The 72,089-nt window shown below is 37.6% G+C and overlaps 2 protein-coding genes across 2 annotated transcripts; one reads left to right on the top strand and one right to left on the bottom strand.

Annotated features, from left to right (window-relative positions):
- Nucleotides 1-5,404: 5,404 nt before the first annotated feature.
- On the top strand, nucleotides 5,405-22,327 carry dsc2l (desmocollin 2 like). Its single transcript, XM_079830984.1, has 16 exons — nucleotides 5,405-5,730; nucleotides 7,599-7,701; nucleotides 8,859-9,049; nucleotides 9,139-9,252; nucleotides 9,404-9,559; nucleotides 9,675-9,816; nucleotides 10,733-10,887; nucleotides 11,014-11,148; nucleotides 11,346-11,531; nucleotides 14,578-14,825; nucleotides 15,097-15,239; nucleotides 16,264-16,485; nucleotides 18,518-18,754; nucleotides 19,294-19,409; nucleotides 19,503-19,784; nucleotides 20,336-22,327. The coding sequence occupies exons 1-16, from the start codon at nucleotides 5,689-5,691 to the stop codon at nucleotides 20,546-20,548; spliced, it is 2,685 nt and encodes an 894-aa protein (XP_079687110.1). The 5' UTR covers nucleotides 5,405-5,688; the 3' UTR covers nucleotides 20,549-22,327.
- Nucleotides 22,328-32,350: 10,023 nt separating this feature from the next.
- c1ql1 (complement C1q like 1) lies at nucleotides 32,351-34,567 on the bottom strand. The gene is made up of 2 exons (XM_079830327.1): nucleotides 34,086-34,567; nucleotides 32,351-32,641 (listed from the first exon to the last, which is right to left on the bottom strand). Exons 1-2 carry the CDS (start codon nucleotides 34,542-34,544, stop codon nucleotides 32,462-32,464), a joined length of 639 nt encoding a protein of 212 aa, XP_079686453.1. The 5' UTR covers nucleotides 34,545-34,567; the 3' UTR covers nucleotides 32,351-32,461.
- Nucleotides 34,568-72,089: the final 37,522 nt, after the last annotated feature.

Raw genomic sequence — 72,089 nt, forward strand, 5'->3', positions numbered from 1 at the left:
CTTGGAGTTAAAGTGATTTGTGGTTCCGGCTTGGGGTTTGGAGGCATCTGGGACATTTTCTGTCAGCGTGTATCAATAGCAGCTGTACCATCAACAGTCATCACATCCCATCTCACACTTGGTTTAGTGACTGGTATCTCTTTCTCTTGTTCTCGGGTTCACTCTCTCTCTCTCTTTTGTCTTTTTCTTTCACGTTGGTGTTGTGCACCATTCAGGATTGCAGAATTGCATATTCAGAATTGCATCAATTTGAATTCCTCAATTTGAATTCAGGCAGGAAACTGAATTGAATTTAAGAAAGTAGAATGATTAAAATTGAATGAAAAAGTGTAGTTTTTAACAATATATTAATAAAAGATGCATTAACATTTCTACTTGTATTACACATATACACACAGCTAATGGAGTGTTTCCAAAAACATTATTCAACAGTTTATTTATATTTATATTTATAATAGCTTGCATTATAATGGCCATATAGTGCAAGGACACTTTGATCCCAGATATACTTTTTGTGGTGCTGTATGGCAAAATAAAATCTGTATTAAATTAAAATATGAAAGAAATATGTCCAATCAGCTGACAAGTTAAAGTAACAAATATTTTACATAACACTGCATAATTAGGCAAAATTAATAATGTCATTGGTAACAACAGAATCAAACATAAATGAATTTTTGTTCTGCTTAATTTGAATTGTTTCCAATTAACAAAGCCTATTCAGTTCAAATTCTAAGTCCTACACTGATGAGGCAATACTTAAAATCAAAATGTTTGCCCAACCTTGATTCACACACAGATTTTCTCATGATTCAGCTATATTGACAGATCTTTGTGTGGCTTTCATCTGTCAGTCAGGTGTTGGGCATCAGCAGGTGTGGCAGGTGCACACCCAGAGTCAAGAGAAGCTTCAGGGCTTCAACATCACCCAACACACAATGTTCATGACCATATTAAGAATATCAGGATTATTATTTCTTATCACAAACAAAATGGGAGTTTTCATGACACAGTCGCCCCTCCAAAAACAGAAAGATTTTCATAAAGACTGAAAACGTATTTTTAATGAAAAACATACTTCAATAATCCTTGTTTTATAGATTAGAATAGAATATTACTAAATGTCCTTTCATGTGGCAATAAAGAGTATATTATTTGAAAGAGCTGGTAAAATTGGTAGATTAAAATATATATAAATATATAAAAAGAGTGTTTAAATCTAAAAAATATTGCAAGAAAATATATAGTTCACATTTTACAGTGCCACCCAGCCTCCCACTCCCACCTCCTCTGCCTACGCCATCCAGTTCTTCAGCTTCATCTCCACTAGCACCCTTCATTCAGCTCCTCCTTCGCTGCTTTCACCTAGCAGCTCGGATCCACCTTGGACTTTCAGTTCACCAGCTCCGCACTGGTTTGTCAATCCCTAACTCCTACCTCAGGCCTCCGAGCCCTGCACTCCACCTTGTCCTGTTGACCCGCCGGCTCCACCTTGACTCCACGCCCCCCTTGGCTCCACTGAGGCACGTCATCCCTCAAGCTCCGCTGGGCTCCCTCGTCCCTCCCGCTCCATAATGTCGTCACCCTGGTTGTGCCATGGACTTCTGATCCTCTGGCTACACCTAGTCCTTCCACCCCTTTGGCTCCACCAGGCTCTTCCTTCCCTCCGGCTCCACTGTTGTCCTCGCTCCTTCCGCCTTCACTCGGTCCCGCGAGCCTCCGGTTCCACTTCGGCCCTCCAGTCCATCGGTGTTGCCCTGGGTCTTCATCTCCTCAGCTTCGCCTGGGTCTCTACCACCCTTACCTCAGTCGGTCGGGCACCAAAAACAAAGATTTTTATAAAGACTGAAGAAGTATTTTCATGAATACTCCAATTATCCTTGTTTTATTTACAACTTCGAAAAATCATGTTTTACATTGTAGAATAGAATATGACTAAATATCCTTTCATGTGACAATAAAGAGTGCATTATATTGTATTAGCTTGATCCACCTTGGGCTTCCATCTCTGCCCAGGTGTGTCGTTCCCTAGCTCCACCTAAGGCCTCTGAGCCCTGGACTCCACTTTGCCATGTCGACCCGTCTGCTCCACCTTGACTCTATGATCCCTCTGCTCCATTGTCACACGTCATCGCTCAAGCTCCGCCGGGCTCCCTCGTTCCTCCAGCTCCATCTTGGTCAGTCATCACCCTAGTTGCACCACAGACTTCCAGTACTCTGGCTACACCTGGGTCTTCGTCTCTTCAGCTCTGCCTGGGTCTCTACCACGCTTGTCTCCACCTCAGTCGGGCGGGCTATTGGCTACACCCTGGCTCTTACCTCCTTCGGTTCTGCCATGGGCCTGCATCCTGATGGCTCTGTTTGGGGTCACTCCCTGGCTCCTTCCACCTTCATCTCCTCTGTGGTCCCTTCTGCCAGCTCCTCCTCCTCAGCCCCCTCCAGCCTTCCTCTGTTAGACTTTTTTGTTTGTTTGTTGGTTTTTAATAGTTTCCTGTTCTGTTTCCTGTGTTCATATTTGTTACCGTAGTTATTCATTGTTTGATTAATGCACTACACCTGTTTCTCCTTTCTACATTTGTAAATACAAGGGTGTTTTTAGTGTTCTTTGTCCGATCTTGGTTATTTTAAGCGGTTGCTCTGTTTGCTGTGTTTTTGTATTTGGATATTCTGAGAGTGTTATTTTGAGTTTGTTTTCTACTGCTATGATGTATTAAATTTAATTCTGTCATACAAATCTCTGCTGAGAAAAACATGTGCTGTTTTGAGTATGAGTGAAGGACAACAGGAAAAGGGTCAAATTTGGTCAAGGGGTGGAGACTGAAAACGCAGTTGTGAAAAAATGCAGTTCATTTCGGGGTGCTTGTGTCGCAATAACACAATTATTTGTGATTCAGGGTTGGTGAACCAATTAGGAATCATTCCACCTTTGCTGTTTAAGTTGTTCCCATGGGAATAGGACATACTGGCTTCATTCTGAGAACATTCAATTCATATTTTCTCCAAGCAATTTCTGTTGACTGACTTGAGCTGAATAATAATTATTTATTAATGAATGAATTATTATCTTTTTAGAACTGCTTTACAGCAGAAATTGAATTGTTCTCATATTTGAAGTTTGCATTGATTCTGTTATATGTATAAAGCATTATAAAATAAAGGTGACTTGACTTGATGTGTTTCAGAGGACACATGTGCCCTTGAAAGCTCAGATTGCTGTGTTTTAAGTAGACCGTATTGTAGACCGGTTATACTATACAAATAATTAGCATTTGTCAATTGATAATTCTGTGACATCAATTCCACTCATTTGATGACAAAAAGCTATTCTTTTCAATGACAAATATACCTTTGAAGACATTAAGACTTAATGAATGAACATACTGTCAGTGATTCAGAACCAAATAGGCTAATCATCCTTTGATTAGTTCTAATTTCCCTTACACAAAACAACACATTTAAGTATCATTCATAAAGTGCATTTGCATAAATTAGTCACCTAACAAGATGTAGTCACCAACATATGCACTTTGGAAGTCAATGGTTTCGGTCTCTCAGCAAACTCTCTCTTGATCATGTCATTGCACTTGTACAACAGACATCTATGTGTCCTGTAGTAAAATGAAGGTTGTAAATGTATAACAGTTCAGTGAGCTGTTTGGCTGTGTGCACAGTAGTACAGACTCAACACCAGTTACTGACAGGACTCTGCCAAATTCCTTTCCACCCAACCCGGCCCATCCTCCACCTCCCCTCCACACAAACACCATAATTGCAACATGCTCATCTCCAGGCTGTTGTGCTTCCACACATAGGGTCTAAAAACCTGATAAATGGCCTCCAGAAACAAGAAATACAACGTTTTTTTTTTGAGAAAACTCATACCTGCCTTTGTCCATTGTTTATTTCAGCACATCACTAATCCCCTTTCTTTAGCTCTTTTCTTTTCTTTTCTTTTCTTTTCTTTTCTTTTCTTTTCTTTTCTTTTCTTTTCTATTAAACTTAAACTGAGAAAGAGGTGCTCAATCTTCAGAAACGATGATAATCAGCCTCAGAAGCCAGACTAAATATTATATGAGCTCATTAATTTGCAATTCATTTTATATTAGATCTGCCAAATTTGCAGCTTTATTATAAATAAATAAATACATGCAGATGATTTTGTCATCTGGTAATAAGGTTGCGCGCATTTTGGGACAGCTGTTTTTTGCTCTTTATAATTATGTTAATAAAATAATTTTGTTTTTTAATTAATTGACATTTAATTCAACAGACTGGTTGTGTGATTTAAATGATTTGAAAAAAGAAGGTGCGACGCGGGAATTCAGCTTACTTTTCATGCTAAATTAATTTTATGGTCTAATAATTTACCTCACTTATCTTATAGTTTGTAAAACAAAAACATTGAATTTGAGCCTCTAAATTGCACCACAATGAAAGGACGTAATAGTATAATTATTTGAACAATGTGTTTTAAGACATTTGTGTAGCTCTAATGAGTCTCTCTCTTTCATTTGTTCAGTCTGAGTCACTCTTTTATCAGTGCTTCAAAAGTTTTGTGAAGTGAAGCATGCATACTGTCCTTTCCTGTTGTTCTCATTTTCTATATATACACTCTAAAAAAAAAGGTTCTATATTGCACCAAAAATGGTTCTTGGCTCGTAATCATAGGGGAACCTTTTTTAGTGCTATATAGCACCAATTTTGGTGCTTCAGTGGTTCTTCAGCGGTTCTTCAGAGGTTCTTCAGCGGTTCTTCAGAGGTTCTTCACCGGTTCTTTGACTAAGGTGCTATATAGCACCTCTGAAGAACCGCTGAAGAACCACTGAAGCACCAAAATTGGTGCTATATAGCACTAAAAAAGGTTCCCCTATGATTACGAGGCTTTTTTTTTAGAGTGTACGCTTTTTTAAAAAGGCCTAGCACCACAGTATCAGACAGTGAAAATCAGGAGCCAGTGACATACAAAACCACAAAAATATGACCAGGTAATAATTTAAAATTAATAAATCACGTCCCACGTGAAAAAGGTGTGCACACGTGAATGGTTTCAAGTAAAAAAAAAAAAAATATTTTAATGGACTTAACTGCTGATTAAAGCAAAACGTTAAAACGTTTATTTTCTTTGCTGAATGTGTAAATGTGATAACTGTCTGTATAATCATGAGCACCTCCTGCACTCCACCCAAAAAGATGGAGATTAATTGTGTCATGCATTAATCATGTCTGAAAGTCAGATGGTACAACAGGTGAAAGTCTGCTCTCTGTTAAAGTATAACCTCCCTCCCTCTCTCTCTAGGTCACTCTCTCTCCTACACACACACACACACACACACACACACACACACACACACACACACACACACACACACACACACACACAAACTCAGAGGGAGTTTCAAGGGGCAGTTTGGGGTGGAGTTTAAGCCGCCCAGAGCTTCCCAAGCTAAGGAAGTCGGGGACAACGCATAGTTTAACCTGTTTAGTGTACTCAAGACTCCCATTCAGCCCCATTGATACATATAGCGAGAGGCTGAGGCGATGCCACACCCATATTAAAGACATCAATGGCATGAGAGCCGCACCGCGCCCAAAGGACTTTATCCGAGCACGTCTGTGAGACACACACAGTGTGGAGGAGTCCAGAGAAATTCAACTAACTTACCGCAGATCACATACACACACAGCAGGATGTATGAACGCGCGCTGTTCGCGGTCTGGCTGCTTACTTTGGTAAGTTACATTTTATTGTGTAGAAGTTAATGTCGTCAGTTGTTTTTTGCTTTGTCCTTTTTTATTTTTTATGTCATATAAGTCTATTATGGGCCTACCGGAATTATTACCGTATTCTTTCCGCTTTACCTTGGTAACCATAGTTTCCGTCAAAATTCTGGTTTGGTTATAGCCTGCCTTACTAGATACACTGCAAAAAACATTTCCTTAATCGACACTTTGTCTTTTTTTACATAAAAAACCTTAAAAAAAAAATATTATTAACTGATAAACTAAATAATTTAAGATTATACGAGGATACTTGTTTTCAAATATCTTAGCAGTATTTTAATAGTTCCATAAGTAAAATAAACAGAAAATGTATCCTTAAAAAAAAGATAGATATACTTATTATCAAGATGGTTAATATATCTTACATATTTTTTCTTCTTCTCAATTACATGCATTTAACAAATTTAATAAAATAACGATTTCTTCTGATTTTAGAATATTTCTGTCATTATAATTTATTTTTTGTCATGACAGTTGTGGTTAATTCCATGTGATCACGTTATTGTAGTCTTGAGTAACTGTAGTATTATGGTAATTTGGTTGAAACGTCACCATGGTTTATTAAGTTCTCTCCAGTGATAATAAGATGTTATGAATAGATATTTTCCTACTATAGAATAGATACCTTCCTAGTTTCGTATAAACTAATAAATAATAAAGTTCTTACTGTATAATAATACTCACTAATTAGTTATTTGCATTTGAATAGTCTGATAGATGGTTTTCCCTCCACCAAATGGTTGTGAATCATGACACTAGATAGTGTACTTAGTATCATCCATAACTTCTACTTTGCTTTGAAGACTCAGTAGTGCTATTGTAAATTATTCATTCATTCATTCATTCATTCATTTGTTAAATTCACTGACCACTAATGTTGATTAATGAGAATAGTGATTATTATAAAATTATTTTTTGTTTCTCATTAATTTTACTGAAACAATGTGCATGGCGGGTCAGCTTTTGTTAGTGAAGATTCCACTGAGTTTTCAACTGTGTGATTTCATGATATTGTTATACACACTGCATGTGATAAACATTTTTATTTCCTGCATGTTTTAAGGACTTTTTTTATTGCCTCTTTGGCCTGCATCAGTAAAAGACACAAAGTAGAAGACACATTGACAGGAAACACTGTCTAAAGTAAAATTCATCTTTACTTATTTTCAAGTCTGTAGGTCTACAGTTTCCACTGGACAGATTAGACTGGTTTCAAGATAAGATAATGCTCTGTGTATATTAGTCAGAAACCCATAACATTACACCATGAAATAAACAGCATGTAGAGTACTTGACAACTGCTGTCAATTTTGTTTCCATGATATTGGTGTTGTTCTCAATTTTACAGCTCTTTCTATTTCTATTTGTACATTATGAGGTCATTCTTGATTAATGACAGTGATCGTTTCTGTGCGTCACTCCTTGTTTGCCACACATGTAATGCCTTATACCATGTAGCTGTTTAGGTATGAATAAAACAAGCAACAGATAATCAAAGGTGGTAATTCATATGATAATTATGCATTTGCTTTCTGTGTAAAACAAGGGAATAAGATACTGATTAAGAAGTGTATTTATTTTTATTTTTCAGTTTAACCCAATCACTCCAATACAACAATAAGGAGTAGGCCTATATAATTTTTGAAAAATTTAAAAAATGCAACCTAGTTCCTTCCTGGTATCTTGAGTTTCATTTACAATTCAAATTATTCTGATGTATTAGGATTGGAAGTCATAGCTTCATTGCCGTTTACACACTATGGAATGTGATGCTCCCCTTTATTTTCTCTCTCACCCACTTTCAATTCTTCCCTCAGGTGCTGTTTAAGAACACTGAGTCTTGTGAGTTGAGGCCTGTGCTTGCTCAGGTTCCTAGGAGACTGCCCGCCGGCTATGTCATCTCTGAGGGCACGGAAGAATGTACGATTTGTGGTTTCACTAAGCCTTTTCATCCGAGTGACGTGAATTGACCTTGTCTGACTCTATACACATTAAGATTTTCCTTCAGTTGATGCGGTTAATTAAGCTAAATAAACAGTAGCAAAGTTATTTGGTTAATTAATGTTAAAAGAATTTTATGTTGTTAATGTTTAGAATTTTATACCCTCATGTTGCTCCAAACCCGTAGGACTGTTTTCATTTGAACAAAAAAAGACCTTCAAATCGACACAAAGCAGCATAAAAGTATCACAAAAGTCACATGAAAATGAAAGGTCTTCTGAATGGGAAGATTATCAGTAAATAATGATGAAATGTTGCTTCAGAAGACTTGAAATATTGTTTGATGATAGTGTTATTACCAAAGTAATTTCACTCGGCGGCCATCTTTGAAGTGCAGCTCCTATCTCTTGAATGGGGAAACATCAAATTCTCCAAAACTGTTCTTCAAGCTTACGGTTAAATTTCATATTTGAAATCACCAACAAAATCTGACAACAACTGTCTCATAAATTGTTTCTAAACACTCGAATCATGACAAAAACTGCATTTTTCAGCCTGGACAAAGCTAATGCACATTGCGCAATCCTAAACGCACGTCTCAGAACGATGCCTGTTTCTATAGCAACTGCCGCTTCTAAGGGCAGCTGCAGTGACTTTACTAATCAACGATTGGCTCTTTCATTTAGAAGGCGGGGCTTATTCACCATATTGGTCACACTTTCTCCCATTCATAAGTAATCGGAGTGCACCGTCTTCCTATATATAAAGTCTTTGTTATTACTTTTGTAGTTCCAATTTTAATTTTAAAGTTTCAGAATTGTTTTATGTGCTTTTTGTCATTTTGAATCATTTTTGCTTGTTTCTATTTAATTTAATTTATTTTAGTTCAGTAATTTTAGTATTAGTTAGTCACCATGGCAACATTTCTTTTTATTTATTTTAGCTTTATTTAGGCCTAAATGAACAAAAACATGTGTTATTTAAATTAAACAATAACAACAGTGGTGATACTTTTATGGTGCAACCTTTTTGAAGCCTCATTGATATTAAGTTAAAAACAACAAAGACAATCAATAGATTCCAATTACTTATGGTTTTGGAAAGACTAGTTACCTGATGTTACTATTTTTTCACAGTGACCCTTAAAGGCTGTGCTGCCAAGCCTGTGGGCTTTACCTCCAGCGACCCTGACTTTGCTGTAAATACAGATGGAACCCTTATCACAGTTCGTAGTTTGGTGATTACAACAAAACGGTTTTCTGTGCTGGTGCAGGATGAGCGCGGTTTGGATTGGAGGGTGGACATTATCCTGTCCTGTAAACCTGAGGTAAAACTACGGTCTGTAATTCTTAACCATAAAGCATTCGATCTGGATCAGCATTATAAGTAATGTTTTTCTATATGTCCTGCCTCCAGGCATCTCAGAAGTCCAGCAGTGCGGCTCACAAGCGCATTAAGAGACGATGGAGGCCTTTGCCTTTCTCTGTTATTGAGAATGACAGCCCTCCATTCCCAAAGGATGTGGAAATGGTGAGACTGAGTAACATAAGCTAGATCTCTACTTTAGTCATTCTATTACTCCCTTCCCATTTCATCCTCCCTTCCTTGATCACAATTTGACCTTTTGTTATGCTTCCTGTTTTCTTTTGCTCACTGTGCATTGCTGTGTGTCTCTTCACAGATTGCGTCTGATTCGTCTGTAAATTACACAGTGTATTATGAGATCAGTGGGCCGGGTGTTACGACAGATCCTGTGGGCCTATTTCAGCTCAACAAGAACACTGGCATGGTGATCGTGACCAGGGCCGTCGACCGTGAGCAGTACCCACAAATCAATGTGAGGCTCTATATTCCAGGCCTTATACAGAGAACGGTGCAGCAGCTAATGTTTTGGAGTATGTTTACAGCATCAATACAACTGAATATGTTATCTCTTATCCCTCTTGTTGTAGTTTATAGCTCGTGTGTTTGACCAAAGTGGCAGGGAAGTTGATGCATTTCTACCCATCACCGTGAATGTGGATGATAAGAATGACAATGCCCCTGAGTTTACAGGAGGTCGAGTATTCACTGTAGAAGAACGATGCAGAGCAGGTAAAGAAACATTTTTCACCTATCAAGTCCAGGCCATACAGTATATCACACCGGATATAAAAATTACATTATTTTTATTTTTATAACAATTTTCCTCACTGTAATATAAAAAGAAGATTTTTCGTATATTCTTATTAATGTAATGTAAAAAACAAAAATAGTATAACACTCTATAGTACTTATACATCATGGTAGTATTTGTTTTACCACCTTTAATTTATGTTGATTTTAATAAAAAAGCCATTGTAAAACAATTATTTTACTGTAATGCATTAAAAAATATTATATTACAGCAATAAGAGTCATCTTTCAAAATAATAGGAATAGTAAAAGTAAAGAGGTAAATAAATATGCCAAACATGCATTACAGTAATTCGAATTGGTGGGTAAAATAATTTTAATAGTTCTGAAAATAATGTCACAATCAGTTGTGTTTTAGTATACTTTATATACTATTATAGTATTTATTCATATTTTGACATTTCATTAAGTTCTAGTAACTTTATGTGATTTTGTAATATTTCTATTTAGCTTTTTCATTTTAATTTATTTTAGTAATTTTTGTACATAGAAAATAAATTTAGTACTTGCGTTATTTAAGTTAGTTGCCAAGTAACATTTGTAAAATTGTGTTTCATTTAAGGTTTCATCTAACATTTCATCTAATGAAAACAATTTTCACAAAATATATAAATGGTCCAAAATATAAGCTTCCTTATATGAATATTTTAAAAAAATAATATTTTGGGGTGAAATATGACATTTCTTGACAGGCTTTGTAAGATTTACCCATATGTTTGAAGTTAACCTTTGTGCTAACTGATAAAATTGATACTGATCCAAACCTGAATATACTGACAGTGAAATTGTATTTTTTTTCCTCCATATTTAAGTATATTTGTATTCTGTTTTTCAGGTACTTTTATAGGACGAGTGAATGCCACAGATAAAGATCAGGCAAACACCCCCCACACCGCGATCAGGTTTTCTCTCTTCAACGCTACTGACATGTTCTCCATTAATTCTTTAACTGGAGAATTGACTGCTAAAACCAACACCTTAGACAGAGAGGTATTTTTCTATCATTTAACAGATCCATGTTTTAGTGTGTTATAGTCTACAATGTCTTTCTGTGTTGTAGTTACAGTCTGGGAATAATGTACTGTAAATGCTAATGTTTTTCCCCCTCCCTCTCAGGCTCAGGACAAAGTCTACGTTGGCATAGAGATCAGAGATATGGCCGGCGCTCCTAGTGGGCTCTTCACCAGAGGAACAGTTATGATTAATATCACGGACGTTAATGATAACCCTCCTACCTTTAAAGAGAAGTTGGTAGGGCCCTTTTATTGTCTATACAATATAACAAAACAAAACAAGTTAACTACTAAACAAATCAGGACATGAATACTACTGTATAGCTATAATTTTGAGGTATTTTCATACTTAACATCTACAGCTGGAAGGCTGTATGTTGTAAAGTGTGGTATCTAATGTTTAAAGAATCAATCAAATCTTTTTTCTTTTAACAGTACAAAGCCAATGTCCAGGAGAACCAAGAAAATGTGCTAGTCACTAGGATTCCAGTGGAAGACAAGGATTTGGTGAACACCCCCAACTGGAAGGCCCTCTTCGAGGTCACCAAAGGAAATGAGAGTGGACAATTCCGGATGGAGACAGACCCCAAAACCAACGAGGGGCTTCTGTATGTCATAAAGGTGAATGTTTTTAAAGGAATTAAAATAAAGTTACCGGCATCTGAAAATAACCTTTTAGGCAAGAAATAAACCCCAGATGTCCTTGATGAATCCGTTTTTGCAGAATTTGCACTTTGCTAGTAAGTTCATGTTGCGATAGCTTCCGCTGAGGGTCATAGTCATTATCTTGACAGCTCTTGTTCACCCTCTGACAGGGTTGTGTTGGTTTTATTTATAGCAGCTTTGCAGGGTTAGCTCACCATTTTAGGGCTATGTGTGAAAATGCTTGTGTGTTGGATATGCATGTGCAGTCAACCACACCCTGTTATACAAAGTACATAGCCTGACGTTGTCATACTCAGATTCTAGTCAGAATATGAGTCTAATACTGCTCCATTGGGCTGTGATTATGTGGCGTGTCTCAACCGAAATGCCTCAGCACACAATTGGATAGACCTACAACCAGTGTGCGAAATACCCGTCAATATTCGGTGGGTCCCCATCTCCCGATTGTTGCGCAATACCAATCTAAAAATTATTTTTTTTTTTTTTTTTACAAAACTACAATTTAAAAATATTTATTTAACACTGAACATTTTTAGCAATTTAGACATTATACAAACAAAGCACAATATAACTTTAAAAAAAAAAGGTAAAATAAAAACATTTTTATTTGGCCATCTTATGCCTACAGGTATCATAATCAAATCATACTCAAATTTTGTTTGTTTGTTCATGAGAGGTTTTGCAAGCCTGAATAAAAACACTGGCGGTTTGAGCAGTGAGTGGAGTCTGACTAACTTAAAACATATTGGCCATTGCGTACAAGAGATCATTCAGGTTTTAAATGGGTACATTTTAAATGGGTACATTTGACGTTCTACAGACACAAATATGCACTGGAGCATTTGCCAATATTTTATTACAATCAGCTGAGGGTGCTCTTGCTTGCATTTGAGGGTGCTTAGACAATTCAGCAGAACAGTGTCTTCAAACGGCCATTTCTGCGTCTTTCTCGGACACTTAAAGCCTTCTTTAAGCCTTGTTTATACTCGACACGTCCACAAGAGCGCGACTGGGTGCTCAGGGCAAAAATGACGTCATCGCAGAGTGCTAAGCGGATGAGGAGCGCGCGCAGTCAGATGAAAGTATAAACAAGGCTTAATGATTCCAAACCTCCGACATGTGCTGCATTGTTGCATTTAAGCATGCGCGCCTCTCTCTCACACGCGCTGGTTGCTATATTTGATCGTGTCATCAAAAACCTCATTGTTCGGTAAAATTTATTCGGTCTTTTCACTTATTCGGCCGAACAACGAAAGGGAATTTTTTGCTATTTTCGGTCGAATAATTTCGGTTGCCGAACAATCAGTGCATCCCTAATATTTGTGAATAAATGTTTTGAATTCTGTATACCTGGTGAGCTTAAAACATTTTAGTGACCAATAGTGACAATAAAAATATTTTATTTTTAATTTTTTTGACAAAATTTGAGACCCCCTTCTAATTTTGCTTTTGAGGTTAAGGGGGTCTCATGGGTTAATCGGGGTCTCATGCACCCCCCCCCCCACACACCTTATTTTGCACACTGCCTACAACCAATCAGAGCAACGGAGGAAGTGACGTATGTTGAGCGACGCATAGTAGTAGTGGGAAGTTCGGATCATTTTACGGACTTGGATCTTTGAATCTCGTTCAGCAAAATTAACAAATCTTTTTTTTCCAAGTCATTTCGTTCATTTCAGCAGAATATAATTAAAATGTCATGTTAAATTCCCCAACACATCTAGTATTTATGTAGCCTGGATGCCAGCCGAACTTAGCCCCGCCCACAACATTTTCACTCGGGCAGTTCGGTCTGGACTTGATCGGTAGAGAAGTAATTATGCCCGAATAGAAACTGGCTTTAGACGATGATGGACAGATGATAACAGTAACGTAATCATCCACGTCATCAAAGGCGCTTGGGTTGAATTTGTTCTAATCCTAAACGGAGAACTTGTTCGTATATGCATTCACATTTACTATTTCTCTCACAGGGCTGCCTGATCAAATTTGCATTCCTGGGTCTGTATATCACATAATTGGGGTTGCACGCCCCATAATCACAGCCCAACGGAGCAGTATCAGACTCAAATTCTGACTAGAATTCAGTTTGACGACGTCAGGCTAGTATTTATGCAAACGTTGATCACATTAGGAATAAATAATAAATTATAAGCTAATGCAGCCAAGGTCAGACTTTAAGAAAGAAATTATTCATTAATTGTTTAGCTGGGTCTTCAGGCTATGCAGTCTGTTAGTTCACCTCAGCTCCGAATCCGAGTCGTTCTTTCTTTTTGTCACTTCACATTTAATCATGTCTGTTCCCTGGAAAGATTAGTTCGCCTCTCGAGTCTTCAGGTTCAAGTCATTCGTTCACCAACTCACAGCCTCATAGGCTGAATGCAGAAGATCCTGAACAGAACCGATGGCATGTTGTGCAAGCGTGGTCAACACAAAATGAACAAATTGCGCTCTGAAACAACTTGTTGTTCCCAAGTCATATTAAAGATTAGTTCAAAAAGAACGAATCGACACATCACTAACGCATAGTTGTCGTTTACATGTCTATCTGTACTGCTTTAAAACTGTGATGTTTTGTAATGTTTAATACAAATAAAAAAAAAACCTGCATAGTTGTCAACAGAACTCAACTGCACACGCTGGAAGAAGTAGAAGAAGTATATGAGTGTAAACGATCTTTGACGGTGTTGTAAACATAGTACTTTAGCCTGACGTCGTCATACTTAGATTCAAACGAATTCAACCCAAGCGCTCTTTGGTGACGTGGATGGTTACGTTACTGTCCATCATCGTATAAAGCTCGCCCTCACAATTTGATTGGTCCGAACAGCTCTGGTTCGAGCATAGTTGCTCCACAACGGATCAAGTCTTGACCGAACTTCCCGACCTCCATCCACGCTTCAAAGTACATCCACCAGGCAGGCAAACACAGGTTCTGAGGCAGAACTTTTGACAGCTCTTCACAGTATTGATGCTTTTTCCCCTTCTACTCTTCTTTCAGGGATTGGATTTTGAGAAAACCCCAGTGATAAATCTGGTAATAACTGCCCGTAATGCGGTTCCACTGGTTGGGACTGGCACCACCTGGCTCTCTGTGCCATTAGAGCTCAGTGTGGGAAATGAAGATGAAGGACCAGAGTTCAACCCTGGCATTCTATATCTCAAAGTCAAGGAGAACGTTCCCAATGGAACCGTCATTGGAACCTATAAAGCTCTGGACCCAGAGACCAAGAACAGCAATGGAATAAAGTATGTTATCTGATGATCTGAGTTTTGTTGAATTCTCTTTAAAGCACCACCGTACGCATTCAGATGGTCTTTGAGCTTCTGTTCTGCTGCGCTCTGACTAGCAAGAACATGCCTAATATAAATGCTCCCAAAGAAATTAATTTTAAAAACAGCTTAATTATAATGTCTGTATACAGTATCAGTATAAATTAGTGTAGTATGGTAAGGTAATTGTATGGTATACCATATTTTGAATGCGCTTTCTCACTTTTCTATTCTATCTATGTGTAAGGTACTATAAGTTGACTGACCCAGGTAACTGGATCACTGTGGTGGAGAACACTGGAGAACTGAAAACAGCCAATACTATAGACAGAGAATCACCTTTGGTCCACCAGGACAAGTACAACATAACCATCAGAGCAGTGGATGAGAGTGAGTCTGGACTTTGTCACATACTTGAATCAAACTTAGGTCATTAACTTAATAATCTGTGAACGTTCAGCACAGCACACACATGCAGAACTGAAATGTTTGTGTATTTGTGAGTACACACTGTACCATTTTGTTCTATGAATAGGCGTGTGTGTTTTTCCTGGCTGTTAACGAAAGACCATTTGGTTAGGTGTGGTTGGGTAGAAATAGCTTGAGGCCTCCGAGAAGATTTTGTCAGGATTTTGGGGTGTGACGTAACATTTGTCTTTCTGATGATCAACATGTCCTACCTGACACTACATGTTCTGAACACTAAATGTTGTTGAATGGCATTCCAGGAAGAGCTGGAGTACATTCGTCTCTCTTGAACTCTCTTTTGTAAGACAGTTAGCAACTCTGTTTATTTGTCCGAGTTAGCAACAGTAACTAAGGGCTTACCGATAGGTCAATTATGAGATATAAAGTTACGATTATGAGACAGAAAGTCGCAATTGTGAGATGTGAAGCTATACTTGTAAAAAAAAAAAACATCTCAATTGTGAAATTTAAACTTGCAGTTATTATAAGCTTCAAAGTTGCAATTCTTATTTGTGAAGCCATAATGGTGAGAAAGATGCAATTTTGAGATGGAATTGTCACAGTTAAAAGAAATTAGATTGCAATTGTGAGATATTTAGTTGCGATATAAAGTCAATCGAAATTCTAGAAAACAATAGAAATTCACAATTGAGATACATTTGTTGCAATTATGAGAAATAAGGTTGCAGTTGTGAGATGTAAAGTCATAGGTATGAGAAAGTCCCATTTGTGAGACGGGAAGCCGTAATTGTAAGTCGCAATTATAAAATATAAAGTTCGCAATTCCCTTATTTTTCATTAAGATTACATTTTCTCAGGATATTTCATGTCTTTAAAGACAAATAATCAAGTTTGCTGTGTGTCCTTACAGGATGGTCAACTAGTTGTATTCTGACAATGCTTCCCTAACGTCACATGAGACTCACTGGAATGTCTTTTTCCTCAGGTAAGAAGATTGGAAAGGGGATGGTTATAATCCAGATCGAAGACGAGAATGACAACATACCTGTGATTTCGGGTACTGACCTGGTCATCTGTAGTAGGGATGATACGCTGAGCTCAGTTCTGGTTGAAGCTGTGGATCTCGACAAGCCACCTTTCTCCGTTCCTTTCATTTTCGAACTTGGAGCAGAGCAGGGTGGGAAGTGGAAATTGAAGGATACAACAGGTAAGGATAGATGGTAGTGATGTTTCTTGGGGCTGGGAGCAGTGGTGGTTCTAGGGGGAGGCCAGGAGGTGCCAGTGCCCCTGTATCAACAAGCTTGGCCCCCCCTCTGGCCCCCCTAAATTTGGAATCATATCGCACCAAACAATTTTCTGAAATTGGTTGCAATGTGCAGTTTTTGCTGTGGCGGTATGTGATGAAAAGAGTACTTTATTGTGTCATAACCAATAACCAATGCAGAGAAGCAATGAGGAGGCTGCTCGCTGTGGCGCGCAAGTAGTCTGTTTATGAATGATTCGTCACTCAGTCTGCATTCGTTCAAATAGTTGTAAAACGCGGGCTATAATGGTTGCTAGGCACTTGATTATTGATAAAATAAGCTCTCTTTATACACGTTGTGTTGTGTGTAACTTCACCCATACACAGCAGTGATACTGTAGATTAATTTTACTGAATTGACGACTTTGAATTCCATTCAGTCATTTTGTTCATTTAAACATACTGGTAAATATTATTTTTCAATGGCTAATTTCTCAGAACACGTCCACATATACTCTTTGATCATATTCCGAATTAGGAAGATGCAGCCAAAGATAAATTATGACCAACGCAATGAAAGAACCGTTCAAGTGCGATTATGACAGAGACGTGTTTCACCACAGAGATAGCCATACCCGAGAAAAGATACAGAAAATAATATAATTTCAGTTTTGATCACATATAGCGATAAATAGCCTAATATTATTTTATCCAATTGTCCAGTGTTGCTTATAGAGTATTAGATGTTTTTTTTTATGCATATGCTAACTTTGCGAAGAGTCCGCTAACAGAGAGCAGGTAGGCTACAAAACATGTAAAATAAATGGTTTAGTTTTACTTTTATAAATTGAGCTTGCATGATCATATTACAGATACATTACGTTTCAAATAAATAAATGGACTTGAAATTATTTTATGTCATGTGTAGAGACTGCAGAGTGATACAGTACATGGCCAAATAAAAAAGACTTTCAATAATCCGGAAAATAAGTTAAAGGGTCAGTTCCCCTAAAAAGAAAATAAAAACACCTAATGTAACTCACCTGTTGTTCCAAAAACCTGTATTAGTTAGAATGTCGTTAACCAAACTATTTCAGTGCTTCTTAGTTAGAATATCCATAAAATTCAAGATATGCTGCAAAAATGTCCCTGTTTGAGTTCTATTCTCAGAGCATTTTTACACTGGGCACGTTTGTTGTGGTCCGCGTCAGAGCGCGTTCTACACCTCGAATACACCGCAGGCTCCCTCTCGCTCGTATCCAAGGTAAATCATCAACACTATGATCCCTTACATGTGTTTTATTTAACTAAATACATCGTCATCTGATAAAATGCATGCGCAGGTTACTTTTCTTGCGCACCCGAGTCCTTGTTGCTTTCACATGAATCGCGGCACAGCTCGAGTGCAATTTGCGCCACCGAGCTCAGACCACCTCCTTCAGGCAGTCTCGAATTCAGTTCCCCTGAGCTCAGCTCACTCGGGTCCGCATGACAACTTTCACATTACCAATTATTCGAACTAAACTGCCAGTGTGAAAACGCCCTCACATTTACATCATGATATAGACTACAGTATAAGCAATAGGCCATAACATGAGTAACGAGTGCAATATCACACGAGTTCTGTTTTTCTACCAAGAATAGCATTATCTTATACAACAGTTTAATAAAATAAATAAGTTAATATTGTGTTCAGCATAAGAAAGTCATATTTGGAACGACGTGGGGGTGAGTAAATGGTGATAGAATTGTAATTTTTAGATGAACTACCTATTTAATTACTGGTTAAGATAAATGTTAACGTGTGCCCCCTAAAAGCACAAGGGGCCCCTGCCTGGCCCCCCCAGTTACCGTGGTCTAGAACCGCCGCTGACTAGGAGTATAGATTTAAAGATAGATTTCTCAATATAGCAATAACTTGACAAACAAAGGATGAAAAACGGAAAGCGATAAGGCAGCAGTATGATCACAGACATCATGTCCTCCTCTGATTTAGATTCCACCGTGGTGCTGGAACAGGCAGCGGCTATGCCAAACGGTCTCTACTCCGTCCCAATCTTGGTGAAGGATCTGCAGGGAATCGGGAAAGAGCAAACCGTGAATGTGCGAGTGTGCACTTGTGAGAGGGAGGACAATGGAGCAGGAATATGTGGGACTCGAAGTGCCTCTACCTCTTTGGGCAGTTTGGGCATCCTTGCCTTAGTGCTCTCTAGCCTGCTGCTGCTACTGTTATGTGAGTGCCCCCTTCTGGATATGACCACCATATATTACATATTTTATTTGATATATTTTATATACGTATATTTGTATACATTTACATAAACATATATTTATATATAGACAAGATTTTTGTAATGTTTTCGAAAGAATGGCTCACCATGGCTGCATTTATTATCAAAAATATTAATATTGTGAAATATTTTTGAAATTCAAAATAACTGCTTTCTAATTGAATATATTTTCAAATGTAATTTATTCCTGTGATGGCAAAGCTACATTTTCAGCATCATTATCCTTCAGATCATGTGAAATTAAGTTAATTTTCATTAAAGTATATCTCATATATGATTATTTAAGTGAAAAGTTGAATTGTAATTTTAACATGGATTTCAGAATTTCTCTGTATTCTGTCTTGATTTTATGTCAAAACTTCAAAACTGATGAACTTTTGGCTTCAGGCTTAAATAAAAACAATGATCAGATTTGTAATGCGTTTTTAGACTTTTGGATCTCTCTAAATCTCACTGCCCTCTGTTTTTCTTGCCATATCAGGTCTGTTACTCATCTTCATATGCAGTACTAAGAAAGACAAGCTGTACCTCAATGATGATACCGGAACAGGAGGAATGCTGCTGAAATCCAACACTGAGGCTCCTGGTGAAGAAGTGGTAAGAAAACACTCCTTTTAAATGGTTTAATTAATCAGAGAAACCCCAAGGATACTTTAACCATAGTTGTGTGAAATGCCTTTCTCTCTATAGAAGGACGGAGCTTTAATGATGATTCCTGGGACAGATATAGACGGGTCACACACGATCAGCCCCATGGTCAATAAAAACATGACTTCAGCTGCAGGACAAATTGGGCAGCAGTTTTTCCAGGGAGGCGGCGTGTACAACACCACCACTCAAGATTTTGGGGCAGAAAAGTACTACTCATCCGGCCGCTATGATAACAACCTGTATGGCAGCGCCGGTTTCCAGAAATTCTCAAATACGAATGCTCTCGACACATGGAAAACTAATGGACGCTACTTGGAGAGAGTAAGCTAAACTTACATGACATTTTTAGCAAGTTAACAATAATATCTGAAGAGATTTTCACCAACACCTATGCATATGTTAAATGAAATATCAAACATAGTAATTATTAGGGCTGCCCCCGACTAAAGATTTTTCTAGTCGAGGTCATTCGCTCATTGCATGTTTATGATATTAATTGAATAACTTAAATATAGACGGGGGGTGGGGGGTGACATTGGAAGAATGTTATAAGTAACATTGCTAACATTGTGATCAAGTGCATGCATAAAGCTTTCTGCAATGATAATAAATGTGTCGGAAAAAAACAAAGGAGACTTTGTAATATTGTATCAATAAGCTACATTTGGTCGACTATTAGGTGGCAGCCCTAGTAATTATAGTATTTTTAAAAATTGATCAAAAATCTAAATTGTAGTCTGACTAGCAAAGTAATGTTACTTACACATTCATTCACACAGGAAAGTCATATTTCACATTTTGCTCTGCTTTTCTATCATGCCCCACTGAAGATGTTTTCATGCGACCTAATTTTGACCCTTGTTTTGTGACAGAAACTGGCTTACTTTGGAGGAGAGGAGGAGGGGAGGTACGCGGATGACCTGCTGAAGACTTATGGGAATGAGGGGGCAGGCTCTCCTGCAGGCTCTGTAGGATGTTGTAGCATGTTGGGTGAACAGGATTCACTGGACTTTTTGAACACTCTCGGCCCCAAATTCAGACCACTGGCTGACGTCTGCTACACGACAAATAAAACCGGGATCTAAAACAAGAGGTGACTGAGATGAGAGAGTGCCGTAAAGCTGTTTGCCAGGGGCTGTCAAACCACACTGCAAAAAATCTTTGTTCTTAATCTGTATTTTTGTCTTATTTCTCAGTAAAATATCGAAACATCCTTAAAACAAGAGGAATTTAAATATTAAAGGCTGTTATTTCCTGTTTAAATGTAAATCTCATGAAATATGATTAGATTTGTGCTTAAAAATGTGACCATGGACCACAAAACCAGTCATAAGGGTCAATTTGTTTGGAAATTTTGGAAGATTTGTACATCATGTGAATAAATACGCTTTCCATTGATGTATGGTTTGTTAGGCTGGGACAATATTTGGCTGAGATACAACTATTTGAAAATCTGGATTCTGAGGGTGCAAAAAAATCTAAATATTGAGAAAATTGCCTTTAAAGTTGTCCAAAAGAAAGTCCTTGGCAATACATATTACTACTAATAATTTTTTTACAATATATTTATGGTAGGAAATTTACAAAATATCTTCATGGAACATGATCTTTACTTTATTTTTGGCATAAAAGAAAAAATCGATCATTTTGAGCCATACAATGTATTGTTGGCTATTGCCACAAATATTCCCGTTTTGTGGTCCAGGGTCAATAACCTTAATTCCATAAGATATATTCTCTAAAATAAGTCTTTAATTTTCCTTCTCAAGTAAATTTGTTTTGAGGATGTTTAGTTATTTTTACTGGAAAACAAGACAAAAATACTGATTTAGAAATGTATTATTACAGTGAATGTCTTTCTGCTGGATTAATCAAGTGCCTGTGTGTGTCTGTTAACTTTGTTGTACATTTTTGATCGCGTGAATGATGCAAATAAGCTTTTCTGTAATTGTTTGCTAAGTTTTGCTCTGCTTTGCAATCGTCTTGCTCACAGAGCTGAGGAGTGACAGTTTAAATATTAGTATACAGAAGAGACATTATTGTCTGCCAGATCAATTGCAATTCTCAGCCATGTGAAGTATTAACTGAGTCTTTAATTTACAAGACCATGATGAAGTGTGCTCATAAAAAATTTTTTTTGGCAACGTGTGGAATTTCAAGCGCTCTTCAGCTCCAAAAGTACTGACACCTGACATCAACTCTGGACGCTAAACTTATCCTTAGGCCATAATGTATTACTGGAGTTTTTGTGTTATTTTCTTACAGCCTGCTTAGGGTTTTTATTTTGAATTTCAATGAAAAGGAACCAAATATGTTGTATGTAAGTCACTTTATACTTTAAATGAAGATGTAGGTGAAAGAATAGGTAAAAACTAAAAACTACACATAGAAGTACCTTTGTTTTTTTTAGCTCTTTGATATTTCAGTTTTGTTCTGACAGCACATTAAAAGTATTTTTTTTTTGTATTTGTGGTAAACAACACATATATTTAGAGGGTTGTTCTCATTTTAGATTAAAGGGATGTTCTTTGTAAATATTTTAATAAAATTCATTACAGACCTTATATTATTGTCTAATGCTGTCTTTGTGGCACAGAAACTTCAACTGTATGGCAGCATTTACAATAGGCACAGTTACACATTGTTTAAGGCTGAACAAAGATGGCATAAATGTAATTACACTGGAATTACAATTGCAACAATTATGCAATAAAATGAATGTGTTAAATATGAACTGTCGAAAATAAAGATAAACATTACGTTATACCAAAAACATGAACATATGTATCTACTATAAGTATCAGTGTATTTGCTTTATTTTGGGAAACCTTTGCTAAATTACTAAGAATAATATAATAAAGTATAATAAAATCATCTTGGTTACGTATGTAACAGGGAACGGAGACGTAACGTCGAACGTGACCGACTGAAAGTGAACATTCCTCATCCTCACTATTTCGAACTGAAGAAATCGAGACCCATTCCGAGACATTATTACAATGTCTGGTTCATGAACAAATAATTATGATGAAACTGCTGAATCTGTTCACAAGCTGTAATAAATTATTCAGAAATGGACTAAAAACTCTCACTGAATCAATTATCCAGTCAGAGCAGGCGGTGTGCTCAAGTTAACTGCGCATGACTGATTCAAAATGAGTCTAGAAGAGGATAAAGTAAAAGTAGTGTGCAAAGGATTTGAATGATGGCACGAATAATACTAATGCTAACTTTTAATCATGTGTATGATGTGTCATGTGTATTGTATTTATTGTTTATTTTGGTTATACAAGTATACATGTCCCCATGTGTGTAGTGTATCACCGACTGTATGGGAGTAACTTTAACAAACCTCTGCCCAAATAACTTTCCCCACTGTCATACAAGTTTCAAATATATAAATAATATGTTTGCTTAAAATTCTTAAAATGTTATCAAATGCATTAAAGCTATAAAAAAGGACAAAAAGAAAGAAGACGTGCGTGTTGTCAAGTCTTCTGAAGTGCTTTATTAGCTTTATTTTTTGTGGAGTGGACTGCATTTTATTCATAATATTGCTAGTTTTTACTGTATTTTTGATCAAAATAATGCAGCCCAGTCAAAAACATAAAACAAATCTCATCTAACTATATATATATATATATATATATATATATATATATATATATATATATATATATATATATATATAGTGTGGGTGTGTGTGAACATTTTGTCCTCAAAGTTGGTGTTAGAAGCAGGAAAAATGGGCAAGCGTAAAGGTTTGACAAGGGCCAAATTGTGATGCCTAGACGACAGGGTCACAGCATGTCCAAAACTGCAGCTCTTGTGGGTTTGTTGTAAGGAAGTCTTAGCAGTGGCTAGGCAGGCAGCAAGAAAAAGTAAAAACTCCGAAGTCTCTTAAAGGTGATTTAATTTTCTTGTCAGGGCATGCTCCAAACAGTGTAACCAGTTTCATTCCACCAAAAAATCCAATACAGAAATAACAAAGTACAAACAAAAGTAGAAGAAAAAACAAACAAAAGAAAAGAATATTTACATGAGAAACATCAACACATTGGCTACTGGCCCAACAGTAACACTCTGTTCTTGCTCTCTCTATGTTCTTCTTCTTCTTCTTCTTTAATTTTTATTGGCGGTTGGCATCCAGCATGGTGCATTACCGCCACCAACTGTTGGGTGGGTGTGGAGCATCAATGGAGATTAGACATAAAAAAAAATAAAAAAATAAAAAAAAGGTCTGCTAAATCCTCTCATATAATCTGGTTGATTTTAAGAAATCAATGAGGAGTTTCCAGGCTGATGGTCTTATATTTGAGAAAGATAGTAAACTTTCCAATGTGATACTTGTATATCCTAGTGGTTTCATATTTTCCAGCATGACTGTTCTCTCATTATTATATGCTGGACAATCTAATAAAACATGTTCTACAGTTTCACTTTGGTTTTGGTTGCATAACGTGCACTGATCCGTATTATGTTTCCCTATCATGTTGAGGTTGTGATTAAGACTAGTGTGACCTATTCTCAGTCTCGTCATTACAGTTTCCTCCCTTCGATTCCAACTTCCTGGTCTTTTGGAGGGAACCTGTTTCTGGATCTTATATAAAAACCTGCCCTTTATGTTTGTGTTCCATTGTTCTTGCCACATTTTGTTAACTTTGGTTTTAATTATAGTTTTGACTTCATCTCGACTCAAGGGTACATTCAAGTTATCTGCATTTAATTCAAGGGCTTTTTTGGCCAGACAGTCCACAACCTCATTTCCATCTACTCCAGCATGTGAAGGAACCCAGGTAAAAAATACCGATATACTCATCTGATGGAGTCTGTATAGACTTTGATATATTTCATAAAGTATATCAGGTCTACAAGTAGATTTGAAATTTAAAATACTTATTAATGCTGCCATGGAGTCTGAACAAATAACCAATTGACTAGGTCTAGCATCCTCTATCCATATGAGTGCTAACAGAATGGCCAACATCTCTACAGAATAAACTGACAAATGATCAGATGTTCTTTGCTTAATAGATTTCTCAAACTGTGGGATATATACAGCTGCTCCTGTCCTTCCTGTATCTAGATCCTTTGAGCCATCTGTAAAAACCTGAACCATACCTTTATATTTATCACTTAGGTACTGTTGTACCATGTTACCCACCCCACCATATTCTCTACTATTTTTTAATATATTGACAATTTCAAAATCCACATTAGGCATAGAAAATAACCAAGGGGGAGTAGCCGATAATGCCACTGTGCAGCTATGAGATATCTTTGTCAAACTCAATTTCTCAGCTTCATTATCCCCTATCCATCCAAAGCTGTTAAAATGCCTACGTCCATGCTCCCAACATTTGCCTAAAACTGACTTAGCTGGATGTTCTGGTTTGTGACCCTGTAATGTCGACCAATATGTCATATTTAACTGAAGACGCCTCAATGATAGTGGCATTTCTCCTACCTCCACCTGTAATGCTGGAACTGGAGATGTCTTAAAAGCCCCACAACACAATCGCAAAGCCTGTGCCTGAATCACATCTAGTTTGTATAAATGCGAGTTAGCAGCAGATCCATATGCAATACATGCATAATCTAAAGCTGATCTAATTAATGCAGTATAAATATGTCTAAGAGACCTCATACTTGCACCCCAGTTACTTCCTGTGAGGCATCTCATAACATTAATAGCCTTTTTGCATTTAGTTATGACTTTCTGAATGTGTTCTCCATAAGTTAATTTATGGTCCATCCATACCCCTAAAAATCGAATCCATAGAGCTTGCTTAACTGGCTGCCCATAAAGAGTAATCTGTATTTTCGGGTTGACCCTTTTCTTAGAAAAACATATTACTTGGGTTTTTTCAATGGAAAAGTGGAAGCCCCATTTATTACCCCATTCCTCCACAGTACTAACCGCTGCTTGTAATTTCTTCTGCACAATTGCCGCATTACGACCTCTTATCCACAGCGCCCCGTCATCTGCATATAATGATCTGCCAAGGCTATTATCAACTCCTGCGAAGACATCATTAATCATAATATTAAAAAGTAGAGGGCTGCATACACTGCCTTGGGGGGTTCCATTTTCTATAGTGTAGGTACTGGAGTGGAATGTCCCAACCCTTACTTCAATACTCCTGTCCCTTAAAAAATCCATCACCCAATTATACATTCTCCCTCCTATACCCATATTTTCTAATTTGATAAGAAGGCCATCTTTCCATAACATGTCATATGCCTTCTCCACATCAAAAAATACTGCATTTACCAGCTCCTTATTGGCCTGAGCCTTCCTAATTTCATTCTCTAGGCATACAACAGGGTCCATGGTGGTCCTTCCTTTCCTGAAACCACTCTGATAACAAGTAATTAAATTTTTCTTTTCCATTACATATGTTAGTCTGTCTGTAACCATACGTTCCATAATTTTACATATATTGGAAGTTAGAGCAATAGGTCTGTAACTAGTTACCTCACACTTATCCTTCCCAGGTTTTCCAATGGGTATAACGACTGAGTGCTTCCAAGCCAATGGTAAGATCCCTGATTCCCATATCTTGTTATACAACTTTAAAATTACAACCTGAGCTACAGGATTTAAGTTTTCCACCATCTTATAACAAACTTCATCCTTACCAGGAGATGTTGCTCTAACCCCAGCCAGAGCTCTTTTCAATTCAAATAGAGAAAAAGGAACATCTACTGCTTCATTAAAAACACTCCTTTTTTTTCTATAAATGTTAGGATAATCTATCAAAATTGTATTCCTAGCTACCCTTGCGTCTGATGTCAAATTATCAGAACTGTGAATTTTAACAAAAGTTTTTGCTAAAGCTTCTGCCTTATCTTTGTTACTGATCATGACTTCATTATTATACCTTATGGCTGGTAGTGTAAACTCTCTTCTGATACCATTCATTTTCCTAATCATGCCCCATATATCATTTATTTGAGTTTCCCTTCCAATCTTATTACAAAATTGTTGCCATTGTTGTCGCTTAGCTTGTCTAATAACTCTTCTAACAACTGCTTGAGCTTTTTTATACTCCACCAGGTCATTAAAACAGAATGTGGTTTTAACCTTTTTAAAAGCTTTGTTCCTATCTTGTATAGCCTTTTTGCATTCATCAGACCACCAGGGAACCATTTTACGCTTTCCTATTCCACCTCCTTTACCAATCACCTCTACAGCAGTAGAATGCATGACTTCTGTAATTTTTCCATTAAAATCATCCACACTATTGAAACTGTTTGGTTTTAGTACTAGTAACCTCTCACTACAGATCATATTATATTCTGCCCAATTAGCATTTCTTAACTTCCATCTAGGAAAACTTACTTCCTCCAATTGAACTGGTCCTACTCCGATAGTACTTATTATTGGGTAGTGATCACTACCTATTGTGGTATTCTCAAAAACTTCCCATTCTGAGATGCTGGCTATTTGTTCAGACACCAAAGTGAGGTCTATAGATGAAACCAATCCTCTCACTACATCTATTCTAGTCCCCCTTCCATCATTTAAACATACCAAACCCTCATCTTCTAAAAATTCTTCAACCATATTACCATTGATATCTGTGCTTGTACTACCCCAAAGAGTATTGTGTGCATTAAAATCCCCACACCATATTGTCTTATTCACCTCTTGACCAATTATATTTTCAAAGGTCTCTCTACTTAATTTCCCACATGGATTATAAAAATTCACTATCCATATATTTGTATTGCCTATCCATACCTCCACTACAATTGCTTCTGATTCTTTATTTATACTTATAATCCTGTACCCCAGTCCCTGCTGAATAAAAGTTGCTACCCCACCTCCAGTACCAGCTTCCCTGTCCCTACGAACAGCTACATACCCATGTATTACAAAGTCTAGATGTGACTTGAGCCAAGTTTCTTGCACACATATAACTTGTGGTTTCTTATCCATTCCTTCAATAAAATTCTTAAACTCCTGCCCATTAGAGTAAAGACTACGGGCATTCCATTGCAGAATCATAAGGACCATTATGTACCAGTACATGATGACTGTGTGTCTTGTATCCCTGCATTAAGTGTTTCATTTATTAATTCAATTGATATCTCTCCCACATCAAGATATTTTTCTGCCGCCCTTATTATGATTTTAATCCTCTCTGTTCTACTCTGTGTTTGAGCTGAGCAATTTATTATCTCAGCAAGAAATGTCACAAACTTTACTTTGTCCACTCCTACATTTATCTTATTTGCTGTATCACACTCATTTCTTCCCTTATAATCGTCCAAATTGGGTCTCTGTTCAAGCACTTTCCTCATTGGTAGTTGGTGTACCAGATTTCTCTTTGTACTGACTTTTTTGATGGCCTCAGCATATGTGAGCTTCTCTTCTACTTTAACCCTCTGTACCTCAGCTGCTCGTTTGTGTGCTCCACATCCTTTATATGCTGCACTATGTTCACCTCCACAGTTACAACATTTTGCTTTTGTACCTTCACAACATTTGCCATATTCATGATCCTCTCCTCCACATTTGCCACACCGCTGTTTACCTCTGCACACTGCTGCCACATGCCCAAATTTCTGACATTTGAAACACCTCAATGGTGGTGGAATGTATTGTCGCACTTGGTAACTCAAATATCCTACTTTTACTCGTACCGGTAACACTTCCTCATTGAAATGTAACAAAACAGACAAACTCTCCTGCTTGCTCCCATTTTTAGTATACAATAATCGTTTTGCCTTCTCTACTTTAGCTCCTTCTACATTACTTAGGATGTCTTCAACGGATATATCTGTTGATACCCCTGTGATTACTCCTTGTACAGTTTTCTTTCTTTGCCAAGCAAAACACTTCATTTTCTTTCCATTTAAGGACGTAAGTTTAATCAAGTGATCTCGCTGTTTAGTGTTTGTACAAATAATCAGTAGACTGCCATCTCTCAATGGTTTAACATTCACTACTCCTACGCTTTCATGTAGTGCTTTAGTCAGCTTCAATGGGTTGACAGAACCAGGAGAATCAAATTGAAGCTTTACCTTTATCTCTTCCGTTTGGTTCAAATTGATAACACTACCCACATCTGACTCATAAGAACTTTGAGAATGTTTTTTCTTTCTTTTACTTTTCCGCATCGTTTGCCATTCAGCCTCACTATTGTTCGTTTTTCCCGCGTCCTCTCCTTCCATCTCCTCCTCACTTCCTGACTCCACGCCATTTCCTGCCATCTCAACTCCACACCACACCTGATGGACTCGATCAAGTCAGCTTAGCGCCACCCGATCGGTTTCTGCCACACTCAAAGCTGTTTAGTTCCTCGTTCTGAATCGCTCCAGCTCCTGTCTAGCACCCACTCCACTGTTGAGATGATGCCCTCTGCTCTCTCTTTGTCCAAACAATTAGACTCTTTATAGCTGAGGCTCCTCCCCTCAAATTCAAACAAACCATTGACAGGGCTATTAAGCTTACAATCTTCTTTATGAGATCATATATATTTAACATCAAAATTCAAAGATGAATATTAGCATCTTCTTTATCAAGCTCCATTTTCATCATGAAAACCAACAAGAATCTTAAAAGACATGCATTCAATGCAATAACATTCAACATTCTCAATGCTTGAACTCCGCCTCCTTTGGAATGGTATAAATCAAGCTTCCTGTTCACAGGCCCCTCCTATAAGGAAGTTCCAGGAAGAAGGTAAGACAAAGAGAATCGCCATTAACAAACAAATTGTTTGTCTAATTTTCATTCAACCTTTTCTTTGTTGCAGGCACAAAAAAGGATAAGACTGACAAACGTGAGTCACAATGGAATGTGCACCTTTCATTTGACACGTGGGTGAGACAAAACGGTGAATAAAATGATCTTGCAAACAAGACCCATTGTTTGGTTCTTTGAGTTGAAAGTTAAATACCTCACTTTATCACAGGGGTGTTCCCGGTCTGTACTGCCCTACAAAGGCAAACAAACATAACTCGCTAGAGTGTGGAACTGAGAAAAATGACTTTAAATATTTTTGGTTGTCCAGCCAAATTATAGTTAGGACACTGCAAGTTTGGCAATTAGATGTTTTAGTAACGAAAATTATCTACATAAAAAAAAAATCTTGAGCTCAAACTTGACTTTTGACCCCTTTTTTGAAGTTACTGTATCTGCCTTTGCATTGTCTGCAAAAAGTGAGAAGTCACTCCAAGTCAAATGGCAGTAACTTCCACATTATCAGTATTTGGTTGCTGATCACCATTTACAAAATCATTATAGTAACGCCTGGATAAAATCTAGTTACTGGCATTTATTTTGAATGATTTGCAATTGCTTTTTTTATATGGAGCAGGTATGTAGTCTATTCTTTGGATAGCCGGCTAGCCTATTTATGCTATAGGCTGCTAGCTAAATTAAGTAGATTGCAATCTATCTAATTTGTTAGTCTAATGCATCTTTTGTGTTACACCATGTCTTGCCTTGACCTAGATGTCTGCGTTTCAAAGCCATCTCAACCATTGTTAAACGCTATTAGAAAGAACAATTTGTTTTACCCAGGGCCGGCCCAAGCCCTTATGGGGCCCCAAGCAGAATTTTATTTGGGGGCCCCTCGGTGCAACCAATACGATTGACTATTGTCAATTCTTGATAATTCGCACACCCAGTATCAATTTTAGTAGTTGCTGTTGCCTTCATCATGTCTGGCTGTAATGGTTGTATACAGTTTTTAATTGTAACAGTAGCAAACACACAAGAGTGGTCAGGTGATAATATTCAAAGCCTTACTGTACTACAGGTCGGACTTTGATATGTACTTTAAAAAAAATAAAAATAATTAAGTAGTCTTATGCTGAATATGCTCACTTTTCCCCAGGATTCTTTGATGAATAGAAGGTTCAAAAGAACAGCATATCTCAAATAGTACACAACTGTTTTCAACATTGATGATAATCATAAATGTTTCTTGAGCATCAAATCCTCATATCAGAATGAATTCTGAAGGATCATGTGACACTGAAGACTGGAGTAATGATGATAAATTCAGCTTTGATCACAGGAATAAATGACACTTTACTATATATTCACATATAAAACAGATGTTTTACATTATAATTCACAATATTACTGTATTTCCTGTATTTTTGATCAAATAAATGCATCCTAGGTGAGCAGAAGAGACTTCTTTTAAAAACAAGAAGTGTTGATTTCTTTCAAACATTAAACAGAGCTTTTTTTTGGCGGAAATAACATTACATTTTTTGCATTCCATTCGACTGTGTAGAAAGAACCTTTTTATTTTCTAAATAAAAACTTCCAAAATATAGGCTACACAACTTATAATTCCAAGGGGACAATAGCACTAGCAGAAAAACAGAGAAACTGGAAACTATGCTGTAGCCTACTCCGTCCAAAACATGCAGCACGTCAGACAAGATATTGGCACTAAACCATATCACATTCTCAAATCCATCCATTCATAAAAAGGTTACCGGGCAACTGACGAGTAACGTTACGTTTTAGCGCTGGTTTTCTCGCACTTGGACTTTGAACCCTGGCTAACAAGCGAATAGTGTCTGGCCGGCGCCGTGAGCTTGTGCAGTGCTGTCAGAATCAATCCGTGCATATATTAGAAAACTTAACATTCTGCAGTTTATTTAGTAGGCCTAATTGTTTAAGGCCATTTCGCGATTTCAATCATCATGAAATAACATACTGCAAAAAGTAATTTTGTGTGCTCTTGGGGGCCCCCTGGTGGCAAAGGGGGCCCTAGCAGCCGCTTAGTTCGCTTACGCCTTGGGCCAGCTCTGGTTTTACCTACACTTTTATTCAGGTATCGTGTGTGTCAGAAGTGCTTCAGTGACAGATGTATGACACACTGTACTAGGCTACACTGTAATTCAAGCAAACTTTAATGGACAGTAAAACAAAGGTAGAATACCGTAACTCCAGGCTGGCACCGTAACTTCTAAACAACGGCTAAACAATAGCAGAGTACCCAAACTCAATTTGAGCATTCTAAAACAAAGGCAAAGAACAGTAACTGGTGTTAAGGTGTTCTGCCTTGGTTTCTCCTGAGCTTTTGGAAGTTACTGTTAAGACAACGGAATTGACTCAAGATACTTAGCCACACGATAAAGGTCTTGAATGTCGCAAAAATATCAAGTCATTTTCGACCAAAAATTGAGCCTTTTGCCTTTGTAGGGCAGTGCAGTGGTCAGTATCTATCCAAAGTGGTCCAAGGAAGGAACAGTGGTGAACTGGCGACATGGGCGGCCAAGGCTCATTGAGCAAAGTCTGGCCTGTATGGTCTGATCAAACAGACGAGCTACTGTAGCTAAAATTGCTCAAGAAGTTAACGCTGGTTCTGATAGAAAGTGTCAGAATACACAGTGCATCATAGTGCAAGAAAAAAGGCGGAATTAGCTTTTAATTGTAAATTTACATCTCACAATTGCAATTCTGAGTTTATATATGAGGAAAAAAAGTCAGAATTGTGATATAATTGTTTTTTAAGCATTTACTTTTTTTATTCTGTGGCGGAAACAAGCTTCATAGTAGTGCATTGCACCTCATTTTTATACAGCAGTTAGAGGATGTAAAAATATTAAGTGTATTACTTTTATTTCTGCTCTAAGTAACATAGGTCAATAATCCAGGATTGGATTTTGTCCCGTTGCTCTCTGATCTGAAGCCCTTTGCTTTGTGCGAGACAGGGCTGTTAACACGCGGTGACTGAGGTGGTGTTGCTGAGTGCATATGTCTGTTGTTACTTAGTGTGTCATCCTCAATGTCCCTGATGTCCAAACCTAATATGAGTGCCAGTGCCCTGTGAAGTATCTCGCCAAGGTCTCTGCCTTAGAAAATGGAAGAATTGATTCAACATTCAATGAAAAGTCTCAGTCAGGCAGATTGCCAAAGGTTTCATTCTTTATTCAAGGAAACACTCACAGTCTGAATGCAAAGAAGCCTCCTTCAAACTGACATAAAGAGTTTAAAGCAGAAAGGAATCATGTAAGTCTCAGATTTCATACAGCAGGTAACCAGAGAAGGAACTGAAACGGCTTTGCGAGTCCCTCTTGCTTACTTCACTGTTGAGCAGCCGAACATACACCCGGTCTCCAGCTTTCAGCTGGAGTACTGCACTGTTGCTTGCAGTATCTGTATGCAGGACATCCACTGCCACTGCACTCGCCACAATCTAGAACACACAACATCGAAAATGATCAGATTTATTACACTGCACAAAAAGTGTGTCCTTAATATTTTATTACATAGCAGTCATTTATAAAAGCAACAAGGCATGAGTTTTCAAACTGGGGTCCAGGAGCCCTAAGGCGGTACTAGATGGGTCAGCAGAAAATGTGTTAATTTAAATTGTCGGTTTAACCATTTTAAAACATTAACCAAATCTGAGATTCATTCTGGTTTGAAATCAAGTGAGTTTTTTGTAACACTTTACAATAAGGTTCATTAGTTGAAACTAGTTAACATGAACTAATAATGAATGCACTTATAAATCATTTATTTATCTTTGTAAATGTTAATTTCAAAATTTACTAATGCATTATTAAAATCTTGCTAACATTAGTTAATGCACTGTGAACTCACATTAACAAATCAGGAACAGCTGTATTTTTATTAACTAACGTTAACAAAGATTAACTAATGCTGAACAGAGGTGTTGTTCATGGTTAGTTCATGTTAACTAATGCATTAACTAACATTAACTAATACAACCTTATTGTAAAGTGTTACCAAGTTTTTTTTTAACAGAAAGAATTTGAGAAATATTTATGTTTATTTAATTGAATTTATGTATAAACCTGAACCTACATATTTTCAAACATTTTTCAATAGTGTGTAGAAAAAAAGTGACTGTAAAGACATTTTTTATTTTTAGAGAACCCAGAGAATCATAAAAAAAATTGCAGTTTCCACAAAAATACTAAGCAGCACAACAACATTGATAATAATGGGAAATGTCTTTTGAGCAGCAAATCATCATAGAATGATTTCTGAAGGATCATGTGACACTGAAGATTGGAGTAATGATGCTGAAAAATCAGCTTTGACATCATAGGAATAAATTACATTTTAAAATACATTAAAATGGAAAACAGTCATTTCAAATTGTAATAATATTATAGTTTTCACTGTATTTTTGATCAAATAAAAGAGACCTCTTTCAAAAATATTTAAAAATCTTACTGACCCAAAACTTTTCAACAGTATTATGCATAAAAATATTGTATGGAGCAGCCTTTATATTACTTATATTTTACAATGCATGAGTTCACACTTGCATATAATTTAGAGGGAGTAAATTTAAATGCGTATTTGGCGTGCTGTCCGGGGGCTTCGAGCTCGGAATTTGGCCCGAACCCAGACACCCCTGTGTATGTAAGTGGTTAGAACTAAAAGTGTGGAGAAGGGGTGGTGGAGGGATGCTGATAAACTGTCAGCAAACGGAGGTAAGACTGCTGAATATATATACCTCTTATTGTTGATTGACTGAGTGCTCTCCACTCGTGTCAATTATCTGAACTTGTTCCTCGCAAACCTTGTTAATAAAACATAATTTCTTGGGTAACCTTTTTTAGAAAATCCCTGCAAAAAGGTTAATGTTAATGAGGTAAACTCACCTTTTGGTCATTAAGAACCAAGTCCACTCGTAGGTTTTGTCCAGTCTTCATAATGTGAAAGATGAAGTAGTACACTCCCGTGGTTTTACAGGTGAAAGCTCCGGTCGACGAGTCATAACCATCTCCCAGATTAGTCATCACATCGTTAAACTTTAGCACATCATTCTTGCTGAAGGCATCCTGCAGCGCAGCACTGAACGCTACACCTTTCTGACTTGAGGAACCAATAGCTGAGGGTCCAGGTAGGCCAGGAGGACCTGCTTTACCTGGAGGTCCAGCTGGACCAGGAAGTCCTGCTGCAGATGAGGTGAGAGGGATGACAAACCCATTGCTCCGGTCATGTGAACGGTCTGAGGAAGGGTCACACACGATCCTGCAGGATCCAGGGAGGGTCTCACAGACGCCTGCTTTGGTCAAAGACAGAAACGTGAGGAGAACCGCTATCCACTGCTTGACCATGATGAAGTATGAGTGAAAAGAGATGATGGGACTCCAATGTAAAGCCCATGGAAGAAAGTTAGCTGGTCACATGATGGAGTTGAGAAATTGTTTGTCATCTGACATTTTTTTAACATCAGCAAAAAACACTTTTATGCTGCAGTAACTTCCCTACAAGTCTTACGAAACGTGTGCAACAATGCTCTCAGAAGCTCAGACAGAAATTTATTTTAGTTGTACAAGTAATTAACCAATATTAAAATTTTGGCAAAAACCGATATGCCAATAATTATTTGAATGCTGTGGCTGATAACTAATGGTCGATATTAAAATTCTATACAATTTTGTCTAAATAAATGAGAAATAAAACCCTAAATACTAAAATCAATTTTAAATGCTACAAGTGAATTTAGGCATCACAACATTCAACTCACTCACATTAACAAGTGCAGTGTTTGGTGGAGGAGGGAAATGGTATGCAGCGGTTTTTAAGGACTTGGGCTAAGCCCTTACTTCCAGTGAAAAGAAATCGTAATGCTTCGGCATACAAATACATGAAAGTGCTATGCTTCCAACCTTGTGGGAAAAGTTTGGGGAAGGACCTTTTCTATTACAGCATTCACCACTGCACTAATCGAGGTCCATAAAGACATGTTTGGATGAGTTTGATGTGTAAATAAATGAATACATAAATAAAAGTGCATTGACATAAACAAATCAAGTTCTATATATATTGTATATATATATATATCATTTTTTTTTTTTTTTTGTTACAGCTTAAAACCAGAAAAAACAACAACACAACAACATTTGCAATGGGGTAAAAAAATTTATTATCTTTTAAATTAAATATTTTCTAGAAACCAAGACAAACATACCATTCAAGAAAATGATTTGCAGTATTGACTGTTACAAATGAGGTTATTTCCTTTCACAAAACCCCCTCAAGCTTTCAGTTCTGTAATTCTATGGAATTTTAGATGGTAAGCAACTTCTCTTGGTGAGTGCTATGTGTGATATAACTAAAAGGATCTGCAAAAGCATCCACAATTGAATATTTTCACAGTTACTGTGGACTAAATACTGTTTAAACCCAGCACAGAAAATCTCTATGTGTCTGCATATAACAATTACATTTTTGTTTTGTTTTGTTTTGTTTAACAGAATTTCCCCATAAGATTTAATTAGTTGCCATCGATTAAAAGCAGTTTGTGTAAAGAGTGCTTTAGGAAGGACAAATTAAACATGATCATTTTAACAAAACAGATCTTTAGTGAGGAAGAATTTTCTGCTCTTTTAGACTCCCAAAGGATCTCATTAAGGTACTTTTAAGTTAACATTCACTAAAGCATCCAGAGAGAATATGGCAGGAGAGGGAAAGTAAAAGAAAGGGATCTGTAAAAGAGGGATCTGTGCTGTTTGCACAGAATTTGTCGTCACATTTAATAAAAAAAGGTCTATCAATCAGATGTTATATACACTCACCTAAAGGATTATTAGGAACACCATACTAATACTGTGTTTGACCCCCTTTCACCTTCAGAACTGCCTTAATTCTACGTGGCATTGATTCAACAAGGTGCTGAAAGCATTCTTTAGAAATGTTGGCCCATATTGATAGGATAGCATCTTGCAGTTGATGGAGATTTGTGGGATGCACATCCAGGGCACGAAGCTCCCGTTCCACCACATCCCAAATATGCTCTATTGGATTGAGATCTGGTGACTGTGGGGGCCATTTTAGTACAGTGAACTCATTGTCATGTTCAAGAAACCAATTTGAAATTATTCGAGCTTTGTGACATGGTGCATTATCCTGCTGGAAGTAGCCATCAGAGGATGGGTACATGGTGGTCATAAAGGGATTGACATGGTCAGAAACAATGCTCAGGTAGGCCGTGGCATTTAAACGATGCCCAATTGGCACTAAGGGGCCTAAAGTGTGCCAAGAAAACATCCCCCACACCATTACACCACCACCACCAGCCTGCACAGTGGTAACAAGGCATGATGGATCCTGTCCAATTTTGGATAGCTCGTACAAATTATAGCCTCTTTTTCCTATTTGTAGTGGAGATGAGTGGTACCCGGTGGGGTCTTCTGCTGTTGTAGCCCATCCGCCTCAAGGTTGTGCGTGTTGTGGCTTCACAAATGCTTTGCTGCATACCTCGGTTGTAACGAGTGGTTATTTCAGTCAAAGTTGCTCTTCTATCAGCTTGAATCAGTCGGCCCATTCTCCTCTGACCTCTAGAATCAACAAGGCATTTTCGCCCACAGGACTGCCGCATACTGGTTGATTTTCCCTTTTCACACCATTCTTTGTAAACCCTAGTAATGGTTGTGCGTGAAAATCCCAATAACTGAGCAGATTGTGAAATACTCAGACCGGCCCGTCTGGCACCAACAACCATGCCACGCTCAAAATTGCTTAAATCACCTTTCTTTCCCATTCTGAAATGCAGTTTGGAGTTCAGGAGATTGTCTTGACCAGGACCACACCCCTAAATGCATTGAAGCAACTGCCATGTGATTGGTTGATTAGATAATTGCATTAATGAGAAATTGAACAGGTGTTCCTAATAATCCTTTAGGTGAGTGTAATTGTGTATCTTAAAGGGATAGTTCACCTGAAAATTAAAATTCTGTCATAATTTATTAATTTACCTATTTACCTTCATGTCGTTTCAAACCATTAAAGATGACCTATTATACCCTTTTACACAGTCTAGATTTTGTGTTTGGGGTCTACTAGAATAGGGTTTCATGCCTGAATGTTCTCAGTCTGTCCAACACAGTCTCACTCCTATTTGTAACATATTGATGCTTGGTCAGTTCCCTTCTGAGTCACTTTTTAACGCACAGGGTACCCCTTTAGCGTAATTTTTCGACACGCGCAGTACTCCATCGATTTCAATGAGAAACCTTTGGTGTCATACACAGACATGTTGGGCATGGTTATCGTCATGATGAAACTATATATTGGGTTATGATTTTGCCATTATGACGTGGAGTGTGATTCTCAATTTAATCAGCCAGCATACTTTTATTTACATTTATAAAAAAAAATTACTTGCGCTATTTAGACACGTTTGAACACGTAACCCAACTATTCAAATATTCATAAAATCATGTCAACTTTTACAAATGCAAAGAATTAAATTAGTCTTGATCTGACGCATTGGGCAAACAACTGAAATCAAATGGAGTACCCTGTGCATCGGAAAATGATGCTAAAGGGGTACCCTGTGCGTTAAAAAGTGACGCCGAGGGGTCCTGACCAAGCGTCAATATGTGACGAATAGGGGTGAGACCGTGTTGCTCTGTCAGTAACGCTCTGTTTAGTTCTGGTCTTTATGAAGCCCCTGCTTCTGAAAATTGCAATGTGTTCTAATTGGTCAGCTGAATCAGTGTCTTGTGATTGGTCAATCGCAACGAGCTTGTTTCAGAAATGTCACGCCCTTTATCATAATTGTGAGATTCAACACACTGGCTGCATCCAAAATCTTAAAAATGCTGCCTTCAGAGGATGCCTTCCAATGTAGGAAGGCATCAAGGCGCTTCACTTCCTGTCTCCCGAGATACCTTCATCTGGTAGATTTTTGAAGGCAGCATAGATATATCCTTCGCTGCCTTTGATATCCCACAATCCTGTGTGTTTTATTCTCTGACAGTTCAGCTAAAAAGTTGCTTTTGTAGCAATTCAATATTTGCTTAGTTATCGCCAAAGCTCTCTCTATTTTGATATAGATCATTAAACTGTTACGCTCTCTCCTCAGAAGTCAGATTACATGAGGTTCCTTCATGCAAACGCTGCCTATATTGGTTGATAAGGCAGTAAGGCAACAAGTCAGCTGCAGAAGTTTCCGGACACAGCCACTACTGCAACTCAACCAGGCCGCGTCCCTTTATTTTGTTTATGTCTTGGGCGGGAATTATTTAAATCAGGGATATTGTGACGTGTACGTTCCCAGAAGAAAACTCAAGACTACAGAGGCATTTCAGGGAGTTCGGAAACAGTGCTTACTGATATAGAGAATAACTCCCTTTGGAGTGACTTTGTACTTGGCAGACCTTTTTTCATGCTCAAACAGCAACACACTAGAGAAAGTTAAAAATGTAAAAAAGCTACATAGATCTTCTTTAAGACATTTCTCAAAATAGGCTTCCTTCTTTTATGTTGTTTTAAGTTGAATTTAGTCATTACACCTGAGTTTGTCAATTGGCTTGAAAGTATGTATACATATCAAGTTGAAATGGTCCTGTAAATGTCCCCTCAGAACGATGCTTTTAAATCCCTCAGTGGGTCTGCTTGATTTCTCTATAAATCTGATTTAATCACGTTCCTCTCTATCCACCCTTAGCACAGCGAGACACATCATTTTCTTTTTACTGCCATGTGCAAACATTCAAAACGTCTCCGATGGCTTCTGTTCATGCCAAAGAAATATCTGCTTCATTGAGATGATTTATGCAGACACTGGGAATAAAGCTGTGCGGGTTGGCAACTAACTAGCATTTTATTCTCTAAAGAAGATCGTTTTTTGCGGTCCATAATAAAAATGATGCAATCCATGAAACCCTTATTTAATGTGCTATTTCCACCCCTAATGTCTAAAGAGTCTTCACAATGGCGATGTGCCTTATTAAAACAGAAAAGTTACCAGAAATCTTTATTGCTTTGAGACTATGAGAGATGTTTCTCTGCATTAAAGAGAGCGAGAGAGGCTGGTGTGAGCTGTATGGGGGTCTCATCAGATGAAGATCAGATTATCTCTCTGCTAGTTTGTACAGTCTGGATCAGCCTGTGGGCTACAAGCTTTGGATAAATGCAAATGTTTAACAAGATTTTGGAGTCTCAGGTGTAAAGAAAGTCTTTATAATCTCACATCTTGTTCTATATATTGGGCAATCCTTCATAAATGCTTTATTTGCACCTGAGACTCTAAAATCTTATTGAACATTACAGTGAACATGAAGTATTGTGGGTTTTCTTTTGTGAACAGTAAACAAGTGAACTAACAGACAAAAAAATCATGGCATGTTAGATGTAGCAGTGTGTCACAGTTATGTTCAGTTATGCTGCCTTCATGTGCTATTGTAAATTTCCTACTTCCCACTTCTGAAGTTGTGATTAAAAATCATGCACTAATTATTAGCATTACAATTTTGACTTGAGAGGGCGTTCATGTCCAATTTTGTAACTGAAACTAGTAATTACGATAATTCTGATAGTACGTGAAGACAGCATTGATACTTTTTCATGGACTTTTAGTAAGTTTTCCTTCATTCACATTTCTTTGTTCTAGTTTCCCAACTGAGTTTGTCACAATGGTTACTCATATGATTGGTCCTTCTGCTAGTCGTCATTAATCACCCTTGTTTGCCTTACTACTCAAGTAACTATGTTTTCAGTTCTCATTTCTCATGTTGTGTGCCTGCCTTGTTTGGGTTAACCTTTGTGTGGGTTATTAAATACTTTTGAACCTGATCTTCATCTTCCTGTACTTTCTGCAACCAGTTATGACAGATGACCAAACCAAAATGCACATTAATGGACATTGCGTCCATTAACGTTGCCCCAACGTTGCCAGGGACAATATATTTTGGAAGAGTATTCGGAGGCGTGCCGCCTTCGTCATACCCCAAGGTGATCCCTGCTGGACCCTGGAGAAGTATATCAATTATGCGCAGTGGGTGAACGGATCTGCAGTCACAGTGGGTGAAGCGGATGATAACAACAACATCAACGTCCAGCCCCACCTTACAGCCCTCCCGCAGCCAAACCCAGAGCTCAGCCCACCATCACCCTGTACCGCGGAGATTACGCCAGAGCCTACCGCAAACAGAGAACTTCCACCCGCTACGACAAAGGAGCCTGTGACTACAGCGCCAACTATCGCCCTGGAGCTGAAGCCCCAGTGTGTGTCTGAAAAGGGGTGTGAGCCGGCATCAACTATGCCAGAGGAAATTCTGGTGGAGCTAGAAACTAGAGACAACTGTCTGATAGATTGGGACACTAAAGTACTGTTTCCCACCCTGTCCCACCATGAATTGTCTTTACCCTCATCATCACTGCTGGTTCTATCCAGCATAATGCCTGTATCATCGCCCTGTATGGACATGGTATTGTTAACATTGCAGATATAACTCAGCTTCCCTCTCCTTTCTCCATCACAAGCTTCAGCCAGTCCTTCAGCCCCGCCTCAGCAGGTTCCCATCAGCCCCTCGTCTTCTCCTCTATGTGGATGAGCCTCTGAGCCTAGGGTCACCAGCTTCATCCGAGCCAGTGGATTCCCTGGCTCTGCCTCCAGCCGCTGGTCCCGTCACTCCACCTCGGCTCGTCGATCTGTTGGCTCCGCACTGGCTCCTCCCTCCCTCAGCTCCACCAGAGACCATATTCCTTACGGCTTCACCGGGCTCCCTCGTCCCTCCGGCTTCACCTTGGCCAGCCGTCACCCTGCCTGCTCTGTGAAGTTACGAGCCATCTGCTGCGCTCCGTCTCCTCACTTCTTCAGCTCCAGCGGGCTCTGCCCTTCCTCTGACTTCGCTTTGGTCCTCAGTGGCACTGGCTCCACATCAGTCCTCGGACGCTTGTCCCTAGGCTCGCTATAGGTCCCATCGCCTGTCAAGTCACCATCATGTCTCCTCCCTCCATCGACTCTGCCGTGGGCTATCGTCCTGGTTGCGCTCTGTCAACACCACCAGGCCACTCCTCCCATCATCTCATCCAGGGCTGCTACGTCCATCTTCTCCTCTTTGGTCTCTTCCACCTGCTCTTACCAGCCCTTCGCCTGCTCCTCACATCAGACCTTTGCCTACTTCTCGTTCACCTCCAAATCCCCACCCCCCACATCACAGTTATGTTCGGTTAGTACCATTTTCATGTACTTTTAGTTTGTTTTCCTTCATTCACATGCATGTTTCCTTTGTTTTAGTTTCCCACCTGAGTTTTTCACTATGGTTACTGATATGATTAATCATTCAGTTCAGCTGTTCGTCATTAATCACCCTGGTTTTGTCTTAAGTTACTATGTCTTCAGCTCTCATTTTTGGTAGTGTTTATTTGATTTCAGGTTTTCTATTTCAAGTAATGGAGTTTTATTTATTTTTTTACCTTGGGACAAATGTGGACGCTATGTACTGTCAGTTGTACACTTTTAAGGTTTTTAAATGCAGCACCTTAAGAATAAAACAATTTTTCACTGTATAGAGCTTTGGAATTGACTGGTTCTTACACTGTAAAAAAAATTCAGGTCTCCGATTGAACATTTTCTAGTGACCGATCACATCTAAATTTTTCATTTGGTCAAAACGAATTTCTGTGAATTGATGCAATTTAATTCACAAAAATTCATTTTGGCCAACTAAAAAATTTAGATGTGATCAGTCACTAGAACATTTTCAATTGGAGACCTGATTTTTTTTTTCAGTGCATTTAATTTTAAGTTTTGGGGTAAATTGTAGGTTAATCATATCTGTGTAGTATCTGTGCAATCACATAGATGAATTCTGACTACAGAAGTTTTTTTGTTTTGTTTTTAAACTGAAAAAAAGTTTTTTCTGAGGTGACATCCCTGATCTTAGTTATAATGTCAAGTACCAAATGTGTATTTTGGGCAGACATTTTTTTGTATGGCCCCCAGATGGCACTGTTGTTCCTTCATGCACACTTTGTCAAAACAGGGACTGCTGTGAAAAACAGATCAGATATGATATATTTTCACAAATAGGTGCTATACACTATTTATTTGATTGTGAACGAGGCTGACATGCAGCAATGATGAAATCTAAAACCAAACCCTTCTTCCCAACATACACATCATCCCCATTTTCATTCTCCTATCATGTATTTCTTAATATAGCTACTGGGTAAAATATGAAACATGTCAATTTTAAAGATTTATAATAGTTAACTTTCTTTTATCAGAACTTAACACTTATCAGAACTTATCAGAACACAATTAACTAAGTACTTCTTCTTATAAAACAACACGTGCAATCATTAGCAATATATTTAATATGTTCTGTGATATACTGTTTAGTCGGTTTGTCTTACCATAAAATATTTCATCCTGTTCGATGAAATTACACAAATCAGTGTGGTATCACTGTTATTTTTATTTTGACATCCTTATGTAAGATTACGCTACATCCATCACTGACCAATGCCTAACTTTAGATCTTCTTTCCATTTTCCATTCTTACAACCGTGAAAAAAAAGATAAAAAAGTCTGCTACAATATATCCTTGCACATCTTCTTTAAATGACAAAACCACATTTTTTAAAGGTTACATAGCTCAAACAGTAGTTTATAACAGGATTGACCCATATGACTTTATTCTCTCCCTTATACACAAAAGTAATTTCTCTGTCTATGTCTCTGCCTCTCTTCTGTCGTTGTTTGATCGAGTACTCACATTACAAATGCTGTGATGAATCTTTACCTAAGATGTCTGTTTAAACACAGCCATTTGTTAAAATCAATGGGACTGAATATGTTATTAAATGATATCAATCAACATGACACCAGTCTGAAACCAAGGTATGGTAAGGGCTTCCTCTGATGCTCTGTCAAGACTATGGTACGATCTCTGCATGCGGTATTAGGATCGAGAAAAACAGTTGGTGCACTCGGACTGCTGGGTGTTCACACACCATCATTGTACATCAGATGCTTGAGAAACTCAGGGAGTTTATCACTTTCACTGGCTGTTCTTTTGTTTGTGTGTGTGTGGCAGTGAGAGAGTGAGACCATGGAAGTGCTCGAAGTCACAGCACAGAATCTGTTTACTTGAATGTGTTTTTTCACAATGACACTTTATGGCAAGAATCCACTGTCAGAAAGAAATACAGACAGAAAGAGACCAGCTTCAGTCTATGCCTGTGAACAATGTCAACAAGGTCATGTACAGGAATACATGTTTACTGTATAAATTATATATATATATATATATATATATATATATATATATATATATATATATATATATATATATATATATATATATATATATATATATATATATATAGTGTGTGTGTGTGTGTGTGTGTGTGTGTGTGTGTGTGTGTGTGTGTGTGTGTGTGTGTGTGTGTGTGTGTGTGTGTGTGTGTATGTATGTGTGTGTTTGTGTAAGTAGGTGTGTATGTATATTCCACATTCTAACTAAATTTAGATAAAGTTCACCTGTTCATACACTTTTATTGCCTGTGCGGAAATAAACTTTTTTATTTTTTTATTTTTTTCAATTTCTTTAAAAGTACTAAGTTCTGGATATACCTTATCTTATTAAACTCACATGGGCTATATTGGATATGTTTGAATGAACTAGGAAATAAATATATTCAGATTACTCTAAAGGAAATTAAATACCTTTAAGATTTGCATCATGGTCTCAACTGCCGTGTCAGGGATTATTTTGTGATAATGACTGGCTGACTTCACATTATCCTGACTAACCCCAAACCCAGATGGAAAAACCACACATTTTCAGAGTTAGTAAGCATTTGTTGTATTCATGAATCCATTTTACAATTGGAAGACATCATCAAATATCCCCAAAAGTAGGTTTTGACAGATTTAGCTGACTTCTAGGGACAATTTTGTCTCCATTATAGCTAGGTAAATTCACGCATACACACAAATCAGCCCCACTTCATTCCTGTAAAAGCTGGCTGGCACTAGGATAACACTAGACAGGTCTTCAGGGACACATCTCAGAAACTGCACTGCAAATACTTAAGGGCATATTTAACCAGAGGAGGCTTAAACTTGGATATTCATTTGGAAATAGCACATGTTGGGACTACTTTGGAAACAGTGTGTGAGTCTACCTATACACATGTGCCAAGTACATGTCCTGGATAAATTGAAAATCACGTTTTTTTTTTTTTCAAATATATATCATGATTGTCCCTCGATTTTGAACAAACAACTAAATATAATAACATGTAAATTACTAGAGGTTCTGACAAAATGTTATTTACTGCAGTCTATTTGTAATGTTTAATTAATCTGAATAAAAAAAAAAAAATAATAAATAAAAAAAAGTTTTTTAATGAATGATTCAATGACTCACTCATAAATACTTCACTTGTTTCATTCCTGGATGAATCAGCATTTTTGAACAATCCCTTGAATGAATGATTAAATGACAAATACATTTTTCAACAGTCACTTGTCACCACCTAGTGGCGTAACGATGTAATCTAAACAATCAGTGACGTAACTTAGTAATGACCGGCCCCAGTGCAGGCAATTATGACGGGCCCCCTGGGCTGCACAGTTGTGAAGCAAACAGAAGGGAACCATATAAGCGAATGTGTGTGTCTAACCTATTTAATTTAGACCAAATCAGTATCTTATCAGTTTCTTATATTAAATTGAAGTTCTCTTTGCGTGTGTCTCTCTCCAACACACATGCAGACACAAGTTCTTGTTCGTATTTTGCTTTGGGGTAAAAATAACTTTGAAATAACTTCACAGCGTTTGTGTTAATGCACATCCTGACGCCATCCACACTGCTGAGAGTGCTGTTTAAATGAATAGCCTATGTAAATAACAAATAACAAAAACAGCTCAATAACAAAACCACACAACAAATATGATAGCGGTGAGAGAAATTGTAAGAAAGCATCTGATCTGATCATATCGATATGGATATGTTTGCGATTCAGCGTTCTGCACTGCCTGCAACGTCTTACGCCCCTGGATACAATATTTGAAGCATCTTTGAAGTTACTTTCAAAAGGTTATTTACTAAAAAAAATGTATCACTTCTGTATACATCAGTGTTTATATCCAAAATTGTATCCCTGTAATTCTGTAATATGAATATTTGTGATGTGATACAACATATTTTGTACACAATTGTGTTGTTTTTTATTTATAATTTTTTTTTATTTGATTTTTGTATTGTTATTCACTGATTACATTGCGGTATTTCCTCATGCAATGCTGATGGGTAAATTAACAATGTATATGGATTTACATGGACATAATGGAAAAAGGACTCTTATTTTGTTATTCTGGGGAGTCGCAAACATAAAAGCATGCATGCCTCCTCATATCAGCAGACGAGCTGTTAAAGGGTGGGGTGAAACCGGTCTATGGGTGAAACACTCAGTTTCAGTCAATCTCATGTCAATCTTGAGGACCTATAGAGTAGTATTGCATCCTTAATATCTCAGAAAAGTCTTTAGTTTAATTATATTTATAAAAGAAAGATACGCTGTACTGAGTCTTTCCAAAAAAGAGGCGTATCGTGTGGGCGGAGCTAAACAGAGTGTGTGAAAGCTGTGACATCCTTAAACGTGGAAAAAAAAAACATTATCCTAAATAGCCTAAACCCCGGAGATCAGTCAGATTTAGCCATACATATATGATCCAAAATCAGATCTAGAGGCTGAAATTGAACAGGAGAAGCAGCAACGACGACTACAGCAGGCCGGTAACTGTATATACTTGCTTAGCGGCTTGTCATGCGCGAGTTTTACAACATTTTTGTGTTTACTCGTGGGTTATGAGGACATGATTTGGTTTATGGACTATTAAATGTGATTTAATATTAGCAGTAGCAAGCGTAACGGTTTTGCACGTCAGACTAGTGCGTGTTTACATTCCATTACAAACAATATGGAATGAACGAGTCAATTGCTAACAACACACAGACATTTGAAGCAGTTTTACTCACCTCCTGCATCCAAAACACGAGTCACGACCGTGAACCATAATCGCTGGGACTGCTGGGTCAGCATTAGACGAGCTACAAATCCGGCGTCAAACTGGACCTTGCTTATAAAATGCAGCCGAAATGCAGGGAACAAACAAAACATTTGTACAACTCCGTTGCTGCTGCGGAAAAACAATCCATCCACTGTCCCATTAACGCTGGGTTCATTGGGAAGCTGTACAGGGTTGTCTTGCCTTGACAACCAAAAACACACATCTTTGGTGACATTGTTGATGTCGTGAAATCCTGTGACTGCAGCGCAGCCGAGCAAAGTGCCCTTAGGACCCGTATAAGGAAATTCCGCCCCATTTGAAATCACATTTGTTATATAAGGTGTTATTTTTATTTTTTTTTGTGCACAAAAACTATTGTCGTCGCATCGTAAAATTATTGTAGAGTCACTGTGGTGAGATGGACTTTGTAACGACGTTTTAAGTGCCTTTTATGCGTCTTGGGAGTGTGAATGTACTGAATGCCAATGGAGGCCTATCTGAAGCCTTTCTCAGCCATCAGCTTTCAACAAAAATATCTTCATTTGTGTTCCGAATATGAACGGAGGTCTAACGGCTGTCGAACGACATGAGGGTGAGTAATTAATGACAGAATTTTCATTTTTGGGTGAACTAACCCTTTAATACATGGCGTTAAGTGCCTCTTTGAAGCTCACTCTGTTATCGCGTTTGGTGCACTTACTGGTCACGTGATCAGACAGGGAAAAAGAGCCCGATCTCACGAAAATGCGTATAAATAATACGAGTGTGCAATCTCATGGAATGTATACGCCAAAATGAGTTTTGGCATGCATATGATACGCACTTTATGGTGTATTTAACGTACGAACCAACTCCATGATTTTTTTTATTAATAAAATAAATAAAGCCACAATGTGTCACATTTGTTACATAACATTTTTAATCAAAAATATTATTTGCTCTGATGTTGAAGGACTTAGCCAACTTCTTTTTTTACAAATAATTTCTCCAGCCTTTGAAAAAATCATCTCTCAAGGGGCACTTCTTGCTGGCATGCACAAATATTTAAAATCACTGCTATCACAAATTCACTGCCTTCACAAAAAACCCACGAGGTGAAGATGGATTAACCTCACTTTTAAACTGGGGAATTAGGTTCATACAGATGTGTGACTGTGTGGTTTGTTCCCGCCCCTTTCAATCAAACGCAGTTTCGACAGGCGCCACCTGATGAAACACTTCGAAGCTTCATTTAGCCATAGTCACGTGACATGGGTGTTTAGAATCACATTTTCGGAGCAGTGTTTCGAAACATCAGTGCTTTGGGATCTCGGCAAAGCACCGAAATGTCAGTTTCGCGTCAGCCATCCCTAATTTGCAGTTCATGATGCAGAAACACCACATATCATTTTGTTGGTGAACATTAATATTGTTGTTGCATCTGATCGTGGCTGTATCTCTCTATTAGTGTTACTCGATCTTAGCGCTGCATTTGATACTATCGACCACAACATTCTTTTGAATAGACTCGAAAATTATGTAGGTATTAGTGGAATTGCATTATCATGGTTTAATTCATACCTATGCGACCATTATCAGTTTGTAGTAGTAAATGAAGATATGTCACATATCGCAAGTTCAGTATGGAGTACCACAAGGCTCAGTGCTAGGACCGCTACTCTTCACCTTGTACATGCTACCACTGGGAGATATCATTAGGAAGCATGGCGTTAGTTTTCATTGTTATGCTGACGATACTCAGCTCTATATTTCTTCACGCCCTGAAGAAACTTACCAATTCACAAGATTAACGGAATGCATAGCTGATATAAAACATTGGATGACCGGTAATTTCCTGCAACTCAATTCAGAAAAAACTGAATTTTTAATTATTGGACAAAAAAGCTCCACAAGTAGTAGCCTAGAATACTGTCTAACACTTGATGGCTGTTCTGTCAAGTCCTCGTCGTCAGTGAGGAACCTGGGTGTGCTCTTTGATACCAATCTTTCGTTTGAAAGCCACGTCTCTAGCATCTGTAAAACTGCTTTCTACCATCTTAAAAATATATCTAAATTACGGCACATGCTCTCAATGCAAAATGCTGAACAGTTAGTTCATGCGTTCATGACCTCAAGGCTAGATTATTGTAATGCTCTACTGGGTGGTTGCCCTGCTCGCTTAATAAATAAACTCCAGCTGGTCCAAAACGCAGCAGCTCGAGTTCTTACTAGAACCAGGAAGTATGACCATATTAGCCCAGTTCTGTCAACACTGCACTGGCTGCCTATTAAACATCGCATACATTTTAAAATCTTACTTATTACTTACAAAGCACTAAATGGTTTAGCTCCCCAATACTTGAGCGAGCTCTTAACATATTATACTCCATCACGTCTACTGCGGTCTCAAAATTCTGGCCAGTTGATAATACCGAGAATATCCAAATCAACTGCAGGCGGTCGATCCTTTTCCTATTAAGCTCCAAAACTCTGGAACAGTCTTCCTAACATTGTTCGGGAAGCAGACACACTCTGTCAGTTTAAATCTAGACTAAAAACACATCTCTTTACTGTGGCATACACATAAAACACTTTTTCAATGAAATGATTGTTAGGCTGCATTAACTAGGTCAGCCGGAACCGGGAACACTTCCCATAACACCTGATGTACTCGTTACATCATCAGAAGAACGGCATCTACGCTAATGATAGTCTCTCTTTTATCCCGAGGTTTACTGCAGTCAGCTGGATCCGGGCCGTATCCAGATCAGATGGTGGACCTGCGCCCAGAGAAGACCAACACAGGACCCCGAAGTGTCTGAGAGACCGTGATTAGACTCCCCCTGAAACTGCCTCATCGACACGGCATCTCAATAAACCCGTCTCCGGCGTGTTGACTGAGATTGTTCGAATATTACAATTAAATAATACTTAAATCGATATGTCATCCTCAATAAACCCATCTCCGGCGTGTTGCCTCCGATCATTCGAATATTGCACTTTAATAATTATTTAATCAACATCATCCTCAATAAACCCGTCTCCAGCATGTTGCCCCCGGTCCCTCGAATATTCTGATCTATTATGACCTCTGAGCTGTAAAGCTGCCAGAATAATAATAATAATCATACGCTGTTTGTTAAATGGCCAGAGGAGAACTGGCACCCCGACTGAGCCTGGTTTCTCCCAAGGTTTATTTTTCTCCATTAGGTCACCTGATGGGGTTTTGGTTTCCTTGCCACTGTTGCCTCTGGCTTGGTCCCCTTTTGACCAGTTGGGGACACTAAATTTTTCAAATAAACATCGAAATAAATCTAAATAATAAACTAAATTAACCATTTAAACTAAATTACTGATCGAATTATTGATCTAAAGCCCACACTGTCGCTGTGTGATGGTTGAGATGAACTGATGACATCAGCGTTTTTTCCAGAGTGGCTATGCGGCTGAATAAAATTATGCTGCATTATTTTCCTGTTGAACACTGTAAAGCTGCTTTGAAACAATCTACTTTGTGAAAAGCGCTATATAAATAAAGTTGACTTGACTTGACTTGACTTGTTAATAAAAGGGTTCTATTGATTATTTAAATGTGAACTAAAGAAGGTAAAATGAAGAAATGAGACACAAGTTTTATGAAAATAAATGACACCGAAAACACTGAAAGTACTTGTTATTTAATCTCATTCGAAAGACATGTTTATCTTTTTTTACTTCAATACAGACATGTTTTTATATATTTTTTTTAGAAATATGACAACAATCACATACCCCATAGAGTGATTGCGCTGTCAGACAGTTTGGGAATATTCACACATAATTGATACACATTAAAACATGATATCAGAGTTTTAAAATCAAACATCTTAAAAGAGATCAATACATCACGGTTGTTTAAACCAATAAGCATTAAGCTGTGTTGCACATTGTTCTTTCTGTGGAGAGGAACTGTTTCTGACTGCGGAATACAACATATTTTTATATACATATTGTTTTTTGACAAGTCAGCATGACATGCATCTCGTGGTGATCAGCCGGTGATCGGTTCTGCACAGATTTTTCTCATAAGTGCCTGCTATCATTGATTGCGTGGGTGTTTGAATCAAGATCGCGGTCATTTACCGATTAATCGTCCGGCTCTATGTTAAATCACATTTGATATCTCTCTCTCTCTCTCTCTCTCTCTCTCTCTCTCTCTCTCTCTCTCTCTCTCTCTCTCTCTCTCTCTCTCTCTCATATGACAGAGTTTAACATTTTGTTTTTTGTGAGAGCAAATCAGCAGATGAGCGAGTTTCATTGCTCCGAAAATAAGCGTGAGAATATGTCAAGTTTAAATCAACAGGGCACAACTAGCCTTCATCAAAAGGATCTTGTACAATCACAATCAAATATACTGTGAGCAACTCTGACCACAGAAATATTTTCCAAATAAAAAAAACCAAAAAACATTTTGATGTATAATTATTAACAATTTTGACTAAGTCACTCATAAAATAAGCATATTTGTTACAAAAAACATGTGACTCATTGTATAGACAGTCAAATGTTTTTGCTTCCATTGAAGCACAAGATGCTCTTTAGAACATCTCACATCATGCTGGAGAACATGATCATCAGGATCTGGCCCCCTCGAAGTCCGGACCTCAACCCCATCGAGCACATTTGGGGCGAGTTGGAAAATAAACTGGACAGATATTGTACATTCAAAGGAAAGCCTTGCCTCTCAGTTGCAGAAGGCATGAGATAACTTTAGTGTTGGAAGTTCTCAGAGGAAATGTATTGACACTAAGCCAGAGAGATGTGCTGCTGTAATTGCTGCAAAAGGTGGACATACCAGATATTAAAGTGGATAAAAACAGTATGACTCACTTCATCTGATATTTGATGGTCAGAGCAACCATCTGCATGTTTCATGAACATTATGAAATGTTTTGAAGGCAAAAAGGTCAATATTTTCAGATGAATTAACTAGTTCTACCAGAAAGACTCGGGAGAATTAATGCTGTAACAATAACATTTATTTAGGAGCTCAGCAAGCAATTAAGTTCTTTGGCGTAGGCCCCATTCGTAATTCGCATTCCGAGGGTACGGAATCTGCGTATCCTGCTTGAAGACGAAGGCAGGGGCGCAGCCCACCCCCGCGAAGTAAGGAAGGGGGCCATCTGGTGGTGGTGTGGTAGATGGAGGAAGAGAACATCCTGAAGTCTTTGGGGTAGAGGGGAGAGCCCATCTGGTGGTGTTGAGGATGATAGGAGGGCCCGACTGGTGGTGATGGAGGAAAGGTCCCATCTTGGTGGTGGTGGGGAGGATGGTGGTGCTGAAGCGACAGTATCGGCGAACTCAGACATGAGTAATTACTACCTTTTTATGCTACAGAAAAGAATATGATTGGATAGATGAGCAGGTAATTAGTGACGTAATGATTGAGTCTTCCTGGCAGAACTTGCGCTGGCTTCATTTTTATAATGTTTTTTTTTTTTATTGTTTTAAGACCTTTACAGCTCTTTGGAAAATAGCAGCATGAACCTTGTGCTAAATGTCACATTTTGTATTGCACAGAAGGCAGAAGTCAGTTAGGTTTGGAACAACATGCGGCTGATTCAATAATGACAAACATAAGCATTTTCATTTGTGGTCTCAGCATTTTGGACCTTGCAGAATGCAAAAGCGCACAAACAAACACATGTAAACCATGAAATCTCTTCATTAAAAAAAACAGACTGCAATAATCAGCAAACTAACACATCCTCATATCCAGGTTCTACATTAAATTTTTTTTTTTTTTTATCTTACCACAATTTGTAAGTCCAATAAGCAATGTCCACACTAGCGATTGCAGCTGCCTCTTTCCATTCCCACACCCACATGACAATAGGCTGACTAAATTGATTGCATTGTAAACAAGTGAACTTAATGAAAAATCTCTTATCAGGACCAATGCACTTGCCAGCGGGGACCACGCACCCTTAATACAGCAATTAAATTTTTGCAAATGAATTATTCCCGGCAATATTTTCTCCCATTAGCACAGCACTACATCCATTATGTGTCTGATAGCAGCAATGCTGATGTCGAGGCCACTACCTCTCTCAGTGCAGAAAAGTCAGAAAGAGCCCGCACAAATTAACACAATGCGAGATTAATTAGTCAAATGTAGTCCTAAACACACACAATGAAAAAGGTTCGTAATTTAAGCAAACATCCACAAGTTCAGATACCAGATACTGGATATACCCAAACATGGTCCAGCAAAAATTGCTAAATATATACACTAGGGGTGTTACGGTACACAAAACTGATGGTTCGATACGTACCTCGGTTTTGAAGTCACTGTTTGGTATGGGTTCGGTACAGCAGTTTTACAAAATTACTTTTTATTTATTTTTATTAAACAGTGGTTTACTGAAAAAAAATGTGTCTGGCCTTAAATTAATTCAATTATAACTAAAAGTTTCTTAAAGATAATGCTGTAAACTATAGGGAGCCCTTACTTGCATATTACTATATTATTAAAGGTTAACAACAGAGCCCAAACTATTAGCCTAAATTCAGTTGCTATTTATTTTTAGATATAATAATCAACACTCAAATAACACATTGTGCAAACATGTAAACTTCACATACGGCAGTTTTTGCATTAACTTCTAAATCTAATAATAAAATGTTTTTTTTTCTCCAATTCGTGTTTGAAACATGGGCGTCGACCATTGTATGTCGGTGGGTGGGTGGGACTGCGTCGCCGCTGTTAATTAGTCGATGTCAATATTTTTAGTCGACTGGGTAAGTTGGGTACGATATGAAATTGTATTAGTACCGGTACTTTGATAGCACTCTAATAAGAGCAGTTTTTCTTAATTTGCGTCGATGTGTGGCAGCAGGAGTGAGGACGTGTGTGTGAACTCCGCTTCCACCGTTTACTAAACAATGAAAGCAGAACAGTCAAATATATACGCGCAGCTCCGCGTAATATATTAAGTATATATATTCCGTCAGTAATTTTGAGCTAATTTAAACAAAGAAAGCTTCAGTGCGCCCTCGTGCACGATGTGTTTGTCGATGTGTTTGTTTGAGTTGATGTGTGTGTGTGGGCGTCGCCTCAGTATTTGAATCTCAATAGAGCACGTGCTTCGTGGGTGTGGTCGCATTAGTGTATAATGAGCCGCTCAGGAATGACTAACATCGCTCTGTTATATTCTGTAATATATCTGTAATATTTGTTTTTGATTTGGTTTACAGTGTTTAAAACCTGATATTTCAGCGTTTCTTTAGACATATGTCTCATGTTTGTGAGACAAGTATTCACTAAGCTAGAGGTCCTTTTCTGAAGACTATCTGAATGAACGTCTTTGACAGAGAGGCTGCAGATCGCGCATCATGTTTGATTTCTTTATTTTGCAAAAGGCACAACAATTTGTTTTTATTGTGACTGTACTAAAAAAAAATAGAAATTTAACAGATTATAATGATGTAAAACACTTGCCTGAATGATTCAAAACGACAGAGTTATTTGAGTCTCTTTGGCACTGATAAGAAAAAAAGCAAGCCAATCACGCCGGCGTGACGGCCGACTCGAGAGGGTTAAAACAAGCCGACTGTTAACTGTTAAAGATTGCATTTTGGTACACATGTGCCCCTTACCGAAACGGTTCAGTACGAATATGTGTACCGTTACACCCCTAGTATACACTGATGAGCCAAAATATGAGCCAAAATATGATCAGTCACAGGTGAAGTGAATATTAAGGTCTGGGTAGATTGGATGGTTGAAATGGGCAGGAATAAAGATCTGAGTGAATTTGTCAATGAACAATTTCTTATGGCAAGGCAACTGGGTCAGAGTCTCTCTGAAATGGCTAGGCTTGTGGGTTGCTCCCAGTCAGCAGTGGTGAGAATTTGCCATAAGTCGTCTCAGAAAGGACAAACCAACGACAGGGTGTTGGGCAATTAAGGCTCATTGATACACAAGGGCAACGAAGACTCTGTCGGAGCCAACAGAAAGGCTACAGTGGCACAAGTCACACAAAAAACAATGAGTTTGACGGGGGTAATTGAGAATGAATGGGGTAAAGTCACAAGAGAGAGGGCAATGCCTCCATTGCGCTATCATTTTGAATATGATTGGTAAGTGCGATAAATCACATAGACCTTTCCAAATTTACTTATTTATATAAAAACTATTAATGGAGTGAAATAAACATTAAAGACGAAAAGAAAGTATATTTACATCAATACACTTGGAAGAAACTTAAAGGGTAACTTCAGTGATTTAGCATTAAGCTTTGTATTTAAACTGGGTAATTTATGCAGTAGAAATGTGAAATTATTTTTGGATTTGGTGCCTTCTAGACTGAGAAAAGACAGAAAATGTATTTTTGTCTCATGTGGATGAAAGGCAACAACTTCCAGAATGCACTTGCTTCGCTGCCCTACGAGGCCACTCCGTAAACCGTTGTTTTAATCTTCATACTAATACAATAATTTCGTTCAGTTAGAGAATAAACACTACAATTAAAAACTGAGCGTGTCTTTTCAATAAAGTGTGAGTGAGCCGAACGAAAGTCACGGCACAGACGCAGCAGGAGCAGTGTAAGATTTCATTCCTCACGAAGAGCTGAGCAGAACATTAAGCGCCAGTCTGGCACATTTTCAGATCGCATATGGAAGCTAAACTATCACAGGAATTAATTGAAAAGTTGAAACACTCACTTTACTCTGCACCGCGCTCCGTTATTATGATTGTCCGTGTGGCCGCCTGTGTCTTACATTCTGTGAGTGAGATCTCTCCCCAATGAGCGGGTTGATAACATGCGGAACAGCTCCATCTAGTGGCTGTAGTCTTTGCCTCTGGCCAAAAAAATCCTCAGATGACGCAAAATGACGATATTGGCGTCATCGGAGGAATTTTCCAGAAATAAAATGCATAATTCTCTCGTCTCAGGGGGATATGAGGGGGGAAAGTACCATAATTTGAAAATAATACCGGGTTTCTACTGATACAAAGCCTAATGCTAAATCACTGAAGTGACCCTTTAAGTTGAATATGAACAATCTCAACAACAACAAAAAAAATCAAAGATTTAGTTCCTTTCTTTTTTAGCAAATTTGTTTCCTTGTTTAGAATTTGCTTTATAGGCTTTAGATCTAATTTAGTTACAGCTAATTGACAAGTTTTAGTAGTTTAGTTTAAGGTTTATGTCTTTTGTTACCTAATTTCAGTGTATTTTGTGAAATGACCTTTCACACCAAAATTAAATGCATCCTGCCACACTGCACGCATTGTCCAGGAAAGGTTTGAGGAACATGAATCTCCAAATTCCCCTGATCTCAATCCAATTGAGCATCTGTGGCATGTGCTGGACCAACAAGTTCGATACACAGTTGTTCCACCTCACAACGTACATGACTTGACAGATCTGCTGCTAACGTCTTGATGCCAAACACAGGACACCTCCAGTGGTCTTGTAGAGTCCATGGCTGTTTTGGCAGTACACAGATGACCTGCAGCCTATTAGGCAGCTGGTCATAAAGTTTTGGCTCATCTGTGAAGGTAAAAGCATTTGTTTTCACTTGTTGGTACACAGAGGTCGAAATGACGAAGTCTGAGGTACTTCATAGAAAGTTACTATTATCCATAAGAATACATTTACTTTTTTTTCATGTCTGTGAAATAATGAGCACTTTTGGAAGAATATAAATTCTGATAGTCTACAAACATTTTCCACTATTTTGTTTCTGTTATCTTGTGCACATGTTGCTGTGCCATTATTTGAATAATTTTTGTTTGTCTATTTTGCATTTCAAATAAATAATTATCTTGTACTTTTTAGTCACAATACATTTTTATTTAGCACAGAAGGGGCATAAAGGCTGCAGTTCCACCAGTTAGTTAACACAATTGAATTATGCAAGTCAAAACAATGAGATATTAATTCATTAATATGGATCTCTCATAATTTTGACCAGTATTTGGAAAAACTTACTTGTAGTATCTCTTTACATAAAATGTAAACCTTTTCATTATAATGGCTTACCATCTCATAATTTTGAGAAATCTTATTGTAGAATATCAAACTATTTAGAAATTTTCTCATAGTAGTGGCTTATCTCATTATAGAGAAAGATGTACTGTAGGATATCATACTAAAACTCTAACAGTAATGACTTAATATCTCATAATACTGAACATTTTTCTTATTATTATGAATTACAGTACTGCTATGCAGTGTGGCCAAGCAAAAGCCTTCATCTGCATTGTAGTATAATATTGATCTCGCATATAAAACGTAGCTGTACTGAAACAGATAAATTGTTCTGATATTAATAGAATCATCCAGCATATATTCATTTTAAATAGAGCTCTGTCTCCAAATCCATATCATTTCCATCCCATGACCAAATTGCACATAGATTGCATCAGAAAACTTCAGAACAAAGTCACTTATTTGTCAACGGTCTTGAAGTGTAGACACCATCAATCGAGTTATTGATTTCCGCTGCTTGGTCCGAAGATGACACAATTTGAGTTGTGACAAGTTTCATCATGCAGAAATTTCAGCATGTCTATGACATAAACATCTCCATAGATCCAATTTCACTCTTAGGCAATCCTCAAACTATATGACGGCTTTAAATAACGGCACACACAGTGTTATTGTGCAGGCATACAATAAGTCATAATAATAAGAGTTTCACAATATTACAAGATAATATGGGAAAATATATCATTATTATGAGATGGTTATGAGTTTCTCAAAATTAATAAATGGACAATGACCATTGAGTGCCAATGAGCAAAGATGGCAGATTTCAAATAGAATATCTGGAGAGTCCTTTGCCAGCTGAGTGCCGTTTGAAATGAATGGGAATGCTAACAGATAGCTTTCTCAAGGTATTATTGGGTTCTTGGCACACACAGAAACACCGCCACAGAGAATAAAAGAGTGTGTCAGATGAATAGAAAGAGAGGACAGAAGCATTGCTTTCCATTTTCACCCTTCACACACAGTAAATGGTGGGAAACCCCTGAATAATATACGCAGAACAGCCCAACTATCCAACTGAGCATGTAGTTGATTAAATATATCTCAGCTCTTTACCCATGCTGACTCTCTATTCTTGAATGATTAGAAGTTCCTTAAGCTTCCCTGACAAGTAAAAGGAATATTTTGTTGTGACAAAAGGTGAAATGAAAATCTCAAGGCTTCATTAGACAATAGAAACAAAATGTGAAAGAATGTAATGTAATGTCTAAAAAAAGGTGTAACAATGTGACAGTCAACCATGAGATCATATTCGTCGGATAAATGGCAGTAACCTTCAACCGTGGAGAGCTGTGGTTAAGAATAATAAAACAATAGTTGATTCTCACCATTTTTTTTCTGCATGTTTAAACATCAGAAACGATTTAGAGAAAACAGCCTTGACTCAAAAACATCTATATAAACACTTTTAAGAAAATGGTAACTTCTAAACGGTACCAAATTGGGGTTCTTTGGCTTGTAACAATAACAGAAAATAGCCTTTTATAAGATTCCATAAAGAACCATGCTTTGAAAGTGTTGAATGCTTGAATCTGATTGGCTGACTAACGTTCTAAGGTGTGCAATTATTTTCAGGGAAACGCACGGCAAAAGTAGTTCCAGGCAGGTCTTGACTGCATTACAGTTCCACATCACTTCGCCAAATGATTTCAGTTATTTCTTTACAACCTACAACAGCAAAAGAACCAAAACCCACAGCAACACTGACCAAGCAAAGCAATATAGTAAACAATAGGATAAAAACTACAAATAATTTCCATGTTTTTCCCACAAAATTACGTTTAATTATGTACTCTCTTTCTCCCGGTTTCTCAGCTCTCCCACTCCCACACACACACACGGACAAACACTTGCTCAGAAACGTGTTGTCAGCGCTGCTCTGACGATTTTATCAGTAAAATTGTTTAGCGCTGTGCTTACAGTTCTGTATTAGTAGACGCTGCGGAGTTTTAAGTGGCAGTTTCTCTCTGCAGATGATGAGGTTATGGTACGTGACAGCATCTGAAATACACATTCAAGTTTAGAGTTACAATTTGTCTTTTCTTAAGTCACTTTTGCTAACCTTATATGTTTCTACGCGTAAAGAACCTTTAAAGAGCCATCTTTTTTTTAGAGTGTACACACAGGTGTATCTTTGAACAGTAGTAAATAAAGCTCCAAATAAACGTTTATGATATGGCAATACCAAAGTATTGCATAATTACTATGTGCCATGGTCTTTTTATGGTACCGAAAGATGGCCTACATGTCCAAAAAACAAGCAAAACAAAACTAGTCACAATTATTTAAATAAATAAATATATAAAGAATACAAATAAATAAATACAAAATAATTTTAAAAAATCAAGCCGAGTAAAGTTTTAAAAAAAAGTGTTCTAGCTAGTGTTTTGATGCATTTTAGTAGGGAAATGTCTTAATTCCTTCACAAGCTTTACTTAAAGAACTCGATGGCATGGTTAGACACTTTTGCAAACCTTATATGTCGAGACTGTATAAGTTTTGTGCTCAACTAGATTTACAGTTCATACATCTGAATGGAAATAGCTGGTGTTCGGATGTTTTTCTCAAATGGATATGTTTCAAAAGGAGTCTTGTTTCTATGCATTGGGTTTTACAAGGCCTTTGAATCGCCCTTGCTCTTTGTTTTCTGTTTTCTTTTCAGATGCGTTTTTTTTTTTTTTTTTTACTTTGCACAACAGTGTTGTCCTTATACGGTGTGTCCATTAATGTTAAATGTGATGGTTTGTATGTGGAACCTTTTCAAACATCAGCCTTGAGCAACAAACAAAGTGTCTTCATTCTCTGTGTGTGCTTGGCTCAAAGAGAAAGCACTTATCCTCTTAACACTGTGTAAACACATGCCTATACACACAGATACTGGTCACTTTATAATAGGTGTCCTTAACTACTATGTACTTACATAAATAATACAATGTAGTTATTGTGTTGCTGTTGTATTGCAAAACTCTTTTGCTGCTATTGAGGTGGGATACGGGTAAGGTTAGGGACAGGTTTGGCTGTATGGTTAAGGTTAGGGGGTAAGGGAATGATCAACAGTGTAATTACAGAGGGAGATGGACTTGATAATAGCGTGTAATTTTCTCACTCAAACCACTGCCGCCTGCTGCTTCTGCTACTGATTGCTTTTAGAGTGAAAAGCTGCCCATAACGGCTGGTCTAGGATCTGTTTTCTTCGTGATAATAGCATATTATTGACAAAAAAGAGTTGGCAAAAGATCTAGTGTGTATCTGTATTTGTGCTCGTCAAATGATTCAATTTCTAAAGTGTTTTCGCTTTGGTGAGTAATGTAGCCAATCACATAAATGTTTGTTGATTTCTTGAATGCAATGGCCAATCAAGGTGTTGAAATTAGAATCCATTCACAGCTCGAGTTTTTGTCTAGTGCTGAGATCTGCACGCACACAAATCCACTCTAACAAAGTGTAGACATAATGAAAAAAAGAGATTCATTGTGTAGTTAACTTCACTGATTAATATAATGGAACTTTGTAAGATTGAATGAGTGACAGCTTTTAGTGATTATGAAGGGAGTGCTCTCCCTTTAATAGGCCTATAATATATATTCAGAAATTGAATAAAACTTTTGTTTTCCATTCTTGCTTCAATACATAGGCCCATCTGCTCTCGAAATTGTGATGACTGACAGTGACAAATATTTATGTATCAAAATCAGGCTCATATAAAACGTCAGGAAACACGATTCCTGGCTGCATGTCAATATCCATGGATCACTGGATCTTTGGTAAGTTGTAAGGAACACTATATCGAGTCCAACCGTTTAAACTGATACTTGCGTTGTCCTCTATTAAACCCAGTCATGCAGCCACTCTTCTGCACACTCAGTCCCGGCTGAGGGGAGTGTTGTGACATTGATGCATACCCTCTATAGATGTAATTACATGCAGCTTGTCACTTTGCATATCTTGTGGTGCTCCTCAAGGCTCAATGTTGGGTCCTCTATTATTTAACCAATACATGCTGCTTTTAGCTGGTGTAATTATTCAGTACAGGGTTTCCTTACACCAGTATGCAGATGACACTCTTTACACTGGGAAACAAAAGTTACATTTACTTAATTTTTATTTTACAAGTTTTTGAAAAAGTGATGGAACTGGTAGGCGTGGCTGGGAGTGGCCTCATAGGGCAGCGAAGCAAGCGCATTCTGGTAGTTGTTGTCCACATGAGCCAAAAATACATTTTCTGGCTTTTCTCAGTCTAGAAGGCACCAATTTCTAAAATAATTTCACATTTCTAATACATAAATGACCCAATTTAAATACACATTCTTCTTTCCAGCGGTGAGTATCCCGCTAAGTAAAATGATCAAAGAAAATAAGTCATTTTAACTTGGCCAGTAAAAGGTTGAGTAATTTCTACTTAGTCAAAGTTTCCTTTGCAATACTTTTTTACTCCAACAATATAACACTAAATTAAACCACACTTTTAAAGAGTGTTGTTAACTTAGAAACATTCAAAGGATCGATTTTGAGTATGAATGTAATTTTGAGTAGAAAATGAACTCCAAATGTCACAAAATGGCAAGTTACTAAACCTAACAACAAAAGCAATGACAAAAGAGTGAAAATACAGCTTGAAAACGGCGAAAAATCAACCTAATTAATTATTCATGTCCCAGTGCATGATGGGAACACCAGTATCAGAGCAGTTTTACTTAATTGTATAACGTTGCTATTTACGAAAAGTTTGAATTGAGCACTAATACAGAATTTACTTTTTCATTCTTGCCTGAACTAACTTTTTCATGTAGAAATTACATTTGTTTTTTTCTGAAGTATTTACTTCACCACAGAATCCTTTTTTTATCACACTCTAAAACCGGATACGTTTTCAAATTTGAGGAAAGTGGTTGCCCTAAAAAATTTAAGGAATGATTACTTGATAAACTTGAGTTAAATTTATTTAAAGATATTAGTCGTTCTAATAACTATTTTAAGTTGAATAGACTAAATACTTTAATTTTAAGTAATGCCGCTGTTTAATTACTTCACTTATCTTTTTAATTGCATTAAGTTGTTCTTACTTAAACCGTTTAAGTTTTGTCAACTTAATTCTATCTGGGATCTGAGGAAGTGTACTCCCAGAGTGCATTGTGGCATGAATAAATTAATTGCTTCGTTTTACTATTTTTGCCTTTATTTTACTATTTGTCTTTTGTCAGTATAACCCCAATAATGACAGCAAGTAAAATAGTAAAGGTCGTATTAATAATAAAAAAATTAAAAAAATAAAATAAAAAAAAATCCTTGTTACCATTGTTGTGTTTTGCATGCTGAATGTTGAAGTGTGTGTGTGACACACTCGAGCATGGTCAAATGATATTGTGACAAATATAGAGGGATTATATCAACTCAATTAAAAGGTTATGCCATAAATATTAGCAAAACAAATGTTAAAAGGTCATTATTTGACATGAAAAATAGTTATGTTCTATATCATTAATGGACAAATATTACACACACACACATACATATATATATATATATATATATATATATATATATATATATATATATATATATATATATATATATATTACTTCCATTGTTTTGAAATCAATTTCTTTATGCATTGCTGCATTAGGAAGTTAATTACTATAATATGAATGAAGTTCCAAGTGTCCAACCAAAGGGAACACTGATCACAATTATGGTGAGAGGAAGTGGAGGAAATGAGTGATAAGTCTAGAAAAAATTGCCCCGCCTCAAAAACACTTTGCCCGTCCGCCCGTCCACCCGCTTGTTTTTTTGCTTTGGCAAAATGGTACTCAAACCAGTCAAGTAATGTTTACTTGAGTTTTCTAAGTAACGAAGGCATAGCATGCAAATAGTTCAGATTACTTACTTGTTTTAAGTAAGGTCAACAAATTATTGGACATTAAGTAAAGTTTACTAAAAAAGTCTTAGTAAGAACAACTGTTGGATTTTACAGTGCAGTGCTACTTTATTTGCATACTGTAAATAAATGTGTAACGGAGGCCAGCTAATTACGTCACTCCTCTGATCTCAAGAGACGCTCGAGGTTGCAGCCTTTAGCCTCTTTGTTAGAACGCCTGGAAAAGCACAATTTTGAAACTCCTGACTTTTTCAGGTTTTCCATGACCGTTTGAATCTCCTATAGGGGATGAAGAGCATTCAACAGAAAATTAAAGACAATTCGAATTGGCCTACAAATTGACGTCATGACTTGAAAAGCTCTATTGAGACGATTTTGGAACAGCCCTTTAATTTTCATGTAATGTGTATAGCAGCATATTGATGTGTCAGAGTAAGTGTGTGTATGATTGGTGAAGTTCTGAGGATCTCCCATTGCGAGCTGCGATGAGTCTGTCGATCAGTCAGACTGAGGGGAGTCTCATGTTTTTGATGTCATTCGTGTCTAAGCAATGAACAAGAAGAAGAAACATGCAAAGAGTCCTATCAGTGACACCACCCTTTGTGTTGTTCACCACACAGGAGAATCAAACACCAAGACATGATCCTTGTCACTTTGCAGCTTTCTGTCATCTCGCTCTGTTTATTCCCCTTTTTTATGATAGTGTTGTTAGGTTTTTGAAAACTACCAATCTCTGCCTAGCTTTCTTTCTCATTCTTCCTCTATTTTGCTCTGTCTGTCTAGCATATAGCTGGAAGGCCTGGCTTTGTCTCTGTGGCACAATCTTTTGCCCTATTTACTTTTTTGTGGAATCACAGAAAGTAAAAATAAAAGTGGTGGAAAACAACTCCCTAATTCAACTCCTGAATTGTCAAGAAGTTCATATTGATTTAGGAAATTTGATATAGAAACCTCTGTTTAAATTGTACATTTTGAATTTTTGTTGCAGACAGTCTTGGCAGACAGGAGATTTCTTCAGAACCTCCAGTGGAGGCATATTAGAGATTACTGTGGTATTTTTCTCAGGAAAAAAAACAAAAAACAAAACTAGCCAGCAGGCTACAGACTCGGACATAATTGTTTACATAGCTGTCTAAGAGAAACAGTTGAGCTATAAAAGAGATTTAATTTGTGATTTTTCTTAGTCAGGACTCAACAATCATTTAATTCAATATCATTTCAATTCATTTTATTTATTTATAAAGCACAATTAAATACAAAAATGTTGTTAAATACAAAAAATGTTGACCAATGTGCTGTACAATCATACATTAAATAGAATTTTCAACAATAACACCATAACATGGTAAATGGTAAATGGACTGCATTTATATAGCGCTTTCAACAGACCCATGGCCATCCAAAGCGCTTTACATATCTAAAGTCATCTGACTTGCTGACCATAGGGTCCTATGCGGTTTATGCAAAAGGTTCTCTATATATGGCGGTTGTTGAATGTTTATATGTAAGGATCAGAATCAATTCTATATTGAGCCAATTATGATGGTTCTCTGACAGAACTTTCACTTGTCCATGCTTTTTTTTTCACAAGTTCACACTGACAAGTAATCAGTAAACAATGTATGCATATTTGGCATGCTGTCTATAGAGAGGGCTCTGAGCTCTGTATTTTGGCCCAAACACAGAGTAGCCTACTCCCCTCATTTCGTGTGGCGTCGGTGTGGCGGAGGGATGCTGTCGACATCGTATATATTGGCGTCCTCTCTTGCTGATGGATTGATCATTTGAATGTGTTCCTTTCGAACTATGTTAACAAAACGTCATGTTTTTTTCATGTATATGAACATTTATGCCTTGCATATTTAAAGGGGTCATGAGAAATCAAAATTCCCATGATCTTTTGACACACCTATATTACAAAAAGTACCCCTCCAAATAATTTAATTCAGGTGTCGCAATCACTTCCATGGCCACATGTGTATAAAATCAAGCAACTAATCATACAGACTGCTTGTACAAACATTTGTGAAAGAATGGGTCACCCTAAGGAGCTCAGTGAATTGAAGCGTGGTACCGTGATAGGTTGCCATCTGTGCAATAATTCCATTCGTGAAATTTCCTCACTACTAAATAATCTATGGTCAACTGTTTGTGGTATCATAAGCAATTGGGAACAACAGCAACTCAGCCACGAAAAATCACAGAGCGGGGTCAGCGCATGCTGAGGTGCACAGTGCGCAGAGTCAATAGCTTTGGGGATGGCCCCTTCCTGTTCCAACATGACTGCGCACCAGTGCACAAATCAAGGTCAATAAAAACATGGATGAGCGAGTTTGGTGTGGAGGAACTTGACTGGCCTGCACAGAGTCCTGACCTCAACCCAACAGAACACCTTTGACTGCAAGCCAGGCCTTCTCGTCCAACATTAGTGCCTGACCTCACAAATGCGCTTCTAGAAGAATGGTCAAAAATTCCCATAAACGCACTCCTACAGGTGTAAAGCATTCCCATGCAGAAGAGTTGAAGCTGTTATAGCTGCAAAAGGTGGGCCAACTTCATATTAAAACCTACAGATTAAGAATGGGATATGATTAAAGTTCATGTGCATGTAAAGGCAGGCGTCCCAAAACTTTTGGCAATATAGTGTTTAAGAGGTCATTGCACTATAAAAATATCTTGTAAGTTTCAAAACTAAAATCTTTCTAGTTAGTCTAAAAACAGCTTTATGTGCCACTTTATTTTGTAATAGTGTGGATAAACACCGTCTCCGCAGAAGAAGATCAACGTCTGCTTCTACATCACTGCCTGTTTTGCCCCGCCCAGCGATTTGCACATGTAGTAGGTAAATTACATAACAAGAGAGACAAACGCAGGTCTATGCAGAAACCAAGCGATAAAGATGGATACAATCTGAATACAAGACGCTGTGCAGTGCTAAGTTGTGGAAAAACAGTCTTTACATTGCCTTCCTTCAGATCCGAACATTGGGAAAGAGTGGATGAACTTTATTTTTAATGAAGTTCCAGACCGCATCAGTAAGAACTTGGTCCTTTGTTCACTTCATTTACAGCGGATTCGTTTACAAGCAAGGGACAATTTAATGCAGGATTTTCAGAAAGACCCAAACTAAAAAATGAGGGGCGGCAGTGGCTCAGTGGTTCATGTAGGTTGTATTTATGGGTTTTTAAATTGATTAAATTATATGCAGAAAGTGATCAAAGATCACTTCTTTTACAATTGCTGAAGCAGTCGATCTCACATTTCGAGTTTTTAATAATATAAATTTATATAAATTTAAATGCAATTTAACATTTGTAATTTCAAGTGAACACAACAGCAGATTTTTTTTTATCTATTCACCTTATATGTTTTACATAAAAGTGGGTGTGGCCATTTGTAACTTGAATGTGCTAGGCTTCCAAATTTATCCACTTCCTGTCATTTTTATCTGTACAAAACAGCTTGTTATACAGCTTTATATTGCAAAATGGTATACCTTATCATTATTTTAATATATTGTCATAATTATTGTAGCAAATTAGCTCAAGGGAAATATGAATAATGAATCATAACTCATTGTAATTAATTATAAATATTTGGATCAGTTAATAGAATTAACTTGATGAAGCTGGATTAATAACACAATCAACTGGCCTGTTCGCCCAGCGAATGTTCAGTATTAATTATTTATTTATTCTAAGAAATGTTAATTTCCGGGGTAATGGAAATAACTTTCTGTACATTACTACTCAGAACAAGTAGCCAAAATCTGCATAATTAGAGACTCCAGTATATGAGCATAAACCACAAACAACTTTACATGTGACACAAACAAGACTTTATTCCCTAGACTAAACACTTAAAGTACACACACACACATACACAGTTCACCAAGGGAAAGAGTGCTGAAGCAGAATACAGTATAGCGAGAAGGCACTGTTTGAAATTCATCAGATCAACAGCCTTGAGCAAACCACCAATCTTTAGTTCTAACACACCCATCTTTAAAATAGGTAGGGATACTTAATGTATCAAATAATGTGACTAAGGGCTCTATTTTAACTGTTTAAAGCGCATGGCAGGTGCACTTAGGGTGTCTGAATCCACTTTTGCTAGTTTAACAACAGAAAAAAATGGTCTGCGTGCCAGGCGCATGGTCCAAAAGGGTTGCACCTAGTCTCTTAATGAGTAATGGGTTTGTTTTGGGAATACCGTGCAATAAACCAATCAGAGTCCCATCTCCCATTCCCTTTAAAAGTCAGTTGTGTTTGCACCATGGCGGATTCGTTATTTACGAATAACTGAACGCTTCTCCAGAGAGGAATCATTTTATTTTTAATATTTAAAAATGTTTGTGTGCTGCTGCACATCCCTGTGTGTTTAATAAGCAGAGTGTACGCACGTTGTGCACCCACCTATAGGCACATATTACTAACGTGCTCTTTAAATAACACAAAACATACTGCACCATGGACTTTAGACCAGGTTCAGTTGGTCAACAGCGTGTTTCAGTTGGTCAACGGCGTATTTCAGTTGCCTCAAAATAGCAACGCGCCAACAATACGCCTGAACACACCTCGTTTGTAGACCAGCACAGAACAGATGGGCGCGAGTGCATTTGCTATTTAAACAACGTAGCGATGGACGTGAAAATGATAACTGTGTCTAGGTGAAACTAGCAAAAGACACTTGTTGCGCCTGGCTTCACATTGCGCCTGCAGGGTGTATGATAGGGCCCTAAGTTTAATACTTGCATGTCTCCCCCATTTGAATAAAAGGCTCCAGTTGATCTTTGCTGATGTTGTCTTGATGAGAGAGAACCAGTTGGAGTCAGCCTGGCACAAACTTAGGGGTCCTTAGAAGACTTCTAGCTCAGCATCATCAGGATTTCTCAGAATCGGGAAAAAAACCAAGTGATCTTGTGATCAGTGATCTTTTAAAGTATGAATATGTCACACCCTCTGGAGATGAGTGAGCCAACAAGAAGTTGTTCCTTTGGCGGCAAACTTTACGACTCTTTGTCCTCTAGCAGGTTCACAAGTTAACATTTACATATCATTTATAGAGAGTAAATTTAAATGCGTATTTGGCGTGCTGTCCGGGGGGAGGGTTTCGAGCTTGGAATTTGGCCCGAACCCAGAGTATCCCCCCGTGTATGTAAGTGGTGAAGGGGTGGTGGAGGGATGCTGATAACCTGTCAATGAACGGAGGTAGGACTGCTGCATATATATACCTCTTATTGTTGATTAGCTGAGTGCTCTCCACTTGTGTCAATTATCTGAACGTGCTCCTCCCGAACCTTGTTAATAAAACATCATATATTAGCATAAGAAATTGGGATTGGGTGGAGAGAAGAACTTTCTAAGTTTCTTATAATACTAATGTGTCACAGAGTAAGCAAAATGTAATATAAATGAGCAAATAGGGAATCAAAATTGGAGTTCATGATATCAAACATGCTACACGTGATTTTTTGTTAACCATAATAGGCAATTCTGAAACATTCATCTAAAAGAGTTGAATTATCACCAAACCCTATAAAAGGAAAATTAGAGATGGGAAAATGGAATACATGTTAAGACATTTCTCAAGTGGTTATACTTGAGAAATATATCCACGTAATATATAGGATTACAAGGGTTTATGTGTCCTTTTCAGTGAGAATTAAGTAAGAATCAAAACTCTGTAAATTCCTTTGCGTCATAAACAGTCTTATCAGTCTTCATGTGTGCTGTAACCAGACACCTGGTTCTGCCTGTGTGTTAGTTGCAGATAACTCTAGCCCATGGTTTGCTTGTTGGGTGAGAGATGTTATTGATTATTTGTTAAATAGAACAAGTAATTGTGTCTGATCTGTCTCAGTCGCTACATTATAAACACATTGGTTTATAGCGTAAATACCCTGCAAGCAATAGATGTCATTTCACTGCCACGGTTAAATATAGATCTGATATAGTCTGGCTATGAGTAACCCACTAATAGCCAAAATAACATTGAACATTGTCAAAATAACTTACAAGATGGTTGATATTCCATCATTTAAGCAAAGTCAACAGTGATTAAGGTGTTTGGTTTAATTTCTTTGACATTTTCATGTTAGATGACTAGTCTATTCTTGGGCTATGGTTAGACTTCTATTACATTTGCACTGACAGTCCAAATGTTTGCCTCATTTTAGCCTAAATGTAAGGGCTTTGTTAGGACGGTTATTAGACGTCTTTTAAGTGCAAAATTGCTTACTGGGTAGGTTTAGATATTTACCTTTTATATATATACCTATTGCGGCTAATGAATTTAAAGTCTCACTCACACACTAAAAATATATATTTTCATGATTTATCACAACTTTTTATCTTTTGTCAGAATAATTAATGTGGCTCAAATAACATATTTTGAGTTTCTATTTATTAAACCAACATTCATTGTATTAACTCAAATGTCAATGAGCTAAAGTTTGAAGGCAACCAGGTAACTTACTTAAACCAACAATATTTTTTTTTACAGTGTAATAGATGAATTATGCGTTGCAAAATGCAGTGAATAGCAAGCAGCATACGTTCAGTAGCTAAAAGTGAGCCTTTTTGTTTTAGATGGCTCTTAAAAGCATTAAAATTGACTTATTTCCATTTCTGCCTCATTTGATGCAATATTTCAGGATGATGGCTAGTAAATCAGTCCAATGACATTTACAGCTCAGGTGATTGGCTCAAAAACTGCCCAGAGCTGAGCTCCCATGAGTAAAGATGGCATATTTGAAATTACGTATGTAGATTGTGTTTATCAAATTATGTAGATTTTAAATACCATATAGCAACTGCTTTTAAGATTATTGGGAATGCTAACGAATAGCTTTATTGATCTGTTAGTCAGGACCAGCAAAACATTCTTTGTGAACATACTTTTATACACATGTTTGAGAAAAAAAAAGTCCTTTCCAACACAGCTGAATGAAAGCAGAGCAAAACCAACCAATAATGAAACAAAAAAACTTCAGACTCATTATTTCCTTTGTGTTATATTTTTAATCTTTAAAAATACATCTTTGCCATGTGTCCTCTCTCTTTTAATATGCATTCAAGCAGCTTCACAGTGTATAATGTTCTCAAACTCTTTCTCCTGAAATTCTGTTCAGTTCAAAGAAACTCTTTTGAAATATTTAGCTGTCTGTCCATGATTAGCTTTATTAAAAAATGTTTTTGTGTCTTTTCTTGTTCCTGTGATTCTTTGTACTCAGATAGTGCCTATTAAGTCTGTTGCTTTTGAAGGTGCATCGCAGATTTTATCACCCGGTTTGATTAAGCGATCTGACATTTTTTACTTTACTTGAGTGACTTGGTTTTATTAGATTGTCATTATGTTTGCAGTTTGCAATCTGGAGTGTGTTAAAACGAAACAAAGAGGAGCTGAGACTCAGGAAAAGCCCAGAGGGTAGATTGGCTGATGTATCCAGCTTTTGGTTTCGCAGAGGTTTGAAAGCGAGTGTTTTAGTTGTATCCAAAAATCAAACTTTTGTTTTGTTAAATGGTTCTGCCAGGAATGCTTTGTTCATAATGTTCCTTTTGGGTGTTTTCAAGTTATATGATGTACAGGATGCCAGTTGGATATTTGTCACTCTCACAAAAAATTTTGGAAAGAGAATAGATCTCACACCCCACTGGTGTCTGTCATCTCCATCTCTGTTTTCGCACATCTTGGCTTTCTCCACCACTGTTGTTTTGATAGGCATTTTTGTTACTTTAATTTATAGCTGCAGTTCTGCTCTAGTTCATTTGCTTTCTGTCACCTGTCAATCATTTTTCAATCTCTGAGGAGTCATTCAGTTAAATTACAATGCGGCAAAACGCAATATAACACAGCGAGGCATCTGTCTGCAGGGTCGGCGTGGAGTTGTCATCCCTGTAACCTCTGCACTATGAACGGAGCCTCACTTCCTGCGCTATTGTCAGCAGACAATGTTTCTGGGAAGGAGAGAAAGATTGTAGGATGAGTTCAGTTTTTCTCTGACGGCAAGCCAAGTTTGCGTCTGGCATCTGTCCACACTGGCCTTGTGATGGAGAAAGCGCTGTCCTTTTCCTTGCTTCCGTTTCCATCCAATCAGCGAGTCTTTGCTAGTCTATCTGGCCTCCAGGCACATCTGCCCTCAAAGACACTCCAGTCCCTTGATGCAGCAGTCAGCATGTGTGTGTCCCTAGCACTCCATCAAACGGCTCGTTTCTGCCCAGAGAGCACTCAATAGTGCACAGACTATTAATGTGTTGCAAATACATGCAGAATCTGCCACGGACAGACTGAATGTACTTGATTGAATGCATTCACTGCCAAAAAAAGAAAGAAACCACAAGTCATTGCAGTGTCTTACACTGTATGGTTATATCATAAAACGTTTATTTATTTATTTTTATTACTTTTGTTAAAGGTTGAACAGGTGGTCTGATAAATGCTAACTTTAGCCTGTTAGCATTGAAAGCATAAGATCCCACCCTACCTACATATCGCTTGGATTTAAAATAAAGCATGTCTGAATAACAGAAAAAAAAAAGATAATTTGTAGTGCAACCTCCTGGTGGTGTTTCTTTTCCTTACAGTGTTTAATCATTTTGAAACTTTAAAAAAACTTTTGTATTGCAGATCGGCTGTGAGTGTGTGCATGTGCTGAGGTTTCTACTACAATTAATAATCTGTCAGTAAAATATTGTAACTCGTATTATTGTTAAGGTGACATAATAACTTCTGTAGATTAAAGGAACACTCCACTTTTTTTGAAAATATTTTACATTTTACAAGTCCCCTAGAGTTAAATAGTTGAGTTTTACCGTTTTTGAATCCATTCAGCCGATCTTTGTATCTGGCGGTAGCACTTTTAGCATAGCTTCGCATACATCATTGATTCTGATCAGTCCATTAGCATTTCATTCAAAAAATGACCAAAGACACTTTCAATATTTTTCCTATTTAAAACTTGACTCTTCTACAGTTACATCGTGTGCTATGACCAACTGAAAATGAAAAGTTGCGATTTTCTACACCTATATGCCTAGGAACTACTTTCTCATTCCTGCGTAATAGTCGAGGACTTCGCGGCCGTACCATGGCTGCAGCGGCGCAATGATTCGTTGGTATTCTGTGAAACATGGTGGTAGTATACACCTTCGACTTACTATCACAGCCCTTTACAACACACAGAACCATGGCTAATCACACAGGTAAATCCACAATACAATTTGTCAGCTGCAAGCCTGAAACTTTCTCTGCAACTACGCGAACTTAGTGCCGGTCACATTGAAAGTTACCTAGCTGGGGGCTACTTTCAGGCCCTGTGTAATATCATTGCGCTGCTGCAGCCATGGTACGGCCGCGAAGATCCGCGACTATTACGCAGGAATGAGAAAGTAGTTCCTAACCATGTAGGTGTAGAAAATCGCAACTTTTAATTTTCAGTTGGTCTTAGCACACGATGTAACTGTAGAAGAGTCAAGTTTTAAATAGGAAAAATATTGAAAGTGTCTTTGGTCATTTTTTGAATGAAATGCTAATGGACTGATCAGAATCAATGATGCATGCTAAGCTATGCTAAAAGTGCTACCGCCAGATACAAAGATCGGCTGAATGGATTCAAAAACGGTAAAACTCAACTATATAACTCTAGGGGACTTGTAAAATGAGCCTATTTTCAAAAAAAGTGGAGTGTTCCTTTAAGCTCTTTTAGTCTTACTGAGCACTGTGTTTTGAGTTTTTTTTTTTTTCTGCTCTTGCAATGTGAAAACAGACATTGCACTCGTATTCTGCTTGGTTTAATGATCATTGTCCTACACATGATTCCTCTAGACTGCTCTTGGAATCTCACATCTCTCCTATCTGTTTTTCTGAGTGTACTTTTTTTTTTACACAATAACAGTGTTTTTGGGGCCTGAAAATGACATTTTTTGAAAACGGTTTCAAAGTGGAAGTT

This window comes from Gobio gobio (genome assembly GCF_949357685.1).
Source record: "Gobio gobio genome assembly, chromosome: 12".
NCBI lineage: Eukaryota > Metazoa > Chordata > Actinopteri > Cypriniformes > Gobionidae > Gobio > Gobio gobio.

Coding starts and splice junctions, on each gene's coding strand:
- dsc2l (XM_079830984.1), top strand. CDS start 5,689: ATGTATGAACGCGCGCTGTTCGCGGTCTGGCTGCTTACTTTG. Junction 9,817..10,732: donor AGAAGAACGATGCAGAGCAG/GTAAAGAAACAT, acceptor TCTGTTTTTCAG/GTACTTTTATAGGACGAGTG. Junction 11,532..14,577: donor GGCTTCTGTATGTCATAAAG/GTGAATGTTTTT, acceptor CTCTTCTTTCAG/GGATTGGATTTTGAGAAAAC.
- c1ql1 (XM_079830327.1), bottom strand. CDS start 34,544: ATGGTCAAGCAGTGGATAGCGGTTCTCCTCACGTTTCTGTCTTTGACC. Junction 32,642..34,085: donor TGGTTCTTAATGACCAAAAG/GTGAGTTTACCT, acceptor TGTGTGTTCTAG/ATTGTGGCGAGTGCAGTGGC.